Genomic DNA, 72,089 nt, shown 5'->3' on the forward strand with positions numbered 1-72,089 from the left:
GTTCAGGAATAAAGCCAAACCAGAGCTGAACACTGTCACAGAAATGATGAGTGTCCTTGGTCTCTGGACACCCAGTGATGGCTCTGGTGTCATATCTGCATAGTCTGAGTAAGGTGTGTGTCTCCCTGCTGGGAAAGGCACCCCCTACAGTGAAGACTTCTCACTCCCCTGGGCCTCTGAGTGCAGAAGCCATAACTGTATTTGGAACTGCAGGAGCTGTGGTTAGGCAGCAGAGCGTGTGATTCTTCACGTGAGGTTCCCCCAACACCTGCATCAAAATCCTGTAGAGGTCCACAGAAATGCAGCCCTCTTGGATCCATCTTGACCTATAGAGTCAGAAATGGAGGAAGGGGCCTCATCTCTACATGTTAGTGGGCTTCCCTTCCCTCCCCGCCACCTGCTACAGCCTGTTTAAGAATCAAGGCTCACTAAGCAGAGGCTCAATACCATTGTCTAAACTCAGAGCCAGCCCTAGCATGGCTGTCCACGTGACCAAGTTAGTTTCTACTCTTTGCCTCAGTTCCCTTGCCTGTAAAATGGACATAAATAACCCTCCAACCTCATGGGGTTCTTGAAAATATACAGTGCGCCTCTCTGTGACTAGTCAACACACCCTAATGACAACTGTCATGCCACCCTTGGTAACCAGGAGACTGAGTTGCAAAGGCTGGAGGTGAGAGTCCAACCCAGACTTGGGAGTAGGGCTGGGTGGTTGGGGTGTCAGAGAGCCATCCTCCCTGTGCAGAGTACAGAAAAGATGAGATGCCATCCAGGACATCTCATCTTTAAGGACCACACCCTTAAAGTCCTTGTGGTGAGGGAGTATGGGCCACAGAAGGAGCATGCAGGAGGGGCCAAGCTGGAGCCAGACACGGTCAAGATCAACAGGGAGAGGTAGGCAGTAGGCAGACTGGAGAGGCCTGGTAGACCAAGGAATGAGGACTTAACCTGTGGATGGAAGAGAGCTATGCCAGGGCCTGAGGCAGGGCCTGCACTGCAGGTGTGCATGTTAACATTTCCAGACAATTCCACCTTTTGATGTGAGCACCCAGGGTCCAGGCTGTGAGGCCCCAGCCTAGACCCCCTGTAGCCCCTCTTCATGGGTGAAGGGAGACTGTGGGGACAAAAGACACATCATCTGACACTCAGGCCCCCTTCTAGACCATGTACTTGTATCTAGAACTGAGTTTCCTTTTTTTTTTTTTTTTTTTGGCAGTACTGGGGCTTGAACTCAGGGACCTCACGCTAGGCTTGCTAGACAGATACTCTACCACTTGAGCCACTCCACCAGCCCTTGGCACTCTGGGTTTCCTTACCCAAAGACCAGGAGCCCATCTCCAGGGACTGTGCAGGCCTCTCCAGGGCCCTCTTCCTTCCACAGGAAACTAGTGCAGCTTTCGTCCACAGCTGGGGGACAGAGTGAGGAGTTGAGGGTCAGCGGTGTGTGCATGGGGTGGAGGGGGGCGGGGAGTAACCCTGGACTGGTGAGCAGACTCCAGGGGTCCACACAGGTGGGAACATCACAGGTCTGGGCCCTCTGCAGTACTCTCCTTCCAGGTTCCGGCCAGTTCAGGGCAGGACAGCTCAGCTTGTTCTCTGGCTGGCATGAGGACAACAAACTCAAGGTGTCTCTACTCTGAAGACCCAGAGACCAATTACCAGCCTGTGGCCAACATCCCAGCAAAAGAAAATGGTGGCTTCCAGTTCCGCGGTGGCAGCACGATGATAGAGATGTCTGATTTAAGGACAATGCAGCAGGTGACCTCACACTGTTCTGTCTTGTCTTTGACTGCTCATGGGAACACACCCATCATTCCTCAGGAAGGAGAATGTAATTTGAAGCTGGGGAGGGGGCAGTAAATGCAGAAGCAATGACCTTATCCGGTCTATATTTCAAAAGGAAATAGAAAAAAAAATCAGTGACTCCCAAAAATTAATAGAGTGTCACCTCACTTGCTAAAGAGCCCTGCTAAATGCTAGGGATGACATTGACCTCTGGTGTATGGCAAAGACAGAGAGGAAGAGAGACTCATGGAAGGCAGTGTTGGGCTGATGTCAGATTAAGCCCAGGTGGAAATCTCATGCCCTCTAGTTCTAGCCAGATCTAAACTGTCCAGAGGGAACCAGATAGTCCGAACCAGGGTCCAGTTATCTGCATTGTTCTCAGAGCTTGAGGAAAGAGACATGGTCTACACTTCTGTTGAACTCCTCCAGACCCTAAAAACCCAGGGCAAACACTTCCATGTATATCCCCAAGGGAACTCAGGCTCCATGTCCATGACCCAGTCCAGAGAGACATTTTCTTCCAACAAGGAGGATTGTTGGAGTGATCACTGCCCTAAAGGCTAACATTAGGAAGTCTTCACTCTGTTGGATAATCTTTGGGTGCCAACACAGTTAGTCCTCATAACAACCCTCTGAGACAGGAGGTAAACGTGAAGGGTTAAGTCATGTCTTGAGGTCACACAGCTAGGAAAGCCTGGAACCAGGATTATAAATCCAGAAAGACTGCCCTAGAGGTTAAGAGAGGACCTGGGGGAAGTCTGGCAGTGTTAGGCCTCCATCACCTCCATTGACCTTCCTGTACTCTGACATGGAAGAGACAGCAAGTACAACATTCCTTCACTTCTGGGAAGCTACGCTGCCATGACCCCATGAGAGAGCAGGGAAAAATGTCTATGTCATGAACACATTAAAGATGTAAGAAGAATGGAGACCTCTAATCATTTTTCTAAAATGTACATATCTTTTATTCCTGATAGCCTATCATCAAGATCAAGACTGCAACAAATACCAAAGTAAACATCAGCATGTCTCCCAGCCCTGTGTAATGCGCCTCCTCAAAATAAATACTTCAATAGTCTACAATACATTTTTCTAGGCTAGCATTTCTTCAAAGTGAGATTCTCACACCATCAAGGTCCTGAGGCCTGTTCAGACATCCTCCGGTCAAAGATATTTTACTTGCCTTTTCTACCATGTTGTTATTTGCATTGATGGTGAAAAAGCAATGCTTCACACAACTCCAAATTGTATCTGTAATCATTAATGGCACTCTACCAACACACTCTTGAAGCCGAGTGAGACTGAGGGATTTTTTTTGAAAACTTAGCCTTAATAAAGCAGTACAAATTATTTTTTTAATCTCTATCCTGAATACACAGCTTTTCAATATTCTTTGTAATGAGCTGGGATGTATACATAAAGCACTTCTGCTGTATATTGATGTATGATGATTGCTTTAAGAAAAAGTATTTGGGTTACCAGCTAAACTAGCCACCTCTTCATGGACCACCATTTTTACCTAGAAGTACAACTGCCAGGCAAATTTGGGTCATTCATTTTGAGGACTTTGGTAGAGACTTCCTTACAAATTAATAAGCAGTCCTGTCATTTGAAGATAAGCCACTGACAGTATTTGTTGCCAGTGAAAACTTTGAGCCTTCTAGCAAAAATTAGAATTTTGCAAACCTTGGTCCTTCAGTGTGCTCCTGTGTCTTTATGCTTCCTCAAGCTTAAAGACTCTTCTGACGAGGTTGGAGTTGAGATGGACACACATGGCCTCTTGCTATCGTATAAGGAAATGTGTCACCTCTAGAAAGGTCTGCAGAACTCTGTGAGCCAATACTTTCCAAGAAATTGACGCAGAATATTCAGAAATCACACATTAGTGCTGGCAGAGTGGCTCAAGTAGTGGAGTGCCTGCCTAGCAAGTGTGAGGCCTTGAGGTCAAGCCCTAATACTGCTAAAAAAAAAAAAAAAAAAAAAACCAAAAAACTCACATGGGTAAAAGATGCATTTAAAACAAAACACAGACCAATTGGCTTCAATTTGACGGAGTATAAAAGTTCACTGATGTGATTTCAGATTTCATGTCACTAGCTAACCATGAAAAAAACTCCTACTTGTTAAGTTTTGGTTGAGTATTAAAGATCTGAAAGGCTATTAAAATGTTCACTCCTTTTCCTTCTTTGTAAAGCTGAATTGTTTTCATGTATTTCGGCCAAAACAATACACACACTGTATTGAATGCAGAATAAATATGAGGGTCTGGCTGTCTTCAGTTAAGACAGGCATTGAAAAAAATGGAAAACATGAAACAATGCATTTATTTTACTAACTTTTAAAGAAAATGTATATTTTCATAAAAATGTGTTAAAATAAAGTGAGTTTGTATTTTTATTATAATGAATTACTAAATATTTTAAGCCAACATTTTTATTAAAAAGGCCTTTGGTCTCCAGTAGTTTTCTTGTTTGTTTTTGTTTATTGGCGGTACTGGGGTTTGAACTCAGGGCCGATGCTTGCTAGGCAGACATGTTACCATTTTAGCCATGCCTCTCGCCCTTTTTTGCTTTAGTTATTTTTCAGACACTGTCACCTGTTTTAGCCCAAGGCCAGCCTCAGACCACGATCCTCCTACTTAGGCCTCCTACATGACTGGTATTACAGACACTTACCATCATGCCCAGCTTATTTGTGGCGATAGGATCGTGCTAACTTTTTGCCCAGGCTACCCTCCAACAGTGATGCTCCTGATCTCTACTTCCCATATGGCTGGGATTAGAGATGTGGGTCACTGTGCCTGGTCTGGTATCCTATAGCTTTAATGGAATAAGGAATTATGGGACTAATCTGTAAGAACATCTATTCACACTACTTTGTGCATAAGCATACTCTTTCACTTGAAAAATACCAAGGAGATCCACTCATGTCAAGTGTGACATGTAACAATATCAATAAAAGCTACTTTCTACTAAGCACTGGGAGTGTGCCCAGAGACCAGGCTGAGCACTATGCGTACATCAGCTCTCTTCCATTTTTCCTTCTTGTCAGACCCGTGGGAGGTGGGTGTCATCCCCATTCTGCAGATGAAGAAACTAAGGCACAGAGGTTAAGTTAGTTAGGTGATACAGCGTTGTGAACTGAGGCCTGGGACGAGTCCCTGCAGCCTTCACGGTACCCAAAGGTATGGCAGTCCCGAGGTTTCTGCGAATAAATGCACACTGCACGGTTGTCGATGACTACAGGGGCGTGTGGGGCTTTGGTTAGGAATAATGGCACCATAAGTTTGAGCAGCTGATTTACGTACCGAGTCATCACTGGCTGTAAGTCACATGTGGTCTTCGTACCCCTGTTGTGTTTTTGCACAAGCCTTCTACTACTCACAGACCTGAGAGGACTGGCTCCTTCCTACACACTTTTTCCAGACTGGGTGGGATGCCAGGAGTTTTTCTACCAAAGTGTGAGGCATGCCTTCCCAAGCCCCACCCCCATTCCAACTTTTGTCTTCATGTATGTTCCCCTCATAACCCCCTACTCTTCCTTAGGCACTGCCACTCATGCTTTGTGACACGTCCCCATTTGTAAGATCTGCCTACAGTCTGCATGGCTCAGACTCTGCGCCTTCAGAACACAACGCTGGCTGTGCGCACTTGTCCCCGTTTCCTCTGAACCTGGAGCCTGCCTGGTGTCCAGCAGCTGCTAAACACCAGGTGAGGGGTGGACAGTAAAGCAGTCACTCACAAAACCTCCCTCGGGTCCCTTCACCACATCCGCACACCCCTCCTGCTGCTATGCTGTAGCACCACAAATCCTGCACCAGTGCTTCTTTATTGGGGGGCGGGCGGCTGTCTTCTCACACCAGGAACCTACATCCACAGTACATCCACAGAGAGCTAGAGGTCAAGAAGTGCCTGGAAATGTATGTCTCTCTGTGGACAGCCCTGAACCAATGCCTGAGGCTGTGAACAGCACGTGTCACTCACCCTCATCAGGCCACTGTATATGCACCTCTCCTCTCCAGAGCTGCCCTGCAGGACTAGCTCCCAGGTACCCTCCATGCATGCCTTTTCTTTTTTTTAACCCCCCAGTACTGAGGTTTGAACTCAGGGCCTCCTGCTTGCTAGGCAAGCACTCCACCTCTTGAGCCACTCTCCCAGTCCTTTTGTATTTCATTTGTTTTTCAGACAGGGTCATGCACTAACTTTACCCAGCTGGCCTTGGACCACGATCCTCCTACCTCTGCCTCCCGATCATCTGGGATTATACATGCTTGCTCTGTCTCTTTCCTTTCTCATCACGCTGCTCTGCCCCTATAACACTTCCTAAAACATCCTTCAAGTCCTCGTCAGGTCTGCTTTTGGGGAAGGCTACCTAAGAGAGCCACTCCTTGACCGTAAACACCTTCACTCCTCATACCTTCTGGACGCATCCCAGTTTTTGAATGAATAAATACCAGGGTCTCACATACAGTCCTAGAACTGTGGGGTGAGACAGAAGGAAACAATGGTTAAGAAAAAGACAGTTCCAACCATGATCTCCGTGAAGCTTGATACCCGAGCCCTCTGGGAGCATGGAATCTCTGCGGGGTGCTGGGACAGTTTACATTGGCTAGTGAGAGCCAAATGCTCAACATCCAGAACTTTTTCAAGCTGGGTATTAAGTCCTTGGTAGTTTGGAATTGACCCTAATGGGGGTATTCACACCACAGATGGGCAGATGCTACGTATCAGAACTATTGCTTCCTCTTCACAGCCCTCCAGTGAGCCGGGTCACCAGCATGCTACTGGTTACCATTCTCCAGGACCCAAACGAAGAACCTGTCCAGCAAATAAAACATAAAGGTCAAAAGACAGAGCGATCCGGGTTCAATGGTATTATTGCTTATTGAGTCTGTGACCTCGAGCAAGACAGTTGATTTCTCTTCATCTATAAAACAGGGATAACACCATGTCTCACTTGGCCTAGCAAATACACACGCTTAGCCAGTGCCTGGGGGGTAGAAACAGCTCAGTGCATGCTAGCTGTTAAGTTAGAAGGACCAAGCAACCCAGAAGGGCCTGGAACATGGTCCTCAAGGCCGCTGCTGTGACTCCCCCAGGGCAGCACACTCACCCTCATGGCTTTACTCTTCAATGCCAGCCAAGTCCTTGGACCAACAGCTGTGGTTCTAATGAGTTCTAAAGAAGACGAATTGCTGCTCTCAGCTCAGGGGTGACCACATAGAATTCTACCAAGGCAGCGGAGCTGGCTTGCTCCATTGATGTCTCACAGTGGGAACAAGCACTGACATTTGTCCTCTATAGTTCCCTTCCAGAAAACTCAGTCCATTCGAGGCAGACCTGTTGGCAGGTGGCTGTGCCCAGGCATTCACACTCCTGAGGCATAACAGTGGCACAAATCCATTCCATCAGACTTGGCACCAACTGGAAATGAAGCCCTAGGATGGCGTGACCAAGGATGGAGCGCCCAGCCCATGTCTTCTTGGTGGAGCCTTCCCAAGCTGCTGGTGACTACCACAGCCAACCTTGGCTTTGGTCACCTCTTACTCACACCTCTGAGGCAGCCCTGAGCAATGACTGCCAGGGGCTGGTGGCTCAGTCCCCAGCTTCCCCCACCTTGGGAAAGGCAGCACGGAGGCATGTCCCACAGCATCTTCCCCAAGATAGCACTGAAAGTTAGCCTGTTGGTCACATGACTTGTGTGCCCTTATCTGACTGCCTTCTCTCCTTAATCCCACACTCCCCACCAGTGCTTACTGGGAATCCTTTATATCAGTACACTTTGAGATGCTATAACAAAATGACTGGGGTTGGGTACTTTATAAAGTACCAGGTTAATTTGGCTTATAATTCTGGTGGCTGGAGGGTCAATACAGTGTGATGATGGCCTCCTGATCAAGACCCCATTGGCTGTATCACAACATGACAGAGAAGTGGGAAGGAAACTGGGTGCAAAGAGGAGGGGCCAACCAAGTGGAGTGATTTCTCTGTTCAAGGACAGACTCTCAAGAGAACTAACTCACTCCAGGATCCCAGCATTGATCCCTTCTGAGGATGGTGTCCCACTGGCCTAATCACAAGACTCCGCATCTCAAAAGTCTTGCTGCCAATCAACATCACCACACCAGAGACCATGCTTGCAATCAGTGAACCTTTGGGGAATGCCACTCCAACCATATCCAGACAATAGCAGCCTCCCAAATACAGCCCCAGCCCTCCCAGCTGTGCTTCAGAGTCTGCATTCAAAGACAATGGACGGCAATTATTCAGCACTTCCTCTGGGGAATGGGTTATGCAGGGGATGGGATGGGATGCTGAGAGGTAACTGTGGTGAACCAAAAGTCCCCAGGCAGCTGGGATTCTGGATGGAAAGTTCTTTGCCTTCAGGATTTCTTCCACCTTCATGGGTTCTAAGGCAATACACACATCACACTGTGAGTAGTATTGTAGGCACGAGAGTTATGAGTGTGCTGGAAAGCCCCAGACAGAACAGAGCAGACATGGAGTTTCAGACCAGCTTTTCTCATTAGAAATCATAAAAGCCATCACGTATTAAGCTCTTACTGTTTGTCAGATGCTGTGACACAGAAGGTCGTTTCATTCAGTCACTGTTATATGGCAGGTACTATTATATTTCATCTCATGATTGAAGAAACTAAGTCTCAGAGAAGTTAAGCTGCTTGTATAAATGCATCCAGCTGGGCACAGTTATTCCCACCTGCAATCCCAGCTACACAGGAGGTGGAGATAGGAGGATCATGGTCTGAGGCTGGCCCAGTGCAAAAGTGTGAGAAAAACTAAAACAAAAAGGTCTGGGGGCATGGTTTAAGGGTAGAGCACCTGGCTAGCAAGTGCAAGGCCCTGAGTTCAAACCCCAGTGCTGCTGGAAGAAGGAAAGAAGGAAGGAAGGAAGGAAGGAAGGAAGGAAAGGAAGGGCATCCAGTGTGGTTCAGCGCCACAGTCAGGAATCTCACACGGAGCTCATGCGCCTGACCCTGACCACCCTGTGCTGGGTGCAGAGCAGGGTGAAGGTGAACAGGGTGAACAGAGTGGTCCTCTCTTCTACCCACGAACCTCCGTGTCCAGGGAAGGTGTGTTCTCTGACTTGTTCTGTTTTCAGCACAGTGCTCAGCCTCACTGTGGACCACTGCAAAACTCCCCATCCTTCCCCTCTCTGCCTTGGCACTCCCTCTTCACTGCAGGTACCTCAGGTAGACGGGAGGGGAAGTCCCAGTGAAAACCAAGACAAAGACAGCCCAGAGTGCCAGTCACCTGGGACTTGAAAACGAGTCATTGTGCCTCGGTTTCCTGTGGAAGAAAATGAAAGGTCGTGAGTGTCAGTCTGAATGCTGGCTGTGACATTCACACTGCGGCCAAATGACTCAGGAAAACGGAGACATTATTTTGTTCACACTGGCGTGGGCCAGCATTTCCTAAAGAAAGCTCCGTTCAGGATCCATGCATCTGCAAATCCCAGAGAAGTTCGGCCTCACCCTTGATCGGTGCCCTGCATAGACCAGAGGAAGGTCTCACCCTGCTCCATCTTCCCTCAGACACAAGTGACCAGCAGTGTACTCAAAAGCCGAGCTGCCAGCTCCATCAGCTGGACCTTGGTCACTACAGGCTGGGAACCAGCTGGCTGGGGAAAAGGCCAGCAGCACAGCCTGCAGCGTGCAGACTCCCGGAAGAACTGCACAGGAAAACTCTTGGCTATGGCCCGAGTATCTGGAACTCAGGGGTCGCCATGACTGGGTTTTAACAAGCTGGCTTTGATTACTTGGCATTCGGCTTTGTGCTCTCAGCCTTCCAACCAGAGCCTGGCCCGGTCAGCCTGACCCAAGGTTGTCACCCCAGAGGACTGTGAAACAACACAAGCAGCTGGCTGGCCACTGCTGAGCAGTGCCTGGAAGCCCAAGTCTCAGTCTCTAGAGCTCTTGGTGGCTGGCTCAGGGACCCACGCATTGCACCTGCAAATGATGAGGCTCCTGAGGGAGCCACACTGGGCTTCCTGCTCCCTGTCCTCGGCTGCTCTGCTCTTTGGGGACTGAGGGCAGTGGGGACACTGTCCCTTGTGGGCTGGATTTCTCAGGCTCCAGTGTCAGCTGTGGCTGCAATTGGTCAACGGAGGCCCAAGAAGGAGACAGGAGATCTAGAAGAGGAAAGAAACCAGTGTCTCGTGTGTGTCTGTGTGTGTGTGTGTGTGTGTGTGTGTGTGTGACTTTCTCTCTGCCTCTCTCCTGGTCATGAAGGGACATGAACAACTTCACAGATCCGTTGGCTCCTCACCCCCTTCCTCCGGGTTGCAGGGAACTTGTTCTTGACAGACACTGGATCATCTACTATTTCCATGCTCTTGGTTGACTGCAGCATTTTTCGAAGATGATGAGGGAACTGAGGTATTCCAAGAGCACAGGAGGGGTGACTAACTTTCCTGAACTGTCCTCACAGGAGCTCTGGCCGTGGACACCCAGCTGCCCACCCACACCAAGGCTGAACTTGTGGCTGTGGTTGTCAACAGCATGTCTTAGTCCCTCACTTGATGACACCCATGCTATCCTCTCTCTCTCTTTCTCTTCCCTAGCCTCTTCCCTGCACCAAAGATTTCCCTGGTGCTCTGTCTTCCCTTGGGAAATGTGTGCTCCCACGGCAGGGCCACCCATCCTGCTGGGAGTCTGCACCTGAGGGGACAGTATGCTCTTCGGGAGGGGCTGACACCATGTCTGTTTCCACCGTGGCTTTCTTGGCTGAACCTTTCCTTCCCTGAGCTTTGTACACCTCGAGTTGGTGGCTTTCTTTTTCATGTGTCACATGGTACCTCTACTTCTGCCATCCTTATGTCTTTGCCCCAAAAGAGTCCCTCCTGAAGAGGAGGGTCTGACCTGACCTCCCAGTCCACACCCTGTCCATACACAGAACAGTAGGGACCAACAAGAAAGGACAGTTCAGGATTGGTGTCATCCAAAGGCTGAGTGTCAGTAGCCTCTCCCACACCACCCTCATCACCCAAGAGGCATCTTTTCAGTTTCCCATCAATCCACATCCATCTGCACCCCATCACCTTTGCAGGACAATGGCATACATAGAAGGGGTCCTCACCTCATAGCTGACTAACCTGAGCAGCTAACCAGGACTTCCCACAGGACCTTGTGGTGGCCTCCCTTCACAATTTGTCCCCTGCCCACTTGTTTGTGTGTTTGTGAGACGGAGCCTCTGAGTCTCTGCCTTAGCCCCCCCACCCAGTGCTGGGATTACAGGTGTGTCATACCACACCCAACTTTGCCCACATGTATTAGTCAGAAATTACCACAAAAATGTGTGTAACAATCAGTTTTGAAACTTGGGCACCTAAAACCAACCTTGACTCTGCACTGGTTGTAAGGTTGAGCATCAGGGCTGAGTATTGAGCTCAGGTCTGTTCATGGGACCTGCTAACCAGAACCTGTTCTTTTCATGGTAAGTGGCAGGAATATGAGAGGTCAAACCCAAGTGCTCAGCATGACTGAGTATGTGATAGTCACTCATATCCCATTATACGTTACAAGGACAAACCTCAAGTCAGTGGAAAGGGAACATATCCTGTTCCCTAAAGGGGAAAGAAGAAGAATGAATATTGCTAGACAACAATATAATTCATCACACATTTCCTCCAGCTTCACCGTGAGCCCACTACTCCTGTTTCCTATTCAGTTCAGTCCTACAGAATATACCAGACAATGTCTAGCCTCAGGACCTTTGCACATGCTATTCTTCCTAGAAGTCTTTGTCTTTTCCCAATCCTCTATGACTCCTAATCCTTCAAATTAATGTTTCCATCTCACTTCCTTAGGGAAGCCTGCCCTCATCCCATACCAGGCTGGCTCCCCTACTAAACCTATATACTGAATGGGCCCTGCCCTGCTTCTAGGAAACCCCCTCTGAGAAAGGGTCCCACTAGCACGCTTTTGCTCATCTGCCTCTACCTGTGATCTCCTCTGTCTTACCCTTATTCACCTGACTCCTTCCAATAGCCCACAGCTCAGCCTGAATGTGACTTTCCCTGAGCGCCCTAGTTAAAAGCACATGCTATGTAACTCCTACAAGGGATATTTCTAAGTCATTCTATCGTCACACCAGCATGTGTGCCCCGACAAAGGCGGGGTCCTTGCCTAGGGTGGCCATCCCATATCAGAAACTGGCACAGAGCCCACCTCGTGGTAAGAACTCAGATATTTTTTGAATGAAATAGTACATTTGGGAGCAGTTTGCCAACAGCCCTGATACCGTGCTGCTCTGCCTTTCTGTTGGCTGTCAGACTACCATGGCCTAAGACAGGGCCAGGCAGATACTGGGTCTTCCACAAGTGTGTTAACTGCCTGCAGCACTCTGAGATCTGGTTCCCACTCATAAGGATGACAGAGCAAGTAGTTTAAGAGGGGACACAATGGGCGGGGCACATAGAATTCAGAAGCTAGACAAAGCGTGTCCATGAATGCCATGGGAACGGGGTGCGTACTGTAAATCACACCTCAGCGTCCACCCTGTGAAAAAGCAAAGGGGTTGGGGTGCTTGTCCACCAACTCCTGTCAGATATGGGGGGCTACTGGGACCGGCGGGGGACTAATGCCTGAAACATGGCCTGTGCCAGGGCTGAACTGGCCGGGCAGCCAGAGAAAGCTCTCAGCCATGTCTGGTAGCTGAAGCCTTAGTCAGATCAGCCACCCAGGAGCAAGGAGCAAGGAGCAAGGAGCAAGGACCCGCATGGCTTTGCTGAATGAACAAACTGCATTCCAGGGGCAGCTGGGGCAGGTGGGGGAGGGGGTGTGGTGTGGCCAGGCAAGAAGAAGCCAGGAGAAAGGCCCCTGCAAACTCACAGCCATGACTGGGCAGCTCGGGGGTCTTAGGATGGAGGGTCCTTCCTGTGAGCTATGACTCATCCAAGCACTGAGCCTGGAAGGATCTGGATCCCACAGTCCAGGCTCAGAGCCAACAGCAGTTATCTGGCAATTCATGCGTGGTTTTTCAATAGTAACAGCCAAAGTAGAAACAGAGAGTGTTGCTACCTCTAAAAAGGCATAGAACATTCTAGAGAGAGACCTGAATTTCATAGCAGGGGAGAGGGAGGAGGCGAAGTGGATGGAGAGTCTGAGAGAGACCAGGAATCCATCCTTTTTGCAAGCCTCAAAGAGGTGTGGACGGGTCTGGGCAAGTCCCTGTCATGTTGGAGAACCCAGTCTTTTCTCATCCCAGGGTGCATCTGATTTGGGCTACTCCATCACCTCTGGACACCTGTAACCAAGACAGCAACGTAAAGAAACAAACAAGGGAGAAGGCTCAACACAGCCAGTCTGTCTGTGAAAAGCTCCAACTGTGGATGGGTGGCAGAGCCAACTTACAATCGAGGCTGGCCTGCCCCAGTGCCACCCTGGGGATCAGCGACACTCGGAAGCTGGTGAGGGACTCGCAGCTTCTAATGCCATCTCCACCGTATTCCACTCCTGTCTGTCCATGTTAATTCAGTTTCTTCCCCATGGCCACAAGGTAGAGTGGTCCAGGACCAGTCTCTGGGCCTGGTGGTCTGGATTCAAATCCTGACCCTGTCAATGACTAGGTATTCCTAGTCAGGCCCAATGACCTTCCTCAGTGAGGAATTCACCCATTAAGGGGTGAGAGCCCCTTAATCAAGGCTCAGTGAGGCACGGTGGCCTGTCCTCACACTGGGGGAACACTGTCTGACTGGTATGTGTGGAGACATGGCTGTCCCCTTCAGAGACACCTTTCTGGAGAACTTTCTAAACCAGTTTTAACTGTAGGCTAAGCATCCCTAATCCAAAAACTTGAAATGCTCCAAAATCTAAGACTTTCTAAGCACTGACATCCCAGAGTGAAAAACTCCACACCTGACTTCATGTGACGGGTCATAGTGAAGAGAGGCACACAAAAATGCTGTACAAGTACCCTCAGCCCCTGTATATAAGGTGTACATGAAACATACATGAATTTCACATTTTGACTTGAGTCCCATCCCCCAGAAACAAAGTATATGCAAATACTGCAAAATCCAGAATAATCCAAAATCCCATACATGGCTGGTCCCAAGCATTTTGGGCAAGAGGAAGCCAGTTCTAGCCATTTTGGTTTGAAGTAGATCTTGTGACGCCTCCTTCCATGTGTCAAATACACTGCATCCATGTGTTCTCAGAGGATGTTCCCAGGGACCCCAGCATCAGAATGAGCAGGGCTTGGAGTGGGGGAAGGCTCAGATCACATGCAATTCCTTAGGCCTGGCCCCATGTGAATCCCCCATTTGCTTCTTCCAAAACCCCAGCAGGCAGCTGTATAACTGACCCTCTTTTCCAGTAGATTCAGAGAGCTTAAGGACCCCAAGCTGACTTAGTGTGTTCAAATGCTGCAGCCCACACCTTCATGGCCCCCATTACAGGCTCACCCTGTAGCACCCCACCCTCCGCAGAGGATCCCAGAGCTCGGTCTGTGGGCTGCCGCCCAGTGGGTTTAACATTTAGTCAAGCACAGGCAAGAGTTTCATAAACAGTTCTAACCAAATGCCTTTTATAGCCAGCTCTACACACTGCAAGAAAATCTAATTTCAGAAACCATGTCCCCAGGCTGCATCACCCCTCCCCCCTCCCCCACCCCCATTTCTCAATTCATTGACATTTTATTGCACTTGCTCAAACACTTCCTGCAATTATTCAACACATATTTATTGAGCACCTTCTATGTGCCAAGTACCGGGCAGGGTCTAGAAGAAACTGTTGGGAATATGACAAAGGCCCCAACTTCATGAAGCTTTATTCAAAGAATCAGATAAGGACAAATGTCACCAGAGATAAGTGGTAGTGAGTAACCCTAGGCAGATGGTAGGGTTTGGGACACCATCCCAAAATATGGCCTAATGGCATTTGAAAAAAATTACAGACTTGCCCTTTTCCTCTGAAGTAGATACATTCTCTGAGGTGCCGGTGAAATAGGTCATAAGATTCCTGGAAGGTGTCCTCTCTGTACCCACAGCAAGGAGTGTCCCCACCTCTGAGGACAGGGAGACTCAGGGAAGAGTCTGATTGGTCAGGCCTGGCTAGGTCCCCGCCCCCAGCTTATCACCCACTTTGTTCAATCACCCTCTCCACAACTCTCTAACCTTCATCACACTTAGCACAAAAACATGCAAGCTTTTTCTTCTTTGGGTCTTTACTTCTGAAGGCACCCGTGTCACATAAAACTTACACACTTTTCTCCTGCTCACCTGTCTTTGGCATTAGGGACCACAGCCATAAGCCAAAGATGGGTGCAGAAAGAAACCTCTCCTGCCCTGCACAGGGGCTAGGAGATAGAGAATGAAGCTGGGGTGGAGCATTTATTTTAGCTGTAAAAGGCAGAGACTTTTGACAAAACCACCTGAGCACCATGACTACACCCTACCACCCATTCTGTTTGCTTGAACGATATGAACATTACTACGACTCAGATTCAAACAAACCTTTTAGTCTATAGGTTTCCATCCATGTCCTTTCTTTGTTTTTGTTTCTTAGTTTTTTTTGTTGGAATGACTAGGTCATGCACTTTGGTTTTAGGAAGACCCAACCATCAGTTAACTGGTCAACCATTATCAACGCTCCTAACTGCTTAGGATCTGTGTTTCTTCAGTTTACAGAGGGATTAACACAACTCACTTCATTGGTGCTACATGCAAACCACTAACACGGCATCTGACATACAGGAAGCCCTAAAAATGTCTGCTACTGTTCTTTAGTTTCATTCCTGCTCATCCCACCTGGCCCCAACCCCCAGCAAATTCAAGGTGAAACTTCAAACAAGCAGACCACATCTGTCTCCGTTCCAGCGACCTGCTCTGTGAGTCGCATCCGGGACTTGTTCCATAATGATCTGCTCATTGCTTCCTGCCATTGTCCTCTTAGCATGTTGCTTTTATCTGACCTAATGGCAACTGCAGTGTGGTTAAACACAACATCTTGTAGGATGTTTGAAGAAGCAAGTGGGCCCCTCATATTTGCAGGGTGGCATGGCTGCCAGCCCCAGCCAGGTCTCCCCAGAGCCTGGAGAGGAGACATTACTGGGAAAATGTCCCCCCATCTGGAATCCTTTCTCACAGGGATGGTCTTGGCAAAGTTTCTGCCAAACACTTGCAACCAATTTTTCAAGAAAACCATAGTTTAGGGGATGAGGCTGCAGGGTGATCTCAAAGTTGACTTCTTTCCTATCCGTTTCCTGTCATTGGTTTGGATTCCTGCAGTGTTTGTGGAAGCAACAGGTCATTGTCATGTCTGGATCTGCAGTCTGGATTTTGTTCTTCTTGGTTGAATTCCCACTCTGTTTTGGGTAATGGCTCCCTTAGTGACGTCCTGGTCCAACTCCAGAACTTTTCAGCTAGTTTTAGTTACCAGAAAAAAGCTCATTCCCAAAAATAAGATCTGCTACTTTTGTTTAAATTCTTTCTTGTTGATAAATGCATTTAAGTATAAAAGACAAAGAAAAGCACACAGTCACAGTGTACACTTCAGTGAATTTGCGTAAAATGAACATATCTGTGTAAACTCGGATCAAAACAAACAAGATGGAAACCTCAGCTGCCCCTCGCAAGGTCATTACCACCTGGCCTTCTAACACCATGGATGTATTTTGCTTCTTTTTGACCTTGGTATGAATGAACCATATAACGTGTGTTCTCTTAAGAATCTGGTTTCGTTCATTCAATCTTTTATTCACGAGAGTGGCCTGTGCCGTTGCACGTGGATCTCTGGTTGCTATATAACAGTCCACTGTATGGTTTTTAGCACGTTTTATTTTTCTATTCCATTTGCCCTATTATTTTGAAAACCTCAATCTCAGATACAGTTCGGAGTTCTGTTCTCCTGTGATGCTGGCCAGCACAGCAGGAGAGGGTGGGGGAGGGTAGAGGTGACCTCTTTTAAGACAGAACTCACACTTACCCTTAGATGGGGGTCCTTAGGTGTTGGGGGTTTGAGAGAGGACAGGGCAGATGCCGCAGTCTCTCCACCAGCATGGCCATGTGTAGGTGTGAGGCCCCGGCATTGCCGCTTCCCTGTGGCTCCACGTGAGGCTAACGACCCCCATGACCACGGTGTCCTCCACACACGTTGTTGTGTTGCACTTTTCCCAGCATTTCTCCCCAGGAGGCAGCCATGTCTCCTACAGGCACCAACAGCAATGTGGGCTGACAGCCACTTTCCCAAGTCAAGCATCTGGTCGCACTGCCATGGCCACCCAGGCCAGCCCCACAGCTCCTTCTCAGACAGTGTCCTTCATGGTTCTTCATATGGAGCTGCAGGAACTTCAGGGTCCTTATCTGTGTCCTCCAGTTGCAGTAGCGAACGACACTTGTGCTGGGATCATCCCACCTGACCCCTAATCACAGCATACCATGATCCTTACGAGCCCTGCTGGCCTGGGCTGTCTCTGAACCAGAAGCAAGCACAAGGCTGTGTTCAAGTTGACCGCCAGCTTCCGAGCTTTCCAGCAACTCTCCCAGCATGCTCCTCTCCAGAGCTGACCCCAGGGAGCCTGTTAGGGAGGCAAGAGGCAGCTCTGCCCCTTGAGCTGGGCTTCATACACGCTGCCAGTGCTCTGATGCCTTCTGGCCTCTCAGCCAGGCCTCACCTTGGATTGGCAGCACCTGTGTCTTTGCCAAGGTGCCTTTTCTGACTACTGGAGCCCACCCTGCCCAAGCCCACAGCAGGCTGAAATAAGTCAAGGAGTCAATACCCTCCAGCCTGAGCCAGCAACTGGTGGCTCTCCAGAGTTGTGAATAAATGGTCCAGCCCCACCGTGTCACATTTCAGAGGACATGGTCTCTCTTGACTCAGAGATCCATGGTGGGATGAAGCTCCAGGTACTCCCAGAGACACCTTACTCTTTAACATGTCTTCTAGAGGCTGTCTTCCCTTCCCTGGGCCAATGCTCCACAATCAGACTGGCTTTTATTTTCTTCCTTTTTCTTTAAGCACTGGGGATTGAACCCAGGGCCTCATACTTGCTAGGCAAGTGCTCTACCACTTGAGCCACACTCCCAGTTCTTTTGTTTGTATTTTGTGGTTGAGATAGGGGGTCACCACTATCTTAGCTGGCCTTGAACTCTCCATCCTATTTCCTCCATCTCCTGAGTAGCTGAGATTACAGGTGTGAGACACCACCCAGCTCCGAAGAATAGTCTTTTTAAATAAAGAGGATGAGGATGCTGACAAGAAAGACACAAAGAAAAAAGAAGATCCCAGAGCCCTCTCCCTCTAGTTTTGCTCTGATGAGCTGTGGCGGGCAATGATGAGGATTAGTGATAAGAGAGCTGGTTCTGACATCTCATTGAGCTCCGAGGACTCAGTGCTGCCCCCTGCCCCAAACCCTACCCCCACCCCCACCCCCACAGTGAGGCATAGAAAGCTCCCTTATTGGGCCACTATCAGCTAGTCTGCGACAAGGGGAGACTCTTAGTCTGGGACAAAGGGAGAAAATGTCACTTGGGCTCCTGATCCATCTTTTCCAGGCTAGTTTTAAGGTGCAGTCCTTTAGGCTCTGCCCAGACACCAAGGATTCACATCTCCATTTGTCTCCTACCCTGTGCTCCTCACCGGGGCTCAGAGGTTTCTCATCTGCCCCTTCCCAGTCCTGGCTGTCTGACTCCTGAACACAGGGCAGCTCTTAGAACACCTAGCTGGCAAGGAGCTGCAAATCACTCCACTAATGGTCTCCACAGGGACTTCAGAGACAAGATTCCATTGTAAGATTTCTGTGTCAGAAAATTCCACCGCACTCCCAGGATTCCTAGTGTTGTCAAGAGAGAGACACCAAGGCTCTAAACTACTCGGATTTCAGATTTGCGTCTGCCTCCATGAGCACGCTGGGAAACAAGGAGCCTCACAGCGTTGGCATCTTTTCAATAGGAGTTGGTCTGCTGGGGCTGGGACACAGCCTATGGCAGAACACTAAGGAGGGTGGGGGCTGGGGTTCTGGGATTTTAGGATCCCCTGAAAGTGGCTTGCAAAGTTATGTGTGTGTTTTTTTACCTGCATAGCTCTGACAGATAGGTTTTTAGGCTTCCATAAACTCTCAAAGTGCTCTGGAATCCTGCACCTAAGAACTTCCTATTGCCTGATTGGTGCCAGTGGCTCACGCCTATAATCCTAGCTACTAAGGAGGCACAGATTGGGAGGATCAAGGATTCAGGTCATCTAAAGCAAATGTTAGTAAGACCCTGTCTCAAAGAATAAGCTGCGTGTGGGGGTGTGCACCCGCCATCCCTGCTACACAGGAGACAAACGTAGGAGGATCACTATCTGAAGCCGGCCCTGGGCAAAAATGTGAGACCCAACCTAAAAATGACTAAAGCAATAAGGGTTGGGGGCATGGCTCAAGTGGTAGAGCACCTGCCTAGCAAGTTCAAACCCCAGTATCGCCAGAGAGAGAGAGAGAGAGAGAGAGAGAGAGAAAAGGGAAAGAGAGAGCGGGGGAGGAAGGAAGGAAGGGAGGGAGGGAGGGAGGGAGGGAGGAAGGGAAGAAGGGAAAGAAACTCCCTAACAGTTAAGACTCCCAATTATTTGGGAAATGAGCAACCCTCCCAGGTTCCAGGGGTTCCACCTTGAATTCTGCAAATCGGCACAGGTAACCCAGTTATGGCCGCTTAGCCTTGAGGCTGGGTACTATGCCACAGTGAACCCCAGTAAGCAAACCATCTCCAGAGCACCCTGAGTAAGAAACACGAGGTCTGAGAGGAAGAGGAGGTAAGGAAGGTGGAAACGCTCTCTGTACCTGTGCTGTGTTTCCTCAGTACCTGTTTCTCTTCCCAAATTCCCACCTGCTCCCTGCCTCTGCCCATAGACTCTCTTGCCCCTTTCTCTTCCCTCTCTCTTGCCAGGAAGCTCTGAACTCTCCGGATGAACGTCTACTTAGCTTCTCACCACTCCCTCTCTGCCCATGAACATGGGCTATGGAGGCCAGCAATCCCAGCACAGAGCTCCCTAGAAGGTAACAGAGGCAAGATAGCCCCCTAAAGCTACATGTGTGCCCCAAAGCTCACATGCTGAAACTTAGTCACCAATATGATGATATTACGAGGTGTGACTTTCAGAAGATGATGGAACCACCGAGGGCTGCGTGTTCATGAGTAGGATTAATACTTCGTAAAAGAAGCTTGGTTGGGCATGGCAGTATATGACTGTAATTCCAGCTACTCAGGAGGAGGTGATAGGAGGATTGTGAGTTCACAGCCAGCCCGGGCAAAGTTAGGAAGACCCTATCTCAAAAGCAAACTACAAAGGGCAGGGGCACAGCTCAAACAGTAGAGTGCTTGCCTGGAATGTGGGTCCTGGGTTCAATCCCCAATAGCAAGCTTTACCTTTGCCCCACCTGCCATGTGAGAACACAGCATTCAAGCAGTCATCTTAGAAGCAGAGAGTAGGTCCTCACCAGAAATAGACTCTCCCAAGGACTTGATCTTGGAAATCTAGCCTCCAGATCTGTCAAGAAATAAACTTCTGTAACTTATAAATTACCCAGTCTCTGGTGTTTTGCTGCGGCAGAATAAACGCACTAAAACAATATGCAAATAGTTTTCTTCCTATCACATATTCCCAGGATAAACAGAAATAAGATGGAGGAAGTCACCTTTCGAATGTAAGCTGCATTATAAAAAAATATAAACAGAGCTATTTGAACTGGCATGGACGTCTAGGATACAAGCAGGAAAAAGCTTCCCGTAACACAAGGCCAAGGTATACACACCAAAGATGAGCCCTTCAGAGCGATGCTTCAAGGTCACAAAATTTAAGGAGGCGCCCACTCTCAGGGTGGTGCAAATGACAGCGTTGTACTAGCATGGACCTGAAAGTGGGTGCCACCTTAAATTTTGCATCTTAATCCTGTTCCTGATATTAAAGAGAAATCAGTAAGGCAACATCATCAGCACATTTGCAGCAGCATCTCCTATTTAAACGCTCCACGTGTGAGAGGGGAGGGTCCCAGCTGCTCACGGTGTTCCTTCTAGGGAGTGGGGCTGGAGAGAAACAGAAGGGCCTCACTCCTCACTTTACTCTTTTCAGTACTATTTGAAGTTTCAAAACTATAATCATATATGGGCTTGGTAATTTTAGACAAATCAGAAAAATAAATAGAATAAGAAACCGTATTACATGTCAAAGAGCCTACCCAAAAATACTAAAGCAAAACAGACTGCCCAGGTTTTCATCTTGCGGGCAGATGCAAATGCTGAGGATTGAGATGTGTTGAGGGTTCCTTTCCTCCAATTTCAAAGCACCGTCCCTGTGCGAGGCGGCCACCCACCTCTGAGTCACCCACCTCGAGGTCCCTGTGCAACAGATGGATGTCAGCATCCCCTGAGACCAGGCAGCAGAGCCAGGTGAGATCAAATTTCCCTTTCTCTCCCCTCACTGAAGAGAAGGTCCCATGGAGATGAACCAGTGCCTCTTCCAGGAGGCAGTACTCTGTGGCAGGAAAGAGCAGTGCAGGGAGGGCCAGAAGGGCCAAACTTCAAACGTCTACCCAGCAAACACACTGGGTGAGGCCCTCAGCCAGTCATGCACAGGCCCACAAATCAGATGACTTCCAGACGCTACACCTTCTAGTCAGTCAAATCTACGCACTTGTCTTATTCAGGTACTTTATTTCTCTGTGTTTTATTTTATTTTTCATTCTATTCTGATAGGGTCTCACCATGGAGCCCAGGCTGGTCTCAAACTCAAGACCCTCCTGCTGTAACCTCCTGAGTGCTGGGATTACACGTAAGCAGGCAGCACCACACCCGGCTTACCCAGGCTCTTTGTGAGAGATTCTCAAAGACATTCCTAGAAGCTGGGCAGGAGAGTGACGCTTACATGACTGGTTTCCTTCCTGCATCCTTGGTGTTGTCCTCACTCTGGCCACTCCTGCCTGACTCAGTGGGGCCCTGCACTTTTCTGTCTCCTTGGGACCAGACAGGCAGAAAACATACTGACCTTGTTGCTCAAGAGCTGCTTATGGAGATCTGAAAGAATGCCTGGCTTGTAGGAGTCACTTTAGAACAGTGGTTCTCAGGTGGGGGGCACGCTGGCTCCCAGGGGACATTTGGCAACATCTGGAGACACTTTACATTGTCACGGTTTAGGGGGAAGTGTGGCTAAACATCCTACAGTGCACAGGACAGCTCCTACCACAAGAAGAACCTGGCTTTGAATACTTGAGAAGCCCTACCCTGGGGCCTTGCTACTCCAGCGACAGCTGAGGACCAGCAGCAGGGATGTCCTGAGGGAGCCTGGTAGAAAGGCAGAATCTCAGGCACTCTCCACCCCAGGAGGAGGCAGAGCAGAAGATGGATGTGCCCTGTGTTGGTCAGGATAGGCTTGAAAAGGGCCAGAGAGTTAAATATTTAAGGCTCTGAGTGCCAGACCATCCCTGTCACAATTACTCAACTGCAGTGACTCAACTTGGCCTTTGTAGTCTAAAGGCAGCCATATCTAATATGTAAACGTTGGGTGTGACCATGTGCCAATTATTCGGCATTCATTGGCTGACCCTGGACATACTATGGAAACAAACAGCCAGTAAAAGAGCAGAGATTATTCCTCGTGCACATAGCCCATGTCCATCACGGGGTGTCTGAGGACCCTGGGCCATGTTCACGCCATCAGCAACCCAGGGTCCCAGCCTCCACCACCATTACCTTTGTTGACCATTGTGGGGGTGGGGAGGAAAACCCAGAGCAGGGGGTACACACATGGTACATAAACCAAGCATGAGCTTCTACCTGAATTCACCATCCACCTCTCTCACATTTTATTGGCCAAAGCAACTCATAGAATGCAGCCATGCCTAATGTCAAGGGAAGGGGGCACCCAGAAGAAGGCAATTCCTGATGGCTACCAGGATCACATCCGTCAAAGTCCCGGCCCTACTCCTGTGCTTAACTCACCATCTGTGAAGTCTATCAAATACTTGAATAGAGTTGAGCAGAGCTTAATCCCATGCTAGGGACGTACGCTCGGTAATGAATCCACCTCCATACAAGTACAGCATGCTGGGTGTACCACTCAGATCCCCTCAGGACAGAGTCACTTTTCCCTACCTGACATCAGCGCCTTGACGGAAGTTACACAACCTCCCCAGGTCAGCCCACGTCCAGTGACTGTTCCCTGAAGCGGTACAAAGTTCTGACCCCTTGTCTCAGCTGGGGAAACTCTGGAGATCCTTCACAGCCCCAGGGTACCCTGCAGGATCAGCTGAGGCCTCTGTGGCAACTGCTCCTTGGCTCAACTCCTCCCTATGGTCAGTCCTGCTTCCTCATTCCCTGACAGTTGCAGTTCCTGACAGCCTACTAGAAAAACAAGGAAACAAGGAACAAGTTTCCTTTCTCAGTAGCAGACATTGCTTTCGACACATGGAATACAGCATCATCTTGAGAGCAGAGGAAATCATCTAAGTGTAACCGGGACTACAAAAGGGAAAAACTTTTGGTGTAGCCAACTTGCCAGCTAGCCCATTAACTCTTCTCGTTAATTAAACTGACACTTTTTCCTTCTTTGTCTCCATGCTGGAGAGTCCCAGGTTAACTCCCTTTACCCTTCAATTAAACCAGGCAGTCTTCTACCCCTTATCTCTCTCTGACCATCAGAGAAGTAAATCTGTCAGCCAAGACATACAACTTCGGAGATGTGACACCAAGCACCTGGAGAACTAAGGTCAGTACCCATTCTTGGACATGCATTTCATCACGTAGTCAAACTAAGCCCATGAACTCCACTTTAAAAGGCAGATATTTTTCTCTCAGAAGTGGGATGACAGAACTTTAAGAGGTTGCTTCTCCCTGTTCCTCCTCTTTGTCTAAAGAATAATAAACCTCATTTCCTTTTCCTCAAAACCCTGCTCTCACTATTTGTGACTTGGCATAGAAGCCAGGGGACCTGCTTTCTGATAAAATAAGACGACGAGTCAACACTCTAAGGATGATGGAGCAAAAAGAGGAAAACAACCTGGACCTTTCATGACGTCACGAGCCACTAACTCTAGGCCACCCTACTTCTAAGCTCCTGGCTATATCAGCTGGTACATATCCCTTGCCATAAAGCTTCTTCTAGATGATTTTTATATTATTCACAGCTTAAATCATTTTAAATTATATAATACAGATCTGTAGGATCAGTAGGAGGCAAAAGGAAATGCTCCAGACCAGAGCAGGCTCCCAAAGCCCAGCTCTTAGAGGACCATGCAGCACACACCTCCAATCCCAGGTGACATCCTTTCATCCTAACCACTGTGGTGCTCCCTCTCCATTTCACTGCACAGTGAAATTGCCACTGAAGCCAGAGGCTAAGAAATGAGCCATTCTTCCCACGACTCTGAGAAAGGAGGCTTCTCCAGATAAAGCTTTGACACCTGGTAATTCATGGAGCAGCCAAACCTCTATTTTACCCTCTTCTTCTTTTCTTGTTACTTAGAAAGAAAGCAGCAGAGAAACGTGTCAGGCCAGGAAGGGCTAAATCATCCCAAATGATGCCTACCTCATAAATATTATGAAATACTGTAGGATGCTCAAGAGATATTTATACGATTTTGCCCCTCTTGTGATGAAATGAGCCACTCAGCTGTGTCCCCAGGCTGTGACTCATTGCAGTAGATCTGTCCTGAAAGTCGGAGGGAGAGGGTGGGCCTTTAGCACATAAGCTGTTGTGAGCTGAAGATCAGACAATCTGTGCATTAGGTGGCCAAAGACATAGCTCAAGCACGTGACCTGTCTTGCCCAAGTCTCAATTCCCTTCGGTTACATAGAAGACTGGAGGTTATGATCAAGGGCCCTGGAAACCATACAAGCCTAGGGTTAAGTGCTAGACTGTGGGCAAGTTATTTTCTGTTCTGTACTTATTTCAACATCTATAAAATGGTCAAGTTAGGCTACAGTAACAAACAACCTCAAAATCTTAGAGACTGGCAACGACCAGAGTTTATTATTTGCTCAAGTCACACGTCCATCATGAGTTGACTGTGACTCAGTTCCACGTGATATTGTTTCTGTGGTACAGGCTGACATAGCAGCCTGTGTTTGGGACCCTGCCAATCTTGTGGCAGAGGAAAGAGATCTCGGCAGGACCAGAGCCATGAGGCCTTACCACTTTATCTGAGTTGATTTTTTCTTTCCCCCAATCAGTTTAGAGTACCTGTGACTCAGAACTGAGGAAAGTGTGGTAAAGACAGAACTTTAGTCAAATGTTTCACAAAGTTTCCTTGACATAACTCTGAATGCAAGGGAACGAGAGGTCCATATGAAGAGCTGGAAACATGTAATACAGTTAACCTGGGGAGTATAAGGCTCCCTGACCGCCTCTGGACACACATGTACCTAAGCTTCTCAAGAAAGTCAAATGCAGCATTTTTAACTCCCTTAAAACTTCAGGTAATACTGATGTAGCTATCCAGTGTCTTGTTCACCTGGTACCTTTTGGTACCCAACCACGTATCTTCAGAAGGCCAGGTGCTCTGTTCCAGAAAGCGGTAGAGTGGAAAATTGCCACACTCAAGAATAAATAAGCACCTGTGTCTTCCTGCACCATCCCTCTTGTTCTTTTTGTTCTTGATCCCATTGTCTTCCTCATATAGGGACTGGGCTCTGAATTCCCCACATGCTATCTCCTCTTCCTCCTGGGGACACGGTGAGACCCTATTTCTCAGTGTCCCCTGTGGTTAGATGGGACCATATGATGGAGATCTGGCCAATGGATTGTGAACGGCAGAGATGGACACCCCTTCCAGACTTGACCCTTGGTACAGTATCCATGTAGCTGCTTCATGCTTTCTTCTCTCATCTGGAGGACAGTCCAGGGAAGAACGCCTGGTCCCCAGGACCTGGGGGTGGCAGGACTGTAAGCTGGAAGGAGCCTGGGTCCATCCCAGAGTGACCCACACTTTCTTCTCCACCATGCTGACGAGCAACAGTGGGACCCAAGTGAGAAATAAGCCCCAATTCTGTCAAGGCACAGAGATGGGGTCATGGACTGTAGGTGAGAGATTTTCTGAAGAAATTCAAAGGTATGGGGTGGGAAGCAGATGGTGCCATTCCTGTTCCCAAGAAGAGCATGCTGGTGAGTCTGCTAACAAGAGACCTCATCCAACCCTGGAAGGAAGGAAAGAGCGCTAAGAGGGCCATGCCTGCCGTCCCTGGTCTCCTGAGGGTGTGAAGCATGAATCTTTTATTCTTCTCTCTCTGCAGAGAACAGCGGGAAGATACCTAGCACAACATGTTCTGCTGGCTCCAGTGACAAGAAGATGAAATTCTATCACTTGTCCAACAGGGAGACCTCAGAAGTGACTAATTTAATCCCTGAGGCCTCTTTAGGAAAATCCACTTCTCTCCCAGCCACTCCTCCCCGGGCTCAGTCCCACTCCTGCCAGGCATGGTAGTCAGCACTCCACCAGCTCAGCAGGAGCAGGTACAGGTACGGGGAGATTCTCTCTCCACTTGGCTGAGTGAAACCAACAGCTATTTCTCAGAGCACTGGAGTGCTACCGTTTGCATAACAGCCCTGGTGGCTTCCCCTGGAATTCTCTGTCTAGAACACCATGAGGGAGACAGGGAGTATGACCGGAGAAAGGCAGGGCAATCAGTCTGGAGGAAGAAGCAGCAGCATCTAGCACTGTCTTCTTCAGCCTGGGCCTTTGGATGTCCTAGAGCCTGGGAGCCTGGACTAACGTGGTAGTGGATGACTCTGAAAGGAGATGGCCCAGATCTGGAGGCCACACACACTAACCAGACTTAGATTCGACTCCCAGCGCCAGCACACACTACCAGCTGTGTGACCTAGGGCCATAACTTAACCTCTCTGAGCTCCTGTTCCTTTCTATGCCTGGACTGTGGGATTGATGACAGCTAACTCACAGAGTCTTTTACAAGGTCAGTGAAATAATGAGTGAAATCCCTGGCATCACTGTAGCTCTGCTTCCTACCCCCTTTGGGATCTGTAAAGTCACAACTCTAAATCCTTGAAACTGACCTTCTCATCCATCTTACTGTCCCTTCCTGGCCATCAGTATGAAATCTGCAGTGGACACAAGCTAGGGAAACCAGCTGGAGATTTCAGCACAAGAGCTGCTGTGAACCTGTCCCGTCTTGCACAGCACCTTAGCAGAGAAGGGGAAAGGCACCCCAATGTGAAATTGAACTCCCCAACCCCCTGGGTTAACCTCTACCCTGCACTGTGGAATAGGAAGAAGTCAGAAGCAGGCTGGCAGACCATTCCTCACTCCCCTTTCACACCTGGAACCACCCTGTCAGATCACCTCTGGCCCAGACTGCAGACAGACAGCAGACAGACAGCATGCCTCTCAGTACTCTCCAGACCTGTACTGTGGCAGACATGACTAATCAATCACCACCCTCCTCCCCACTGAGCCCGCACAAGGCAGCCACATAGCACTCTAGGCAGCCACCACCAATCAGAGATGTCATGAGAGCCCAAATCTACTCTCCAGCTCACAGACACATGGCCTCTGGAGGGCCGAACCCCTGAGGGTGAGCAAGAAGCCAGAACAACAAGGACTAACCAAGATGGATGGTTGAGCTTGCAAGTACTTACAAGAACCTACAGGGAGCCCGCTAAGAACACCTTCAAATAATGATGCAATTAGCCCTGAATTCCAGGCTTGCGAGCTCTTTTCAAACCAGGAGTTCTGCACATTCTGCGTGTTGCTTCCCTAAGCATTTTCTTCCCACAAGCAAGGAGGTCTCCTCAGGAGAACGAGCAAAATCCACAGAGAGGGGTCACGTTCACACTGTACCAGGCATCATTAGCCAATCCGCTAACTAAACTGTTAGGTGTCAGCAAGGCCACTTAAGCAGAGCTCGTCCCACTCTGGAACTGTTAACAAGACAGTGACGGAGAGCACAGGGTGGTAAATCTTCCAGGCAGGGATCCTTGTCTTCTGTGAATGGTCATGAATCAGCTAAACCGGGATGTTTAAGGCGGCCATATATTTATTTATGAGTGAATGACCAGTTCGGTATTTCTGCCAGTTACCTTTATGGTTTTTATGAGATTTGGATAACACTTATTTATTGCCCGTACAGTTTTCCATTCACAATGGAGCTTTGTTCAACATTTAGAGACATTTCTAGTGGCTTTTTTTTTTTTTTTTTTGCTGGCCTCTCTGGCATGAATAAAACGTTCTTTTTTTTTCCCTGGGTTTCTGTAAGGAACTCATGCATCACTAATTTGGATGATAAAATGATACCATTTCAAACATCTTCATGCACGGACTGTATTATTTGAACCTTTTCATAGGAAGGGATTAATCATGAGGCTTGCACTATCGACCTTATTATTTTTATAACGAGGCTGGTCACAGGAAGAGCCAAAATACATCTTCCACAGCAGAATAGGCTACCTCGTGAAAGTGCCTTCTGTGCCTGCTTTTGGACTTGCTCAGCTCACTGCAACCTCAGAGGTAAATTGCTCTAATTTTCCAGAATAGGCAATACGCACCCAAGACAAAAGGAGTTGTGCACTGTGTGATGATGTTCTGGTCAACAACGGGCCACACGTACATGACCGCCTTTCAATGCACGATGACTAAACCACCTAACGACGCATTGCTCAGAACGGACCTCTGTCCCTAGGGCCACGTGAGTGTGTGTCATTTGTAGCTATTGTGAACTACAGCAGGAAGAGTCACTGCGTACTGAGTGTTCAAGGTTTCAATTGTATACCCAACCTCGCAGCAAGCCAGGGAGGTGAGCACCAGGGCTCCCCACTTCCCAGATGAGGAAACTGAGGCTCATTATTGGGAAGTAACATCCCAGGCCCTTCATTGAGGCAGGGCTCACAGGCAAAGTGGTTGAACGCCAACATTTGTTCCTAGCCCACTCTGCTCTGCTGTGTGGCTCATGCCTGCAAGGCGTGCGTACCTCCCAAATTACTTAATGTGGTCAAATCCATGAAGGAAAAAAAAAAAATCGAACTGGCTGCCAAAAACCATGTAGACATAACAAAAAGCTAATTTACTGAAACTTACTTTCCAGCCTGCTCCTGCAGATTCAAGAGAAAGTAATGTGGGTGGCTCTGTGTTGTCCTGGGGTGGGGGGTGGGGTAGCAGCAGGGCCTCCCTCTCCTGCCCTCTTCCCAGAGCCAGCATCTCTCCTCACGATGCTCTCCCGCCTGGCTCCCCACCAAACCACCAGCAGAAAGTCACCCAAACCACACAGGCAGCCACAGCCAGAGCCTGCCTCCTGGTACCAACTCTGTGCCCACCAGGCAAGGGCAGTGTCACACCACAGACACACATCATCTCATTTATCGTCCCTGCCTCTCCGGCAGGCAGGAAGAGAAGCCATTTCACACGCAGGACACTGAGGTTTAACTTGGGTCTGTCCACAGTCCCACACATGCAGGAGCTGGGCGCCAGAAACTGGACGGCTGGCTCTGGAGCCCAGGCACTGGCCTCTCACTGAGACGGCTTTTGCCTGACAGAGCACAGTCACGTGCCCCAGGACAAACCCATAGGCAGCCTGGGGCTAGGACAAGAACCAGGGCCCTGCCCTCATTCTAGAACTTTCTGCCTCATACCACACTGTCCCCATTCTTTCTTCCCATTTGTTTCCAGAAGCCAGACATGGGCTGCTAGCCTAAGATATCTAGAAACTGTGCGATGGGCTGATAAGAAGCAACAATGTCAACAGAGCAAAAGGAATTTAGAAGGCCTTCCTGGTCCCTGTGTTCAGGAAGTCCAATTGCACTGTCCCATGGGAGCCTCCTGGCTCTGCGACCAACGACCTGTGCAAACTTGGGCAGATCTTTTTGTCTCCCTGAGTCTCAGTCTTGTCACCTGCAAAGTGGGATGACCTTGTTACCTACTTTATATGACTGCTCTGACGATTGAAAGAAAGGATGAAGAAGGTTAAAGACTGTGAGGGTTTAAATGGATCCAGGAAAGTAAAAGGCCCCCACCTCGTACCTCTTCTGCAGATTTCCAAACTCTCAAAAAGATGGCGGCAGCTATTTTGTTTCACATTATTACCCTCACAGGTTGGTGTCCAAGGACCAATGTGAGTTTACAGGGGGGAATTCTGCAAGGGGAGTAGGAATGGGAGGTGGAATGATCTGGAATGCTGGCCAGAAGACACGGGAATGGATCTGGTTCTTAAAGTTAGAGACATAGAGTTCAGATGAACAATTAAAAAGTTATAACACCATTTTTTAGGTTCAGGGCGCTTGGGAGATGACATTCTGTTCCTTACGACAGCTCTGTTCGTGTAGCTGTGAAGAACTGAAGCTGAGAGGTAAACTGAGCTGCCCCAGGTCAATCTGCACCCCTCTCACGATGTAGCTCACTCTTCCCTTCTCTGTAAAGGTCTTTGTGGACCTCCCAGAGCGTGGGGGGGAAAGCAACGCGTGTGAAAACGAGCACAGCTCCTACTGCTCTGGCTGGTGCCCATCGCAGGGTCTTCACCTGCTCACACAGTCCATCAACACAAGTTGGGAGGTCCATGAACTTGAGACTAGAAATTCTACCTTCCTGTTCATTAGTATTTACCTGAATTTTAGCAGCACCTTCCATTTTGAACATAGGCACAAACCACAGCGTAAACAGCAGCCCTGTGGCCTCTTCATCAGTAGACCACCTGGTTATCTTCTGTTTTCTACTGCTATAACAACATACCTGAGACTGGGTAATTCATAAAGAAAAGAGGTTCACTTTGGTTCATAGTTCTGGAAGTCTGAGAGCACAGTGTCAGCTTCTGCTTGACTCCTGGTGAAGGCGTCATTGTAGAGCGGCAAACAGGCATGTGCAAAGATAGGTGACAAAGTGAGTGAGGAGGGAAGAGAAAGCCAAGGAAGCCGAATGGCTTTATTAACGGCCTTCTCTCCGACAGCTAATCCAGTCCCATGAGAGCTGACATAGTCTCAGAACTAACCCATGTTTCAGGAAAGGCATTAAAATCCGCTGTGCGGCCAGTGCCCCAGGATCTAATTACCTCGGAAATACCCCCCCCACTGTTGCCCTGGAGACCAGACCTCAGCATGAGGCAGGCTGAGGCCTCACCATTCCAAACCATAGCCCTGGGCCCACGCGCACAGTGACAGGGATGACCTGGCTCCAGGTTGCCGTTCTTTCCTCCAGGCTTCCCCGCCCAGTTCCAGCAGGACCCCCACCCCTCCACGGCTTCCTGCTTCCTCCGCTCACGTCTAGGCAGGAGCACCTCAGACTGGGGCTCCTGCTCATATTCCAATGAATGCTCAGTGTTTGATCCAGAACCCGGGCCCGGGGCGGTAAATGCTTGTTGCCTGTGGTTGGCAGCCTCCAAATGGCCCCTTAGTGACCCTGCCAGCTGGTGTTCAGGTTTCTGGGGAACCTCCACCCCCTAAGTGTGGACCTAGGAACCTGCTTCTGACCAAGAGAGCACTTCAAGTGGGGGGATATAATCTCCCAGATTAGGTAACAAAAGGCAGGACCTCTGCCTGCTTCTCTCTCTTCCCCTCTCCTTTCCTCTCCCTCCCTCCTCTCCTCCCCTCCCTCCCTCCATCTCTCCCTCTGTTTCTCCTCTCCCTCTCTCTCTCTCCCCCTCTCCTTCTCCTTCTCCCCCTCCCCTCTGTCCCCCTTTCCTCTCTCCCTCCCTCCTGCCCTCCCTCCTCTCCCTCTCCCTCTCCCTCTCCCTCTCCCTCTCCCTCTCCCTCTCCCCCACATCTGCTTATCTCCTGATAAGGAAGAGGACACAGTCTCTGGCCAACAGTCAGAGGAATTGCGGTGCCCAGCCCCATAGCCCAAAAGGCATCCTAGCAAAACCTCCAAGCCCTGGGCAGACGCATTAACTAGGCTGACAGAGTCACTTCACCAAGCCAGTGGCACAGGTCAGCTAGTGTTCTCTGAATGCTCAAATGATGTCTGCGAACCACCCTGTGGAATGCAGTCAGCCATTTAGTCTCACAGACTTCACTCCCAAGAACTTCCACGACATCCACACTGCAGCAGTCACCACCCCAGGGCATCACCTCGCTCCCTCTGTCCAAATGCCCCAGTCACAGCACAGCACACTGTGAACTTCACAACTGCTTTTTTTTGGGGGGGGGGGTGGGGAGGAAAAAACATCATACTGAATTTACATATTGCTTTTTTCACAATTTCAAGCTTATTGAGGTGTGGTTTATAAGCTGGCAAAAGCACCCGTTCTTATTCTACATTTCAGTGGGTTTGACTGATTTCTACCCCGTGTAACTCTAACCACAGGACACTTCCATCACCCCAAAAAGTTCTCTCGTGCTTGGACCCAAATAATCCCACCCACCCCTGTGCCTGGACAACCACCGAGATGCTTCCTGCTATTATAGGTTCGATTTGTGTTTTCTAGGACTTCATATATGTGGAATGACCTTACAGGTGTACTTGGGTGTCGAGCTTCTGTCACTCAACACAGTGGTCTGAGGCTCATCTTCATAGCCTGATAGAAAGCATCCAGCATGACAACAGTCCATTCCTTTTCATTGCTGAGTAGTATTCCTATATGTTTTTATATTCTACTTTTTTCATTTTCAACTTTACTAAAGAATAATTGACACACACTAAGCTGCATATAAGATATGATTTGATCAGTTTTAACATGCTACTATCCATGATGTATACAGATATTTTTACAAATCAGAATTGTAAAAAAATCAAAAAGCCAGTCACTGGTGGCTCCTCCCTATAATCCTAGCTACTTGGGAAGCTAAGATCAGGAGGATCGTGGTTCAAGGCCAGCCCAGGCAAAAATCTGTGAGACCACATTTCAAGCAATAGCTGGATGTGGTGGCATGTGCACCTGTCTTCCCAAAGCCAGCAGGAAGTACAAGTAGAATGTTGTAGTCCAGGCAAGCATGGGCAAAAAGAGAGACCGCATCTCCAGAACAACCGGATCAAAAAGGGCTGGGGCGTGCTTCAAGCAGTAGAGCCCTTGGCTAACAAGCACGAAACCCTGAGTTCAAACCACAGTACCACCACCAAAAAAAAAAAAAAAAAGTACAGCTTAGGATGGTGAAATAATTCTTTTGTTCAAGTCCTTTCCAGAACTGTAGGTGAAGAACTTGCTTCACATTGGACTAACTAAAGAATCTTTGATGAGGTTCCCCCAAAATATATCTCCCCTGAGGAAAATCATTGCTCTGAAGGACCTTTCAGTCCTCTAGTAAAAACAAAATCAAAACAAAACAACAAGGAAATACTTAATGGACTCTCACTACATTCAGTACTTCTGAGAGGTCTCTGGGCTTCAGTGAAATGAACACAATTGATATTAGCTCAGGGGAAAAAAAAAAAGAGGGAGAGCTAGGATTTATTGGCTAATGTAAATAGAAGCCTGAGGACTTCAGGAATAGCTGTATCCAGGAGCTCAAATGTCATTAAGACTCGCTCTTTTCCGCTTTCCCCTTTGCCTCACCTTGCCTTCCTTTCTGGTAGGGTCATCCTCTCTTCATGGTAGTTGTTGCAGGTCCAGGTTGCTTCTGCCTTGCTTCACTCACGCAAATAAACCATTTTGGCTATAAATGGAGACTGAGGTGCTAAGAAGACCTGAGGCTGCTGAGCAACCCAGCGATGGGCCACAGCAGGGAGGCACAGCCTCACTTCTGAGGACACAGAGAGCAAGGTGGTGCAACTGGAGCTCAGGGGCTGGGGACACCTAGCAGAAGCTAAGGCCAGGGTAGGCCAGCAGAGGCTGGAGTCAGAGAGGCACAACAGCAGGTGGAGAAACAGCCCAAGGCAGAGAGGAGGAAGAGAAGCACATGTCATCTTCCTCCTTTATCCCTTGGTCCACCATATTAGCCCAGCCCAGCTGGAAGCCAGCTGGCCAGGATACTCAGGAAAGTGGCCTGAGGAGCCAGCCCTTCTGGTAAGCAGACCAGGGCAGAGGAGGAGGAGGAGGGGGCTAGGACCGGAGGGCGACAGGTCCAGGCCAGCACAGTCCCAACGGAGAGAGAGCTTTGCGGTAGTTCCATAGGTGTCCTGGAAGAAGGGTATCTGCTTTGTGGGACTGGAGTGTCACACCCATGCCTAGAGGTGGGGCAACAAGGGGGAGCCCCCAAAGCCAAGTTAGGGTCTCTTCCCTGTAGGGGTCAGGGTCCACCACATTGGGCTCCAGATGGGGGCGGGGTGGCCTCAAGGCTGCAGCTACATAGTCAGAACTGTAGGTTCACAAGATCAAGACCGTGTTAAGTCCCCAGTCCCCAGAGAGGAGAGAAGAGAGAGAAAGAGACAAAGCAGTACAGCTTGTGCCCCTTCTGGTGAGCCTCGCTCACCCCACAAGCCTGGATTTTGCACCCCAGTACTCAGGCCCCAGGTGGGAAGAGATTCCAGACCTCAGGAAACAGGAACAAATGACCAAACCATCCTCTGTCACACTGCCTTTCAAAGCAGCTGCCTGCAAGCCAGACGCCAGGGCCAGAGGATTTCCTGCAGGTCTTTTACGATCTCTATAAATTTCAGGTCAGAGAAGTGGGGAGCAACTGGGCTCCATCACTGTCAGGCCGCGGGTGGAACGCGCCTTTAATGGAGTCTCCAGCAGCCATGCCTGCTGTCCTGGTAGATGGCGCGGGGACACCCAGCAAAAGCTGTCCTGGGCTGAAGGGACTACGTCTCGCTCTCTTGGGACGCAACGTGTGCTTAGGGACACACAAGGCGATCTGTGTGAGCCTTCTCCCCAGGGACACGCACACGGGAACACCCATGCACACGCCATCACGGCTAAACACTGCCTGGGGTGACTTTGACATAATGCAGCTGGCACACCCCGATAATGAAAGCTTGGGCATTGTACTGGGTTGAACGGTGTCCCTAGAAAAATCCGCGGCCACTCAGGACCTCCTTATTTGGAAATAGAACGCTACACAGACTGTCTTATGTAACACTTTTAAATCTTGGGTTTGTCCCTTTCTAAACTAGGGATGTTAATGACACTCCAGATTACTACACAGAGGATGAAGAGTGTATATTGTCACACAACGAATGCACAACAAATGCTGGCTCCTGTCACCATGTGCGATCAAGGAAGGGAGGGAACTGGTAAAGATGGCTAGAGCTCACTGCGACTGCAGGACCCCAGCAAGCCACCTGAAGAGCCAAGTCACCTTCCTCCTCCTCAGACCTCTCTAATCACACAGCTTAGACCTCCTGGGGAGCCGGAAATGCCTTTCCTTGAGCTCAGATGTTCACAGTCCTTTCCCTCCTCTGCCCCATGAAGCTATGGATTCACTCTATCCTGGTCAGTTGGTCCCCAGATGGTGCCAGCAGCCAGGAAGCTGAGAGGCCCAAGTCAACGCTCAGATAAAAGAATGCTCCAAGTCCTCTGTCACTGACACGGGCAAGGGGCACACGGGGCCTGACCTGCATTGAACGGAATACTTGAATAAGCAGAATAAAGAATTGCAACTCTCAGAAGAAAGCAGTCCCTCTTCCGAGGCACAAGGCTCCCCAAGCAAAGTCATTGACCTTCCCAGAAAACATGAGTTTCCCAGTTCATGGGGAGTCTACATATGTCACACGGGTTGGATTAAATGCAGAGTTTAGAAAATCACTTATGATCACTGTGTAAACAATTAGAAACATCCTCACACATAAAATGAAAAGCCCAGGGGTAGATGCTTTAATGATAGGTTAGATCCATGGTCTTATCCAATGTGTAGGTTCCTACCTCTCTACCTTGCTAAACCCAAAGAGTTTATAGTTACCTTATGGCCCAAGATGGCTGCTGAAGCCCAAGCTACCACATGTGCCTTCCAGGCCAACAGAAGATGAAGGATGGAAAAACAAGAGTGCACCTACTAGATGCATCAGCTTTTTTCACACAGTCTTCGCAAAAGTCCTACACATTTCCATAGTCACACACGGCCCTAACTCTAAATAAGACTGGAAGGTTGTCTTTTCTTTTTTTTTTTTTTTTTTTTGCATGCATGCATTTCTACCTGAAATAAAACTCTGGTCCTGTTGCTTGGAGAGAATAGATCATGGGTGGCCACTGGTAGCCTCTGTCACAAATGGAAAATTAAATATAAAGTCAACACATCATTCTGTGTGCTGAATAAGGTCTAGAACAGAGACTGGCCACCGTCTCGGGGATGAGATGAGTTATGTTTCTTTGCTTGTGCAATGCAATTATACATATTCAAGAACTGAAATGTGAATTTGAAAACATTACCCAGCTAGAGAAATACATCTTTGTGGACTTCACCTCAAAATAGACTTCCCTGGACTTCAGAAATAATGTTTCAGGGACACCACGATTTCCTGCTATTTACTTGTCGGTGGGCAGATAAAGCCAGTCCCCGGACGCCACGCCTGTGCTCATGACAGCTAGTGTGAAGCAGATACCATGTGACCAAGTCACAGATGACCAGTCTGCGGGGAGTCCTCCACGTGGAGTCCAGGAGCAGCCCTGGTCTTTCCTGGCTATTTCTTGAGGCCACAGCCAGATTCCAAAGTCCATGGAAAGCAGACATGTGTGCCCTTCTGGGCCAGCGTTTCACAAAGCCCCCAGAGGAAGGCTTCCAGGCAAGTCATTCAGAAAACCCTAGTCGGTCCAAATGCAGGTTCTTTCTTTGTAGTATATATGTATGTATGTATGTATTTTTGAGGTTCTGGGGTTGAAGTCAAGGCCTCACACTTACTAAGCAAGCACTCTACCACTTTTTTCTACCTCTAGCTTTTTTGGGTTTTGTTAATTTTTCTTCAGATAGGGTCTTGCACTTTTGCCCAGGCTGGCCTCGAACTCATGATCCTCCTACTTCTATCACTCATGTAGTCGTGACCACAAACATGCACCATCATGTGTGGCTCCATTGGCTGAGATGGGGTCTCATTAACTTTTTGCCTAATCTGGACTCCAACAGCAGTCCTCCCACTCTCTGCCTTCTGAGTGGCTGGGATTATATGCGTGCGCCACAGCGCTTGATTTTTTTTTTCACTTTTTCACTGCAGGTATTCCCAGCGATTTATGAATCCCCAAGACTGAGTACATGATATGACATTTTCCCAGTAACCTCAGACCTTTTCTGAGTATACAAGTTGGGGACTGATGCTCTTCCAGGCACAGACAGCTTCCTCTGAGCAGAGTTCCCACCCAGCACTACAGACATCTGGGGCTCAGCCCTTCTTGGCCATCACCTGTCCTGTGCTCTGTAGGATGATCAGCAGCACCCCCATCCTCCACCAGCCAGATACCCATGGCAATCCCTCTCTGTCCCATCTACAACAACCAAAAATGTTCCCAGACACCGCTAAATGTCCCTTGGGGAAAAAAATCATCCAAGAATGAGAACTTGTGCTCCAGGGAAAGTTCTAGAATGGAGAAAACATACAGTGATTATTCCTGGTATGCACATTCAGCCACCTTCCAGGTCCCTTCCTGTCACATGGCTATTTGTTACAAAGAGACAGTGTTACTGGTGAGGGCTCCTTTCAAAAATGGAAATGACAGTAAGAGTTGCTATGAGAACTAAGTTGACAAGTCATGGAAATCTGTGGTACACATCCATAAATTAAACTCACTTTAAATTTGTTGGAGAGTTAAGGGCAGAGAAGATATTGTATTCTTTAAGCAGAATTCATTTCCCCGTCCCCAACTCCGCTTCTGTACATGGCTTCTGGAAGACACATGTTGTTGGAAGGTGAACATAGCATTTTAGACGCTCCTAAAACTCCATCATGGGGTCTCACCAATGCTACTCACTGAAACTGTCCTGCTAGCAAGTGCCAAACACAGTACTGCGATGGCCTAAAGGAAAGTCTGAGCCTGGAATACCCCCTGACCTCAGAAGGGCCACCTGTACCTATCCGTATACACGTGTGCTCACACATATGTGCGTGTGGATGGGGGGGAAGACAAGGGAGCAGCTGTGACAAAATGTAACCACTGGGAAGTGTCCATGGAGAATAGAAAGTTCTTTGTCTTTCTCTTGCAACTTTTTTTTTGAAGTCTGAAATAATATCTTTATTTATAGTTACAAAAAGAAACAAAGCTATAATATCTAGGACACACTTCCCCTCCCCCAGTAAATTCTCTTTTCTGCTTCCTCCTCCTCTTCCTCCTCCTCCTCCCACCCTGCCAAAGGTCTTCTGGAAGCCCCTCTCAGGGGGCTCCAGGCCACTCCCGGGGCCTTTGACAGAGTGGCTAAATCCAGATGCCACCCCAGAACTCCGCCTTGGGACACAGAACAGTGTTTTTCTTCAGGTGCCTGAGGCTGAGCCCAAAGGTTCTGAGCGGCTGGCTTGGGTGCACTCTGGGCCACAGTTTTTATTAGCTCCCCAGATGGCTGCAGTGAGGGTGACAGTGCCAATGAATGGCTGAGGATCTTATTAATATACAAATTGGGATCCAGCAGGTCTGGGGAGGGTGCCTTAGCTTCTGCATTTGTGACAGTCTTCCTAAGGATGCTACGCGGTCCTCACCCCACATAGCAACAGTCCCAACCCTGCTGGTTCCAGGTTCTCCTTGCCAACTAGTCCTGAAAATGCCAAGAGAGCAAACAAGGCATCTGCTTTATGCTCTGCCGAGCACCTCGCACTTGCTGATCCATAAATAGTTGGGAATGGGAGCATGGGAGCGAGTGACACCAGGCTAACCTCCGCCAGCCCCTCCCAGCCGCTCAATATTTTGAATGGTTATATTTTGCATTACAATTGCCCCCATCAGATTTCAAGAAATCAATGCCTTTTGAAACTGAAAGGCACGTGCGAGGAGAGCTGGCAGGATTTTGCCTCTTTTAGGGACAGGCCTGTGCAGGTGCGAGTGACGACAACGGCCCTGCGTCAGCTGCTCCCCTGCTCCCACACTTCTCAAATCATTTTCGTATTAGCATATCTCTAAGTGCATATAATTTTCACATCAAAGAGTGTAATTTTTTGCAGAAGTGGAGTAGAGAATAATTTACTCACTGAAGTATCTCAAGCAGCAGTCTCGATAGCGTGACATAGAAATTACACAGGAGACAGACACTGAGAAAAATTTGGTGGTGCAGTTTGTATTATTTCAGTAGATGTGGAGAAAATTCACCTATTGAAATTCAAAAAATAGACAGTTCTCAAGCTAAAGGCAGCTTCCTGCTTTGGTGAGGAGAGGGCTGTCTGAGTTGATTGCTCACTTGCTAGTTTGCTGAGCAGGAAGAAGACTGGGGGCCCATGTTCTTCCCGGGCTGTAGTGACCAGAACCCCAGGATTCACCTGCCCTGTGGCCCTCAGCCCTGGTATCCAGGCTTCCTGATGGTGTGCCAACTCTACTCCAACAGGAAGTGGGGCACACAGAGAACTACACTGCGATCTTGAACAATTCTGTGTGGCCAGCCTGGCTCTGAACTCAGACATTCCCCTTTGCATTTATAAAACAAACTTCTGCATCCCTTGTCCACTGTCCCCATTGTTATACAGTGGGACCCCCAAGCCTTTTCCTTGTCCTTGCTGCCTGAAACTGTCTCCTGGGAATCAGAACACGCATCCCTGACACACACCCCTAAAATATGTACATCTAATACACACATATACCTAACACACATACACACACACACACATATAAGAAATTCACACACACACATACCTCTTTGTATTTAAGAGAGACACAGTGCTAGTGGCCCTGCCCTTAGATCTTGGATCCTGCAGATGTCATGGATATTCGGTCATTTTCATGCAGAAGACATTGTAATTCTAAAGCATTTTAAAAAGTCCCATTCAGGACACTGTACTGCAGCTGGGGAGGAAAGTTCTTTCCAACGACTGCTAGTAGATGCACCGGTTATTTGTACAGGGGAAATGTATCTTGGCCTCCTGCTCATTCCAGATGGATAAAGATTAAATACACAAGATAAAACAATAAAGCTGTAGTAGGAGAGAAAGTGGGACATCTTTATCTTGAAGTGGGCACCGATTTCTTAAGCAGGACTCACGGAACAATTAGCAATAAAAATGACAAGTACAGCATTCAAACTAGTCCCACTGAGGGACTCACTTACTACCCTCCACAGCAGAAAAGAAAAGACATGGTAAGTTCACACGGAGGAACGGAATACAGAGGTGAGAAGGACCGTGTAAGACTTGGTGCAAACCAGAGCAAGACGTAAAAGTCGTGTGGAAGGACAAGACACAAAAGCAGAAGCTGCGTGATGCTGTTGCCATAAAATCGGGCAAAGCTTGTTCCTGCTACTGTGTTGGGGGATTGTGACTACTCTTGGCGCTGTTGCTCTGGGAGGACCAGGCTGTCTAAGAGGCCCAAGTGCTCTGCCTCTCCCTTGGTGTGCTCAGTAATCAGGTGTCCCCCTAGTGAACACGTGCTGGCTGGTGCACTTAAAATACAGGTGTGTTTCCACACATCTGTTAGACGTCAGTGAAAAACTTTCTCAACTGCTACTCAAGGTCAGTGAAGATGGACGTCTGGCATAAGGCTCTATTGGTTTTGAATGGATGCTTTGTGCACGGTTTTGTTCTTGTTATTTACTATGTTTTTTTGTTGTTGTTTGTTTGTTTGTTTTTTGTGGCACTGGGGTTTGAACTCAGGGCTTCGTGCTTGTTAGGCAGGCACTGTACCACTGAGCCACACCCCCAAGCTGTTCTTGTTATTTAATAGTGGGAAAGAAACGCATGTGTGTGGTTCAAACACAAATGCAAACAGTCCAAAGGGTATGCAAGGAAACTGAAGTCTTCCCCCAGCTCCAGTCCACAGTGCCCTTCTTTAGAGCAGCCACTGAAAATACTGCTTTTGGATCCTTCCAGAAAAGGCATGTGTACACACAGGCTCACACATGCGTGTGTGTGAGTCTGAACCTGGCTATATATGTTTTTATACAAACACAGCCTCCAGCAGCTCTCTGTTCCCTGTGTCAATACCTTGGAGGTAAATTCATCTGAACACACTTTTATTTCACACACTGTTTGTTGTAGAGATCCTACATTCTAGGAGCTGGCAGACTATAGGTAGCATACCAAAATTGGCCTGCTGCCTGTCTTTATAAATAAAGTTTTATTGGAACATGGCCATCCCATTCATTCACATACCACCTATGGCTGCCTTGATGTTATCACAGCAGAGTTGGGTGCACATGGCCCCTGACTTACAATGATTCAACTTACAATTTTTCAACTTCATAATGGTGCAAAAGCAATATGCACTCTGTAGAAATCGTGCTAAGGATTTTGAGTTTGGCTCTGTCTAGGCCTGGTGCTATGTCGTACAGTCTTCTCTCTCAACACTGCACAATGGCAGGAAGTGTAGCTCTCAGACAGCTAAACAGTCACAACAGGCAACAACCCACACTTGACCATGTACTCTTGCTAAGCTAGGATGCTCAGCAAGTCAGAGGTGCAAAATGCATTTGTTACTTAATGATATTTTTAACTCACAATGGGTAAATTCATCCCCATCCTAAGTTGAGGAGTCTCTGTTAAAACAGCATCTGTGGGTATTAGTTTCCTACGGTTGCTGTAACAAATGACTACAAACTTAGTGTCTTAAAACAACATATAAATTATAGTTCTGGAGGTCAGAAATCCAAAATGGATCTTACTGGGTTGACACGAAGGTGTCAGCTGGACTGTGTTCCATTTTGTAGACTCTAATGGAGAATCTATTTTGGTTACCACCATTCCTGGGTTCATGGCCTCCTTCCATCCTTCTGCCCAGCAATGGCTCCTCATATTTTCCTCATGTCTCACCATTCTGCCATGCCTCCTGCTCTCATGTTTAAGGACCTTCGATGACATTGAACCTAACCAGATAATCCAAGATAAATCTCCCTATTTTTGGGAACTCAATTAATAATCTTAGTTTCATCAGCTCACTTAATTCCCTTTGCCATGTAATGTAAGCTAGTCACAGGCTTCGGGAATTAAAATGTGGACATGGAGGGGAAGGACATTATTCTGTCTACATGGACCACTAGTAAATCCTAAAATGTTTACTGTTTGCCCATTTACAGAAAGAGCGTGCAGACCTCTGCTCTAACGCTATGTCAGTGCATTTCTTGTTGCTAAAACAGAATGTGATAGAGAAAAGAAATTGAATGCTGAAAAGTTCAAGGTTGGGGTCCTGGCATCTGGTGGAGGCCTTCCCCCAGCATCACACACGGCAAAGAGCATCTCCCAGAGATGCTCACAGCAAGACACTAATCCAGGCCTGAGGGCAGAGCCCCCATGACCTAGTCACCCCTCAAAGGACCCACCAGTAGCACAGGCAATTAAATTTCAACATGAGTTTTGAAGGGGTCATCTGAACTATAGCAAACACCCTTACCTAGGAACTGCAGTTAACTGTGTTATCTCCACTTGCTGTCCCTCCTGGGAGGTCACCTCTACCCTCAAGTCCACAGAGGACTGAGTTCTTGGCTCCTACTCTTCTCTAAAGCCCCTTTGTATCCTGGGACTCCTGCTACAATTCTTGATGTCAGCACTTACAGAGACCCTCTCACCGTCACCTCCTCAGCCACACACTCCCAGGGCTTTTAGGCCTAGACCTCATCACTCCCACTAGGTGCACATATCTGTCACCTGGCTTTTAAACACCCTTCTATCTCAGGATCACATCTTGTCTTTCTTATGCACACCCTCTGGCACGCAACAGTGTTAATTCTTCAACTCCACTGGAATCTTCACGGCCCAACTTTCCTCCATACCCAGCTCAAGCTGCTGTACCACTTCAGACTTGATTCCCAGCCCCCAGCTCCTGGTTATCTCACTGAAAAACTCCAGACCTCTGAAATCCAGTTCTCTACCCTTTGAGCCCCTGAAAAAGACAAGCCCAAGCCCAGACATGCAGATCTGGCTTTAAAACTCAAGACCCCAGTGGGCCAGTAGGGCGCTAAACAGTTCCAGACCCTGCTTCTTTCTCTCCACCCCTCGAACCCCTTCTACGAGCCAGGACCCACACACCCCTGCCATGAACCTTAATTTTTTTTCTTTTTTCAGTACAAAAATAGGATCAGAAAAGCATGTCCATAAGTTTTCAGTGCCCAACATTGCCAGATGAAAAATACAGGCTGCCGAGTTAAATCTGAAATTACGAGAACAACACAAAATTTCTTAGTATAGGTGATCTCATACTAAAAAAAACTATATATTGTTTGTCTGAATTTAAATTTAGCTGGGAGTCTTGAAGTTGTATTTGCTAAATGTGGCAATCCTTACCAGCCAAATCCAACATTCTACTTGCATCTGTTCCCATATTGGGCTCCTAGCCAAACCCACCCTTGTGGATGTCCCCAGGGGCTCTCAAAAACCCTCAAGTTCCCTGTCACCAGTGTCACTAACAACAGAACACAACTGTAGTGTAAATAAACATCTTTATTCCCTCTGTCCCTTCTACCCAGCACCCCATTTCTTTGATCTCTTTTCAAAGAGCAAAACTCGTTAAACTGTTGTCTCTATCTACTGTCTCCTCCCTTCTCAGAAAGGCCTTTGCTGCCACCACTCACTGAAGTTGCCCGTCCCCAGGGCCAGTGACACTCTCATTCTCTCTACCTCTCTCTCTCTCTCTCTCTCTCACACACACACACACACACACACACACACACACACACAATTTTTTAGAGTGGTTTTGGGTACAAATTAAGCAGGAAGTACATGTAGTATACTTGCGCAGCCTCCCCATCCCGGCCTCCCACACCAGAAAGACACGCTTGCTGCAATCAGTAAACCTACATTACCACGTAATTATTTGTAATTATCCCTGGAGGGCTATGTGTCCTAATGTCACCTTCCCTTCACCTTACGCCTCTGAGGCATAAGAGGGTTCGCTTAGGCCTTTCTCATCTTCTACCTGCCTGGCTGCTCCTCCTCAGACTCCATCATGATGCTCCATTTGTCCTCTCCATAGTGGGATCAGCCTTCTCACCTCTCTCCTTGCTCAGGCTGGTGGAACTAATTGACCTCATGGGTTTCCATCCCAACTATCTTTTGTTAATTCCCAGATTTCTATTTCTAACCTTGGCCTGTTTACTTTGAGATCCCAACCCCTCTACAAATGGGCAAGGTGAGACGGGAACTTGTTCTTTCTTATATCTTAGTGGAACACTCTCCTCCTCTCTCTTCACTCTAAGCTCAGAAGTGTTAAAATAAATGTAGAATTTGCATTGTTATCAACTGTTGTAAGTTGTCTAGCGATTATTTAAACTATATGAATGTGTGTAGGTTATATGAAAAATACTATAGCACCTTACATAAAGAATTTGAGTATCTGTGGGTGTGTCTATCCTCAAGAAACAGCTCCCCACAGACACCCAGGGACAACTGTATTTCAAAATTAGCCCAACAAAAAATGGAAGAGGCTGGGGTTTTATCCACTAAATTCCTCCCTGTATCAGTTTGCTAGGGCTGCCATAAACAAAATCCACAACAGAAAGCTATTTCTTATACTCCAGGAGACTGAAAGTCCAAGATCAAGGGGTTGGCAGGCAGCTGGGTGCCTTGGCACACATCTGTAATCACACAGACTTGGGTGGCAGAGGCAGAAAGACAACTGAAGCCAACCTGGACAAAGTCAGCAACACCCTGTCTCAAAAATAAAATTTAAAAAGGGGAACCTCGGGGGAGGCATGGCTGAAGTGGTAGAGCACTTGCCTAGCATGCATGAGGCCCAAGGTTCAATCCCCAGTACTGCAAAAGGGCATGGTGGCAAGGGTTGGTTTTTCCTCAGGCCTCAGTCTTGCCAGTGGGGACCTCTTCCCTGTGTCCTCATGTGACCTCTTCTCTGAGCATGCATCCTGGTGTCTCATCCTCTTCTAAGGACACCAGTCATACTGATTGGGACCCCACCCTAATGGCCTGCTTTTTTCCAAGGGCTTCTCTTTCAGTATGCTCACATTCTGAAGGTTGGCGCTTCCATGGAGGAATCTGAGGATGACATATCAATGCAGAACACTCTGTCGCTGCTTGGTGGTGTCTATTGTATTTGCTCATGTAGGCAAACCCCACACTAAGGAACAAAGCACTTGGGCACTGATTCAGAGCAAGGCAGGTGCTGGAAGCAGGTGCTGCTGACAGGGCCCAAACGACTTCCATGATGAGTCAGAGGCAATGCAAGGAGACAGTCAATGGCACCTACTTTATCTTTTCTGACCATTGTGTCCTTCACAGAACCCCTCTCACTCTCTTTACCCTGCTTTATTTTCCTTAGCTCTTCTTGATAGCATTTTTTATTGAGATATAATTTGCACACCACAAAATTCACCCTCTTAAGTTGTTCAATTCAGTGCATTTTAGTGTATTTGCAAGCAGTGCAACCATCCCTACTAACTTCAGAACATTTCCATCACTCCAGAAAGAAGCCCAGGCCCACTCTTGCTCACCGACATTATATTTAATTTCACATGCTTAGGGGTCATGTCCCCTGTCACCAAAACACAGGCTTAAGAACGGGGACTTTGATTGACATAGTCAATGTTCTCTCTGTAGCCCCTACAAAAGTTTCTGGTACCTGGCAGTAACTCAAACCAGTATCTGTGGATTTAATATATAAACCAGAACTGTGTTCATGCAGTCGGTCCTAGATTTTGAGAGGCAGTCAGAAGCTTTGGACTGGCAGATAACGGGTCCATGCCACCTCATGTGACTCTTGCCACATATGCACGGGCCATGTTCAGACTCGAGCCCTAGAATGGAACCCTGTTCAAGGTGCTGGCTCCCTGAACTGAGTGGAGAGTGTGAGGTTTATGACCCTGAAGTGGGAACATTTTTCTTTGCTATGGATTACATTGGCTGTGATTTCATTCCTTTCTGTGTCTTGGTAAGTTTTAACACTTCTGAGCTTTACAGTGAGTTGATGAGAGGTGAGTCTTCATCTGAGATATGAGAAAGAACAGGTCCCCATCTCAACTTGCCCATAACAGAGTTGTGACTCAAAGCAAGTACAATAATCCCTCTCGCCTCAGTTTCCTCATTTGTAGAATGGAACGGGGATAAAAAGCCTGTCTTGTAGGGTGGGTATGCAGCTCAAATGAGCAAAACCATAGAGTTCACGTTTTCTGTATGGCAAGTACTCTCTCCTACTAGCTGTGAGCACTGGGGGTGGCACGGAATATGACCCGAGATGAAGTAGAAACAACAAAGGGTTTGCATGAACGTGTCTCACTGTGCATGACAGTCCATGCAGCCACTACATTCCACACATCTGGCCAACAAACTGCTATAACATTTTATCTGTCCAAAAGACTACTCCAGGGGGGCTGGGGATGTAGCTCAGTGGTCAAGTGTTTGCTTAGCATGCACAAGGCCCTGGGTTCGAGTCCCAGTACTGGGGGAGGAAGCTAAAGACTATTCCATTGACATATGTCAGCTGTGTGTTCTTGGGAGGTCACCAAGCTTCCCCAAACTTCAGGTCTCCTGTTACAAGGGAATGATCTATAAAAATGATTGACCATGAAGACTGAGCAGATAACAGGTTTACACCTGTCATTGTGAGGTGTAAACAATGAGCACCTGGGACAATTGTGAGCGTTCAATAAATGCTATTAATATCATCTTTATTCCAAGTCTACAATTCCTCCGTAAGGCCCTGGGGCCCACAGTGTCTAGGGAATCAGAACTTTGCAGTGCACTATGTGACAGTGACACCCTCAGTGGGTCTTGGGCAGCAACCCAGGCTTCTGCAGGGGGGCATGCGAATGTTTACAGAAGCCACATGGGTTGACCCAGCATCAGGTCAATACAGGTCACATTCATGGGCAATGGCTGGAAGGAAGGGTGGGTTTTACATCAAATAAATAACAAAACAACTTTTTATTTTCAGAACTTTTCCGATTTGCCAGGAATGGATGGCCAAACCAAAACCTTTTCTTTTCCACTCTCTCCTAAGAATGGAAACAAGCATCTTAATTCCCAAAGTCTGACATGTTTCATTTATTTAATAAGAGAAAAAAATCATATCACAATAATGACATGCAAAAGAAGGAAAATAAAAGGTCCAAACTTGAAACTAATTTAGTAACAGCAATGAATTTTTAAAAAAAAATCCTCGCTCACAAATTCAAAAACAAAAACTGTCACGCTGACGTTTCTTTCCAAATTTGGTTGAAACATCCCTCCTGGTTTTGGAGAGGTCTTCTCTTGAGCCTCAGCCAAGAACACATCCCCAGGGCCAAGTTGGAGCCTTCAAAATGCAAATGGAAACACAGGGAGGCCCTTCCAGAAACAGCAGAGTGTCACTGTGGTGGCCCAGACACCTTCTGAGCTACAGAATGAGCCCATGGGGCGAGGCACCCTCCCAATGAGGCCAGTGCCTGTCAGGCTCAGTAAACATTTCAATAGCCAAATGTGTGTCAGTGATACCCATTTCACTGAATTGTTCTGAGCTCCTTGTCAGGATAATTAATGTATGTCAGAAATAGAAACACGGCTTGTCCTCCACTGGGAACTGAGCCCTTGCACACACTGGTGATCTCTGTTTACAATAACAAGAACTCCTGGCTATTGTCAGCTCCTATGCATGAGGGAAGGACACTCAGCTGGGACATGGGCTGACAGACAGGCCACCTCTGCAGTCCTGGGCAGGTAACAGGTGTCTTAGAAGATGCTTACAGCTCCTTGCAGCCAAATTCTGCAATCTAAATTATTAAGGAATATGCAGAACATTACACAGTTCATGTACCTAATGACTACAGCTCACAGTCTAGGTCAGATATAATTAGATGTTACATTAAAATAGCTGCACAGAGCCATTTATTCTGATTTAATTACTTAAAATGATAGCATAAAGAGCAATGCTTTCAAGGAAAAAGGTACTCTTTTAAACGGGCTCATTTTAAGTTAATACAAAGAAAATTAATCATTTAACTAAATGTAGGAGGACGGATCCGTGTCTTAAGTGATGTGGTTTCCATATCACAAAGGTTACGTTCCCTGTGACATGTTGCAAGTGACAGGGAAATAGAAAAAAAATTCCAGCGAGAACATGGAGTCTCATTTTTGCTACTCCCTCCAAATCTTGCTCTTCCACCTGAGCCTGGGTACAGGCAGCGATGGCTTTAAATGCCAGCACTGAGTCACTCACATGCAAACGGGACCACCCCATGAACAGTAAGGAGTTACATATGTTCCACCACAGCAGAATGACAGGTGGCGTGAGAAACTCGTCACACACAGCATCTCGTAATATGGCAGCTATGTGAATGAACTCCAGAAACTAGCAGGGACAAGGTCAAATCCTTGCTGTGCCACTTACACCTGTGAGACTGGGTGTAAATTATCCCTCCCCTTGAAACTGGGAATAAGCCAGAGATGGTGGTGCATGCCTGTAATCCCAGCACTTGGAAGGCTGAGGAAGGAAGAGGTCAAGTTTGAGGCCAGTCTGGGCTATATGTTGTCTAAAAGAAAGGAAGGGAGAAGGGAGGGAAGGAAGGAAGGAAGGAAGGAAGGAAGGAAGGAAGGAAGGAAGGAAGGGAGGGAGGGAGGGAGGGAGGGAGGAAACTGGAGCTAGAGCACCTACCTCACAGGTGGTTTTGGAAATGAGATTTGACTGGCAAAGCGCCGCACATTGTGATAAATACAACATTTTCTGGTCCCTAGCCTGCCTGCAGTTCTTAGAGTCTTCAGGCCCTGGCTGCATTTTTCAGTAGAAATTATAAAAATGTTGAAAGCAGTGGATGGAGTTGCCCCAAACCCAATTACTTAATTACCTTCTCCTATTTTTAATAGCCATAAATGATAAGAGAATCTCAGAGTTTTTAAAGTAGTACCAGTATCTCTCTCTCTCATACACACACACACACACACACACACACACACACAAATCCTACAAGGTTTAAAAACATATGGCAATGTTTATCTGCTATTTTTCTGTCCTGAGTCAGGCTTTGTAGTGAAAATATTCAACACAGGGCTCAGGAGACCTGGGGGAAAACCGTTCAATAGGGAACCTTCCTGTGAATACCTTCTTAAGACAGCTGTAATACCACTCAGGAGATGCTGTATTTATTTGGATCCTGGGACGTTTAGCAAAGGTGATGACAGAAAGCACTGGCTTGTGGATCCAGAGGGCTGTGGCAGCCAAAATAACGTGTTGAACTTGGCGTTGCATGAGCAAGCACCGTCCAAGAGCGAGCTGACACAACTTCCAAATGTATAGTGTTCTGGACAAGAAACCAAAAATCCACAGGGGGTTCTGAGCCCAGGCTGCCCTGCAATTTGCCTGTGTTCTAAATGACTTTTACCACCTTGGGTGCTGAATTAAGAAAGAGAGGGGATGTAAGCAGGGTGAGGAGATCACAGCTTGGGTTGCCCCCAAAACTGACCCTAAAGCAAAAATGCAGTTTATTTAGGTAGTGTGATGGTTAGTTTTGTGTGTCAGCCTGGGGAGGCTATACTTCTTAATGAGTCCATCAAATGTTAATCTAGGTGCTTCTCTGAAAGTACGTTGTAGTTGTGATTCAGATCTAAGTCAATTGGCTTTAAGGGTGTTAGCTGCCATAAGCTTGGTGGGCCTCGTGCAATCAGTTGAAAGGCAGTAGAGGCGAGGTTTCCCTCAGGAAGAAAAAGTTCCACCTGCAGACTACAGGTCAACTTCTGCACGGAAGTTCCAACCCACCTCTCCTGACAGCCTGCGCTGCAGACTATGGAGCAGCCCCCCAGCCCCCACCCCACCCCACCCCTGCAATTGCAGAGGCTGACTCCTTGCAATAAACTTCCTAATACAACTAGGAAACATTTTCACTTCTTTAATGTTGTTTTCACTAATTTTTTTTTTGAGTTATTTCCTTAGTGGTTGCCCTAAGGCTTACTATACACACCTTAACTTATCAGAATCGACTTCAGATTCGTATCGACTTAATTCCAGTGAGATACAGAAATGTTACTCATATAACCTCTTTCCCTTTTTTGGGTTATTACTTTTATACATGTTACATCCATAAATGTTACAAACCCAACAGTGTATCATTATGACTTTTATAACTTCGTGTCCTTTAAAGAAGGTAAAAGAAAAGCAAGTATGTATTTATTGTTTTTTAAATCTTATTCTTCCTTTTATTATTTCGGGTTCCCTTTGTCTCTGCAGATTCAAGCTACCATCTGGGGTAATTGTCTTAGCTAAGATAGCAGCAACCCATCTTTTCTGTGTCATTATTGCCAAATATACTTTCTGTAAGTTTTAGACCCAACAATGTATTATATACATATTATTCTATACAATAGCTTCTAAATCAGTTAGGATAAGAAAGCAATAGTATGCTTTCATCTTTTGATGATTACATAATTACATTTGCTGGTACTTTTTTTCTGTGCTTCCATAATTGAGGGTAAAAGACAAGAATTTCATTTAGTATTTCTTCTCAAGTGGGTTGGCTAGCAAGAAATTTTTCAGTTTTTGTTTATCCAGGAGTGTCTTTACCTTGCCTTCAGTTTTGAAAGACAGATTTGATGGATAAATGTTTCTTGACTGACACATTTTTTTGAGCACTGTGAATATCCCTCTGCCTGGTCCTCCATGGCTTCTGTTGAAAAATCAGCTGTTAATATTTTTGGTGTTCCTTTGTAAGTGATGAGTAATTTTTCTCTTGCTGCTTTCAAGATTTTTTTCTCCTTGGCTGGAGCTGTGGCTAACATGGTAGAGTGCCTGCCTAGCAAAAGCAAAACCCTAAGTTCAAACCCCGATACTGCCAAAAACCAAAAAGATTTTGTTCTCCTTGTCTGAGGCTTTCAGCATTTTTACTACGATATGTGTACTTCTGGATCTCTTTGTATGGATTCTACTTGAAGAGTGTTTTAGCCATTATTTTGTTGAATAATTTTTCTGCTCCTTTTCCTTCCCTCTTCTTTTGGTACTCCCATTATGCATGTCATGCCGGTGGGGGGCGGAGGGGTGTACTTAGTGTCCTATATTTCTCTGAGGCTCCATTTACTTTCTCATTCTTTTTCCAGGAGTCTTGGATTGCATAACCCCTATCAATCCATCTTCAAATCCACTCATTCTTTCTTCTGTCATTCAATCTATTACTGAGCCCCTCTAGTGAAATTTTCATTTCAGTCTTTATAGTTTTCAATTTCAGAATTCTTTTATAACTTCTATCTTGATAGTATGGTGTCACATTGTCATGACTTCCTTTACTTCTTTAATCATGGTTCCTTTCAATTCTCTGAAAGCATATTGAATGCCTAATTTAAAGTTTGTGTTAATATCTGGGGCTGGGGATGTAGCTCAGTGGTAGAGTGTTTGCCTAGCATGTACAAGGCCCTGGGTTCAATCACCAGTTCCACAAAAAGATAAAATAAAATGTTGACTTCTAGTCACTCTCACAGGCAGTTTTTGTTGCCATCTCCCCCACCCTAGTATATGGGTCACACTTTGTTTCTTTGCATGTAATTTTTTTCTGTTGGAAACTAGACATTTTAGATCAGAATTATAGCAATTCTGGGTACCAACCCACCCTTCCTTGGGATTTGTAATTGTTGTTTGCTTGCTTATTTGTTCAGTGACTATGTAAGTGAAGTCTATTTTGCCATGTAATGTGAAATTTGTGAGCTGTTCCTCACAGATCACAGCCAACAGTCACTACCCATGACAAGTATTGCTACACTCTCTCGAACTTTCTTCTTCCTTGATCACAACTAGCTGCTAAGCCCCACTAACTACTCCACTCTTTTCAACAATGGGGTATAAATTGCTTTCTAGACTGCCCCAATCAAATTCTATTTCCTTTGAAGAGGAAAGTGAGTGTTTGGAATTGTTTCTGCCCCCTCCCCTTGGAGGGGGATTACCTCTTTCCCTGTTGCTCTCTGGAAAACAAGTTATAGTGTTGGCCCTGCATCTCCAATAAATGTATCATCCAAATTGTCTTTCACCACACCTCCAATATTTTGGAAGAATTCTCAGGTCTGAGAATTCACACTTGGTTGTAGATTGAAGTCAGAGCTATGGAGCTCTCTGCTGTATAACCTGCTTCTCCCTATCAATATCTTCACACCAAGGCTGGTGGTGGGGACAGGCCCATGGCACACTTTCACCTGTGTTACATTCCCATTTTGTTATCTGATTACTTGATGAGATGAGGGACAGTATCCCCAGCTCACCTTGTCTTCTCTCTCTCAGCACCCTTCTGAGGGGTTCTCAGAACCTCTGCCCCTGGACCTGGATCAGGGGTGAGGGGGTCCAGCATCCTCAGTGGCCCTGGACCAAGGCACAGCTGTTGAACCATGAGCAAGGCTGGGAAGAAACCTATGTGCCTAAAACCCAGCCTCAGAGACAGGTGGCTAGAGTCAGGAGGGCAACCCTGATGTGCTCTCTCTCTGGGGAGACCACCTGCCCCCTCACTGGAGCAGGACGGGAAAGCTTGTGACCATGGCTGCATTGGTCTGGGTGGAGTTATTTTGCTGAGCTGGGAGAAGGGAGGGAGGGAGCAGGTCTTAGTTCAAATATCACAGACCTTCACTTTTCTTATTGAATAGATTCTCTTCAATAACTGTTTCTTCATTTGCAGCCTGCCCTCAGGACCATTTCCAGAGACTTGCTTCTAATCGTTCTCACAAGTTTCACTGGGACAGGTCAGCCGAGGTCTTCACATGGCTCTGCCAGAAGTGGATCCAGCTGAGTGTTTAAATATTAATTTGACTTATAATCCCTCTGGAAGGCAAGAAAAGGGAATTTATTTGAACCTTCCTTTGAAAATTTAGTGCAAATCCTGTTTCCATTGCTTTGCTAGCTGTGACTTGAGGCAAATTATTTTAGCATTTTTTGTCTTTGTTCCCTTATCTATTGAATGGGAATAATGGTTCCTACATTGCAGAGCAGTTATGAGGAGCTGAAGTTGCATATCCATTGCATTTGAACCCATTAGGCCTGAAGGCAAAGAGTCTTTTATCTATCTGTCTGTCTGTCTATCTATCTATCTATCTATCTATCTATCTATTTATTTATTTTGCTTTAACTCAGGGCCTGCAGCTTGAGCCCTTTTTTTCTGATGGGTTTTTCAAGATAGGGTCTCCAGAACTATCTGCCCAGGCTGGCTCTGAAACACAATCCTTCTGATCTCTGTCTCAGGATTACAGGTGTGAACCACTAGTACCCAGGTGGTCTGTTACTTTATGTATTTATTTATTTTTGGTGGTAGTGGGGTTTGAACTCACAACCTCACATTTGCTACGCAGGTACTCTACCACTTGAGCCATTCTACCAGCCCCCTCAAATAGTCTGTATAACTGTTCACAAGAGCTTGGGAGAACATTGGGCCATAGAAGGAAATGGACCTCCAGATTCAGGATTATAGTGGTTCCAAGGCACTACATCTTTTTGACCATGGACTTGACTCTTTTGGAATGTGCTATGGTTTGGATATGGTTTGAATGTGTCCTCCAAGGCCTTGTGTGTTGAAATTTAATCTCCATTGTGAGATAGTAAGAGGGTAGAAACAATCCAAGTATGGTGTAGAGATAAGACCTTGGAGAGCTTATTAGGGTCGGGTGTGGTCATCAGAGTGGAATCCCCATGATTGAATTCTGGTGGCTTTATAAGTTGAGGGAGAGAGACCAAGTCGCACATACGCACGTGCACTCCCTGTCCTGCACAACCTCAGGACTCTACCAGTGAAACACCATCACCAATGCAGCCTCTTCAACCTCCAGAACCACGAGCCAAAAGAAACCTCTTTTCTTTACAACACACCTAGCCTGTGGTCATGTGTTACCGGCAACGGAAAACGGATTGTTACAGAATGCTACAGCATTCCTCCACTTCCCTGTGCCCTCACCCCCATAGTTACACACACACACACACACAATTCATTCAAGGGGAAAGTGAAAAATAACAGCTGATTTTCCACTTTTTTTAGAAAAAAAATGATCTGGTTTGTCAATTTAACATAGCCATGGGATTTCCTCCCACACTTGAAGGAAACTGTTGCAAAACAGAATGGCAATGAGTAAGTTATATCCACAGCTTATGACAAAGTGGGAACTCTGCAGGAGAGAGGTCCACGAGGCACAAGCAGGGCCAACATGAGCCCGACCTTTCAACAATGGCTCTCCAATTGCAGAGGGCAGAAGGGCCACAGGAGATTCTGCTGGAAATACTAATCCCTGATCCTCTCCTTCATCTCTTAGAGATTCTGATTCTTGAGCGCTGGGTCCCAGCGGATTCTGATGCAGGTGATCTGCTACTCTGAGAACTCCTCCTTGGAAGCTGGTTCAGGCTCTGTGGTGCCTTCCAGGATCTTCCTGAACTAAGACATACAAGAGGTGCATCCTCTGGGTGCTCCCTAAGAAGACTTGAGGGACCTTCAGATCATCAGATCATTGCCACTTTGTAACTCCAGCCCCTTCTCTCAGGAACGTCTGCAGTACCTCAGGGTTCCTCTGTACAAGCAGAATCCCTCCACTTCTTCTACTCAGAGCTGGGGGTAGATGTGGTCCACCCTGAGCTTGCTCTTCTCTTAGCCACCTTCCAGCTCCCTCAGCTATGCTCTGTACATTGTGCATTGCATCTCCCAGGTCCCTGGGTCACCTACCTTCTAGCGGTCTTTGTGCAATTGGAAGCAGGAGGCTGGAGGCAGGAGGAAGGAGAGACCGGTGGATCTGCCCCTGGGCATCAAGCATCCTGTCAGCAAGTTTCCTCCATGTTCCAGTGCCCCTGACAGGGGACCCTGGCCACTGGGACCCTAATCCTGCCTCTTCCTTTGAGCCTAAAAGTGGCCATGGTGCACCCTCTTGTCCCCACATTCGAGTCCTTCTGTTTAAGAGGCTTCTGTCTCTCTGTTTAGACCCTGACGGAGACAGGTTTGGTTAGTAGAGGTGAGGTTAGTGGGGAGGACAAGCAACAGGGAAGAGGGAGGAACAACCAAAGGTCCTCATCCCAAGAATCTTCGCTAATCAATCTGCACTCACCACCTCCAAAAATGGGGGAAGACATGATAGCAGAGAGCCTAGCACCAAAGGAGAGGAGGACTACAGTCTGTAGGTGTCCCCCAAATTCATGTGTTGAAACTTAGTCACCAGGGTGATAGCATTAAGAAGAGGTGGTGCCTTTAGGCGATTAAGTCAGAAGAGCAGAGCCCCATAGATAGGAGTAGGACCCCAATAAAAGGACTTGAGGGTACAAGTATCCCTTCCATCCTTTTCCTGCTGCTATGTGAGGACTCAGCACTCCTTCTCTCCAGAGGAAGCAGTGTTCAAGGTGCCATTTTGGAAGTGAAGAACGGACCCTCACCAGACACTGAACCTGCTAGTTCCTTAATCTGGGACCTCTGAGTCTCCAGAACTATGAGCAACAAATTTATTTATAAATTACCTGGGCTCGAGTATTTTGTTTTAGGAACACAGACACACTAAGACAACCATGACTCTCAACATTTTTGCCAAATAATGCTCTGTTGTGGGAGGTCCCTGTGCACTATAGCATTGGAATTAAAACATCCCTGGACTGCACCCAGTAGCACTCCATCCACCCTGAGCTACGATACCACCAAAAATGTCTCCAGACATTGCTACCTGTCCCCTGGGACAATATGACTTCCTGCACTCCTTCCCCGTGCAGTTGAGAACCACTGCCCTAGACCCAAGTGCAGAGCTCATGGCCCTGTAGCAGTTCTCCTGCTGCATGAGCCCAGGTGAAGTCAGTGCAGTCAGCTTAGATGGAGAATGAGTAGGTTACCAGCACATGCCCTAGGAAAGCTGCCACAATGAGGCCAGGGCGCTCAGAGCACCCTGGAAGGATGGACCCCAAAAGTCCCAGAGCTCCTTATCCTCTGCCTGCCTCCCCCGCTAATCAGGGAAAACAACAGCAGCTGGTTTTTGAGGCAGAGGAACAAGGGGAGAAGTAGGTCAAGTTCTTCCCTTTTGCCTCAGTGGCATGTGGTTGCTGGGATGACAGCCTCAGGTCTTTGGGTACCACTTACTGCTTGAGTGTAGACCTGGAGTCAAACCCATCTGTGCACTTTGCATCAGTACAATGGCATACAAGCTACTTCATCCCTCTGAACCTCAGTCGTCATGTTTGTCAAGTGGGGATAACTCCTTTCTTATTAATGCTTTCTAGGAATTAAAGGAATGTTTGTAAAGTGCAAAAGAAAAAATAAAACTGGCATTCAGTAGATTAGAAGTTGGCCAACAAAGGCCCATAGTCAAATAGAAGTCACCTAAGGCTGCCTAAGATTTAGCTAACAGAATATTTGATCTGGCAACCCTACCTGTGGGCCACCTGCTCTGTGAGGGCAGTCTTCCGCACACGGCTGTGCCTGTTTCTGTAGTAATGTCCGGAGCTGCCATCACCACACAAGGTAGAATGGAGCGAACTGTGTGGCCCTTCATAGGGAGAGTTGGTGGCCCTAGCACTAGAGGGTGGAAATGTTTGCTGTGACAGTTGTGGCAGCCCCAGCAGTCACAGGGTGGGTCTAACGGGGACTCTGCACACAGCCAAATCTCCCCAGTTCAAACCCTGACTACCACAGAGTGTTGAACAAGTCATTCAACTCCTACTGCTTCACTCTCTTCCTCTCTCAGGTGTAGTGGCACTGGAGCTGTCACAGGAAGGCAGAGCTCACTCAGGTAGGTTGGCAGTTCTGGGTATGTTCAGAAAACCCAGAGGATCGTCTCATGGGGTCATTGGGAAGACCCAAAAAGTCAATAAATGAACAAAAAGAAGTAACAGCACGTGCTGGAACCATGGTAAGGACATAAGACACTTTCATCATTACTATGGTAGTAGGACAACTGCCACTTATAGGACCACTACTACTTCTATGACTAGTGCTATTCCTATACCTGCTTCTAATTCTTCACAGCCCTGTTGTGAGGATTAGATGAGATGAGAATGGGACTGGTCTGCCCATAGGAAATGCTCAATACATGCCAGGTTTGCTCACTTCTCCTCTACACATTTCCCTGGGTCACTGTCCATCTGTTTACAGCAGGGTCTTGTGTCCCAACAGTGCTGCCTAAGAAGACAGCTGTGACTGGTGGTGCCCACTCCCCAGTCCTCTTTTCCCTTGGGGTGGGTTTCTCAATGCCTTACTTCCTGAGCAACAGCTCTGCTCTGTTCAGTAGCCCTGTCTCCTCTACTCCCCTGATGGCATCTCAGATCCCCAAATCACACTTCCAAGACTTACAGAAATCAGAAAAAGAGGAGCAGCAATGCCTTCCTGCAGGTTGGCCACCTTCCTGGCATCTAACTAAAAACCTAGGGCATCTGAGGTCCTACCACAACCACGTAGACAATCAGTGTGCTAACGACCCCATAAAAATGACACATTTGTGAGGAAGGCTTTATTTCACTTTACCTCAGCCTCTCTTCTTTCGGTGAGGCTGGCCTCGTCACTGGAAGCCTCAGGAGGGGGACAGACAAACCACAGTTTCAAGGCCCAGAGTCTGGTGGTAAGGACTGAGAAGGGACTTTTGTTCCTGGTGGGGCAATTTCAGGGTGAGGGGCATGCATGGAGGGGGAGCATGGACAGAGGGCCAGGGACTCTGGAGGACTAAGTCCTTTAGTTCCTCCCCAGAGTTGAAGGAGCTCTGAAATCAGGACTTCCAGGCTTAGGACTGATGTGCCCCTCACCAATTGTAGGTTCTGTGACCCACAGGGGATTCATCTTGGCCAGGGACCAACATGGCCCTCCTTGGCCTTGGCTCCTGACCCTTGGATGAAACAAGCTGACCACCTGAGCAGGAAAGTGGGACTGAGCTCTGCCAACACAAAGCTCATGATAGAAGCCCTTGGTCCTCCCCACCTCCCCTTTACTCACTGCCCTCATACCGATTCCCCTTCTTCCATCTGCCTAGCTTGGGTTTCAGATCCCACCACTGCTGCCTCCTGCTGCCCAGCCAGGGAAAGCCCATCTTCTCTGGGCCACACACATCCTGCTCATCTTTAAAATGGTGTGCTGATGTCAAGAGTACTAACACTACAGGGTGCCGGGGTTGAGAGGGAATGGCGTACACCACCGTCGTAAGCATTCGATACACAGAGACTGTCCCACCATGACACAATAAGATGGTCTCAATGATGCCTTGACTTTTGGGCTTGGGCACACAGGGAGCCAGATGAAGTCATGATATAAGCAGGAACTCCTCCACTCTTGAGAATTCTTAATGGTCACAAACTGAACACATGCCCAACGCTGGGAGCAGGAGACCCCCAACCACACCAGACTCCATGCCTATTTTCACACTCACCACATCCCACCTGCTGACTGGGGTGGGGGTCTAGGAGATGGTGATATAGAGTCAGAAATGTCATATTCCCAATTCTTGTCCACCCTCCACCCCAGGAAGCTCTAAGAAAGTTACATTCTCAAGGACCAATGGCAGCAGGCAACCGTGGTCTGCCACAGGCAAGTGCCTGGAAGCAGAGAAAATGAGGAACTTGTGGCTATCACAAGGAAGACTATTTTCCCTAAGTAACTGGGCCCACTACCTTCAGGGCTATTACAGAACCTCACCCTGGAGGCCGTTGGAGACCCACTGAGGCTGCCCCACCTGCCTCAGGCTTTGCTATGCAGAGAGCAGGGGTGAGAGTAGATGAGTCTGTCTTTCACTATCCTTGGCCTTCAATGGAAGGGCATGGGTAGAGGTCCCCCAGGACTAAGCCCAGTTCCTCCAGCAGTGACCTGTTCATTCACGCACCCCATATTGTTATTCCTCTCCATGTCTTACTTCCCTGTACCCTCCTCATACCTCCTGACCTTACCAGATACAGTGAAAGACTCACCCCCAAGTTCTGGCCTCAGGGTGTGGGTCTTGTGATCTGGCCTCAAGGCAGGGCTGGCTCCTTTGGGGCCCGACTTGAGATCCTGCCTCACCCAGGGCAGCCCACACTTGGTCACTTAGTAAGGCAGGGGTATAAAAGCCAGGCCATTTCAGCCTGACATGGGAATGCTGACAGAGTCACCTTGTGCTCCCTGCAGGCTAGCCTCCACCTGAGGTCTGCAGGGCCCACATGGCATGGTAAAACTTCACCCTCTGCCAGGCCTACCTTCTCCCCTGCTTTCATAGGACCAGTACCACAAACTCCACCTTAGAGTCAGCTTCTGAAGGGTGCTGCCTGCACCACCCCCAAGGCCAAACCTATGTCTCTACTCTCACTCCACAGTGGAGGAGAGGAAGAGGGAGGAGAGGTAGCCAACATAAGCCCCCGCTGGTGAGAGAGGAAGAGGGAGCCAGCGCTACACTGCTGCCTGAGCTAAGGACCGAGCTGGCCTGGGCCCCAGGCCACATTCAAGATGCTGAGATGGGACAGAGACAGAGATGGCCATGCCACTCTGGAAGGGAAGCACTCTGGTCACGCCAGCCTCCTAGCCATGGGGGAAGGAGAAGCGGGAGAGCAGGAAAGCCACCAGCTTTCAGGGTCTCACCATAATTACACCACCTGGAATATTAGCCTAAGGGTAAAGTAAAAATGGCTAGAGGCAAATGCAAAGTTTTCCTTCCGAGGCTACCAGTTCCTTGCCTTCCTCTATGTCTGGAAAGTGAGGGTTTTTTCAGTCTGTCAGTACAGTTCTGTCAAACCCCACGAACCAGAGTCCTTGGCCTCCACACAGCATCCCTCACCAAACCCCCTCGCTGGCACCTGCATGGCCAGCAGAGAAAGCTGCCTTGTTGGAATTCACTGTGTGGCCGGTCACTGCCCTATGAGAGAATGAGAGGCTCAATTTTGGGGACAGGGGAGAGACAGTGACACTGCTCCTGCCCCTGGGGGACTCTAGGATCTAGCTGTGAACAGACATGGACCCAAATGGCTACAGAGCGATGTGATGGATGATAAGTGAAACAAAAATAGTTTTGGAAACAGAAATGCCTAGGGGAGCTGGCATGCTCAAGAAGCTTCCAGAAGGAAGTAGTGTTGGAGCCAAGACTTCAGAGACCAGGGAACTAAGCCAGCACCGTCCAAGAGACATTTGATTGAACTCCAACAATAGTCACGTGTACAACTACAATTTTTAGTAGCCGTACTAAAAAGAGTAAAAGAAGAGGTGAAATGAGTGTTAGTCTTGTATTTTATTGGGCCCCTACAAATTAATTTTAACTAATTAAAAACTGATTATTTTGATCCTGTAAAATCCTGCTTTTGTAGTATCTTTGAACTTGATAGAGCACATCTCAGTTTGGCCGAGCCTCATTTGAAATGCTTGGTAGTCACCTGTGGTTAGGACCCACTGTGCTGGACAGTGAGGTTCTAGCTTCTGAATTCTCACAGTGTGCTCACGGCCCAGGAACAGCCTGACCTACAGAACCACACTTTGCATTTTAGCAAGAACCTGCGTGTTAGTCTGTTTGGGTTGCTGTAACAAAACACCTTGGACAGGGCAATTTATAAAGAATAAACACTTTTTTCTTGTTTTGGAGGCTAGCAACTCCAAAATCAAGGTACCAGCAGATTCAGTGTCTGGTGAAGGGCCCACTTTGGTGGGTCTTTGTTGCTGTGTCCCCACATAGTAGAAAAAGCCTGGGTGCTTACCAGAAGCTCCTTTCAGAGGGCACTAACCCCATACATGAAGACAGAACCCTCATGTCAAAGGTCCCGCCTCTCAACACCATCACACTAGGTATTAAGTTCTAATATATGAATTTTCGGGGGACTCCAGCATTCAAATGATAGCAACCCCCAAGTGAACACACATTAAGATTTGAGAAGTGTAGCTCTCAGACTTTCCCTCCCCCTCGCTCCACAGCCAATCACCAATCCTGCTGAGTTCAACTTTAAAATATCTCTTGGGTCCATTCCACTTGTCCCTGGCCCCTATCATCACCCTGATGTAAGCAAAGACTCCCTGACCTTGTTATGGGTCAAAAGATGCCGTTGACGTATATGGCCCTGTTTGGATGTAGTCTTTGCAGATGGTCAAGGTACGACAAGGTCATGAGGGTGGGCCCCAGTGTGATATGAATGGTATCCTTATAAAAAGAGGATATTTACCCCGAGATATTAGCACTCCATTTCTGATGATGTAAAGACACAACAAGACATTCATCTGCAAGCCAAGGCAAGAGGTCTGGGACAGGTCCTTTCCCCAGAGCCTCAGAAGAAACCAACCCTGGCCACACTACACCATGATCTCAGACTTCAAGCCTCCAGATCCCTGAGACAAAGAATTTATGTTGAGCCAAGCTGTCCACGTGCTACTTACAGTAGACATGTACATGCCCAAATTACTCAAATAGCTCTCAACGCTCTTCCCTCTTCGGCCGGTGCCAACCCCTGCCCTGAAACCAGGCCCACAAAGGATGCTCCAGTTACAACTGAGGAACCTTCTTAAGTTGAAAACAGGAGATCATTGCCCCAACTCCTCCCACCCACTCCACCCTTTGCATCACTCTGCACTCCATTTCTGATCAATCCCTAGTTCTTAACACACTTCTCCCTCCCTCTTTCCCTCTCCCAGTCATTTTCCCTTCTCCATTCCCCTGCTCTCTCTCCCTCATGGTCTTGCTATTCCAAGCCAACCTCTTTCCCACCTCTGGGCTTTGATTAATGCTAATTTTTTGCCATGAACACTGATCCCTCTATTTCCCCCTTTCAGGTCTCACTTCAAGGGGCCTTTGCTGGTCACTCAGCCTAAGCAAGGCCTGCGCCTTTCTCTAACACCCTCAATGTCCTCAATAGGGTGCCATTTGAAGTGTGGACTAAGAGTGAGCCACCGTAACAGGTGGTTATAGCTCTGTATCAATCTGGGGAATTTAAGTGTTGGAAACTTTTACTGTACTTTGGTGTTACTATGATATGCCATCCAAGTAAGAGATTGGTACACTCATTCATTGAATAGGATTCAGACTGGCTCGCATATTGCCCAAATGACATATTACACACAACAAGACCACATTTCTGGAACCCACAAGAAATGGAAAGTACCAGATCCTTTCCCATGGACTCTAGAGAAACAGGGTTCCCTGGGAACCATCACTAACCATCCCGTTTCAGTTGGTGAGAGGATGTATGTTGACCACCTGCCTCTGTCCCCAGGGCATGAGTTTCCTGATGGTGGCAGCTATGTGTTCTGCTCCACACTGACACCTGGGATGTAGTACTATGTTTGACACACAGGAGTGTGAGACCTGCACTGAACATGGCCGGCTAGTGGCACCCACCGGTCCCTAGCATCTTCAGGGAAGAGACCAGGAACAGCTGGAGAACAGCTACCCTTCAAGGTCGGTGATAGAGGGAAGTTTCGGTGGTGAACAGAAAGAATCATATGAAAAAAACAGAAAATGCTGGAAAGCAGGACAGAGGGAGGGAAAGACGGCTCCAGTGGGTAGAGGACCCAGCATGGAGTATGGAACAGCTGCAGAGGGCAGGGAACAAGGCAAAGAGAAGAAAGATCAAGAACCACGCCGAAAATTAGTAGAAAGAAAGAAATAATAAAAATAACTGAAATTAACAAAATATAATTTAAAAAGAACAGTACAAAGGATCAATGAAAGAAATAGTTGGTTCTTTGAAAGAATAAATAAGATTAACAAGTTCTTATCCCCTAACCAAAAGAAAGAGAGAAAAGGCATGAATTAATAAAATTAGAAATAAAAAAGGTGATAATGCAATAGGTATCACTGAAATCTCTGGGATCATTAAACAATATTTTGAAAACTTATACTCTAGTAAATTGGAAAATCTAGAATGGACATAATATGACCTATCAAAATTGAACCAAGAAGATACAAAAACGCTAAACTGATAATAACTAGTAATTAAATTGAAACAGTAATTTTTTAAAAAATCTCCCAACAAAAAGAAGCTTAGGATGGGACAGATTCGCTACTAAGTTCTACCAGACCTTTAAAGAACTGACACCAATTACTATCATGCCACACTGTTCCACAAAATAGGGCAGGAAGGACTCCAAACTAATTGTATGACCCCAGTGTCACCCTGACACCCAAAACCAGATAAGGACACACAAAAAAAGAAGAAGTAGAAGAAAAGAAAACTATAGGCCAATTTCCTTGATGAGCATAGATGCAAAAATCCTCCACAAAATATTTGCAAACTGAATTCAACTACACACTAAAAAGTTCATCCATCATGATCAATTTGGATTCATTCTAGGGACGCAAAGATGGTTTAACATATGCGCAATGATAAATATGATACAGTGTATAAACAGAGTTAAGGACAAGAAGCAAAGGACCATCTCAAAAGATGCAAAACAAAAATCCTTTGATGAAATCCAACATCCCTTCATGATAAAAGCCCTGAAGAAACTAGGACTGGAAAGGTCATATCTCAACTTAGTTAAGGCTGTATATGACAAACCTACAGCCAACATTATACTGAATGGGAAAGAACTGAAAGTACTTCCTCTAACATCAGGAATGAGACAAAGGTGTCTGCCATCACCACTCTTATTCAATATAGTTCTTGAAATCTTACCCACTGCATAAAGAAAAAGAAAGAAAGAAAAAAAGATACAGATAGGAAAGGAAGAAGTCAAATCGTCCTTGTTAGCAAATACACTTAAAAGACTATAGCAGAAGAATCTTAGCTCGAGAAACATTTTCAGCAAAACAGCACGACCCAAAAATCAGTCACTTTTCTATATACCAACAGCAAACCTGCTGAAAAACAAATCAGGAAAACAATCCCATTCACAATAGCCTCAAAAAAATTCAATACCCAGATATAAACTTAACCAAAGATGGTAAATACTTCTACAGTGAAAACTATAAAACATTGAAGAAAGAAACTGCAGAAGACACTAGAAGGTGGAAAGACCTCCCATGTTCATGGGATCAGCAGAATAAGTACTGTTAAAACTGCCATTTTTACCAAAAGTGAGATACCAACTCAATGCAATCCCCCAAGCCCCAGGAGCAGTCTTCACAGAAATAGAAAAAAAATCCTAAAAGTCATATGGGAACACAAAAGACCCCAAATAGCCAAAGCAATCCTGAGCAAAACAGCAATGCTGGAGGTATCACAATACCTGACTTCAAATTATACTGCAGAGTCGTAGTCACAAAAACAGTATGGTTACTGGCACAAAACACACATGTAGAACAATGGAACAGAACTGAAGATCCAGAAATAAATCCACACAGCTACAGACATGTGATTCTTGGCAGTGGTGCCAAAAACATATATTTGAGGAAAAAAAAGGCAGACTTTGTAACAAGTAGTGCTGGGAAGACAATATATCCATACATGGCAGAATGAAATTAAATCCCTCTCTCTCACCCTGCACAAAAATCACTCAAAATGGATCAAAGATCTTATTGTAAGATGGAGACTTTGAAACTATAGAGGAAAACATGTGGGAAATGTTTCAAGGCAGAAGCATAAGTAAGGACTTTCTGAATATGAATCCAATAGCTCAGGATATCACAGCAAGAACTGACAAATGGGATGACTCAAACCTAAATTTCTGCACATGAGAGGAAACACAGTGAAGAGACAGCCTGCAGAATGGGAGAAAATCTTTGCCAGCTACTCATCAGATAGGGAATTAATGTCCAGAATATGTAAAGAACTGAAATAACTAAACACCAAAAGAACAAATACTACAATCAATAAACAGGCAAATGAAGAGAAACAGTTCTCAAAAGAAGTAGTAGAAAGGCCAATAAACACACGAAAAAATGCTCAGTGTCTTTAGCCATCAGGGAAATGCAAACCAAAACAAAACTGAGACTCCATCTCACGCCAAGCACAATGGTTATCATCAAGACAACAAACTACAACAAATACTGGCAAGGATATGGGGGGCGGGGAGCAGCCCTTATTCAGTGTTGGCGAGAATGGAAATGAGAGCAGCCATGATGGAAATCAGTACAGAAGCACCTCAGAAACTCAAAATAGAACTGACATCTGCTCCTGCCATACCATTCTGGATATATACCCAAAGGAATCAAAGTCAGCATACAAAAAAGATACCCATGGCCCCATGTTTATTGCAGCACTGCTCACAACAGCCAGCTTACAGATTCAGCCTAGGTGCCCATCAACAGAAAGTTTCATTCAGCCATAAAGAAGAATGAAATCACGTTGTTTGCAGGAAAATGGAGGAACTGGAGAACTTCATGTTAAGTGAAAGAAGCCAGACTCAGAAAGACAAATGTTTTATGTTTTCTTTCATCTGTGGAATCTGGGGTGGAGCGGGGGATGGACTTGAAAGTGAAAATAAGACTACTGTGATGTGGAAGTGGAAAGGAGAGAGGGGAACTAAGAAAGAGTAAGAGGCCAGGTGTGGTGACACAAGGCTGTAATCCCACCACTTGAGAGGCGGGGGCAGGAGGATCTCAAGTCCCAGGCCAGCCTGGGCCACATAGAAAGACACTATTTACACACACTCACACAAAGAGTAACAGAAGGGGTGATTATGACCAAAGCGTACTGCATCCATGTCTAGAAATGTCACAACGAAATCCCGTACTTTGTACAATATACGCAAATAATAAAAAAAGAAGTGTGAGACTGGCATGGGGGTTCAATGCCTTTTACCTCAGCAACACTGGAGGTAGAGATCAGCAGGATCTCGGTTTGTGGCCACCAAGGGCAAAAAGTTAGTGAGACTCCATCTCCATGAATAAACCGGGTGTGGTGCTCCTCACATCCGTGTGGGAGGCATAGGTAGGAGGATGGAGGTCCAAATCCAGCCCCGGCAAAAATGCAAAACCTTATTTTAAAAAATAGCTAAAGCCAAAAAGGACTGAAGTGTGGCTCAAGAGGTAGAGTGTCTGCCTGACAAGTGCAAATCTCTAAGTTCAAATCCCAGTACCACCAAAAAAAATGCGGGAAGCTGTAGGGACTGAGCAGGTCAAAGGGCCAGGGAGCACTGTCAGGCCAAGGAGAGTGGTGTAGATAGACCATGGGCCTGCAGCCTGCATCTACAGGTGAGGAGGCGCCCTGGCAGACACAACAGGGACGCCTGCAGGACTCTAACAGCCTGATGACTCCACATGAAGGAATTCCTTAAATCCTAACATGGGGCCCAACAGACAGATGGAGAATTCCAGAGGAATGGATAGCTTCTGCCAATCCATGGCTGCTTTCTGTTTTCACAATTGCTTCTGGCAGAATCCTAAAGAAAAATGCAAACCAGATGGACAGAGAAATACTTTCTTGGTCTGGAAATAAATAAATAAATAAAGAGAAAGAGAGAGAGAAAGAGAAAGAGAGAGAGAGAGAGAGAGAGAGGAAAGAGAGATACTTGTCCATCGCCACGGTGCCAATCCTCACCAGGGTCACATGGCTAGCCTTTACCTGGAGCAGCATGAGAGGCCTGCCATGCTTCCTCAGCCTCGGCACTGGGGTCACTGGGACCAGTGCTGAGTGGCCACTGCCCCTGGCTCTCCAGGGTTCTCCAAGCTGGAGGCACAGATGGAAATGTGGCTTCTGCTGTTCCTGTGGAAGAGTGAGCACGGGGCTGCATAATGAGCCTGGTGCTTAATTGAAATAAAAAGAACGTCTGTGCAAGCAGTTTGGGCAGGCTGCAGGGAATTGTGCCTCTTTCCCTTGGAATGTCGGGAAGAGACTGCCTCCTGCTGTGATCCTGCAGTTTCTCCTCTGGGCTTGGACCCAACTGCTCATGACCCTGACCCAGAAAGGCCAGCACCTGCCTCAAACAAGAAAGCAAGCCCTTGATGAACCCAAAAGCACCCCCTCTTCCAGCCCTCCAATCCCTCCTGACTGATTGAACTCCCCTCGCCAGGCCCTATCAGCCCTTCCCAGGCCATGGGAGAGTCTATCTACAAGCTCCTGAGAAGACTGCTTCTCAAAGTGTGGGTCCCAGACCTGGGACCTTGTAAGGACTGCAGAGCCTCAGGGTTAACCCAATCTCCCTCCCAATCACAAGCCCCACGGGTGGCCCAGCCAACCTGCTGTTTTTAGGATCGCTCTGGGTGATTCCAATGCTTAACGGTGAATTGTTAAAAAAACAGGAAGTTTCCCCATCTTTAGACATTGCCTTAGTATTTTTGTAGACACAGCACAGGCCTGGCATCTCTACAACTGCAACGCCATCCTTCCAGGTGCCAACAGTTCTCCTCCACTCTACCCTTTCTCTAACTCCCACCTGTGGAGTCACCTTCAAAATGCATCCAGCATCAAGCGACAACCCTCTGACTGCACTCACCTGCACCCCACCACCGCCATCTCTTCCCAGCACAGTGCTCCCTGGCCTCTGCACCTGAGTCTCAACAAAGCAAAGGATTTGTTGTAAAATGCAAGAGGAATCACGCCCTGTCCTGCTCAATCACAGCCCTTGCTCATTCTGCTCTTCCCAAAAAACAAAATCCCTGCGAGGCTTTCTGCATTCCGGGACACAGGTCTCTCCCTGAACAGTTTGCCCTGCTCCCCTGATCATCCTGGCCCCGCGACACCGATCCCCCTGCAGTGTCCTCCACACCGGCACCACATGGACACCTTCCACTGGAGGTGCCTCCCACTGGCGTTGCAAGGCCTGGAGCATTCCTCCTTGACTAGCCTCCAGCTCATCTCTCAGCTCCTTCAAGGGTTGGTTTCAATGTTCTCTGTCTCACAAAGTCCCCTGTGGAAGGCCTATTTAATGTCCCCTCCCTGGCACTCGGCATGCCCTCAGCCAGTGAGACGCATCTTGGCACTCAGTCCCATAACAAATCACCCACGTGTGCATTTACTTGTGTCTGCCCCCACCTGCTAGAGTGGGAGCTCCTTCCGGCCCAGAGTGCCTGGCCAGCCGGTTGGTGGCTCCCCAGCACACAGAACTGTACCTGGTACACGTGTGTACGCAGAACATGGGTGTGGGATGAACGAATGGAGACAGTTTCTACACGTGGGAACTTCAGTCCTGCCATGAACTGGACCTAGGGGATTTAAGGACAGAAATTCTGTCTGGGGTTTTTGAATCAAGAGCCACTTCCCTTTCCTGTATTTAACAGTCCTGCAGCCTCATGGCCGCCTCTCGTGCCCTCTTAGAGCTTGCTCATGCAAAATGGCTTCTCTGCAGATGGCATGGCACCCACTGGCTCTCTTAGCCAACATTTCCAGCGTGTATTCTTTGACACGCAGCTCCCTTGTGATGCTCCAAGCAGTTCGGGAAATACTCGCCCAGTGCTCCGCCTCTGTGCAGCTCACCACACAGTACTTTTGTTAGCATTTTAAAAGCTTCAGGAGGTCTGGTGGCAAATGAATTATCTCTTTATTGCACCCAAGTTTCTCAAATCTGCAGCAGCACACACACAGCCCCTCCCCCCACCCCACTCCAGAACCCAGGGCTCTGCGCAAACAACTTCATGGATGAGAGACTCTAAGACAGTGGATCCCATCCATTTTTTCCAGCTGGACACTCACTACTGACTTGCCAAGCTACTAAGACTACCTCCTGCCCACACTTTCAAGCTAACCATCTGCTTCTCTCTGAGCTGCTCACCCCAACCTGTAACACACCACCACCCCTCCTTACCCATACTGAAGCCCTCAAGCAGACAAAAGGGGTATTCATGGATTCATACAGCTGAAAGTTTGAAGATAAATAATTCACCAGATTGAGGCATGGCTGGATCAAGGATCATACCATGATGTTAGGATTCAATTTCTATCCATCCTCCATGCCAGTCTCCCCTCATGGTGACAATATGGCTGCCACAGCACCCTCCTCCTCAACAAAAACTTTTCTGGATTCCCTGCAAAAGTTCTGAGCTTCACTTGGATTAGGCCTGTGACCATCCTTAAAACAATCACTGTGGCCAGAGACTGGCTTAAGCCACTTATGTTACCCCTGGAGCTGGGCTGACAGCTCAGAGACAAGAAGAAATGCAAATGGGTGAAGAGTGAGTCCCCTTCATCCCAAATCAGGTTCTATTGCTAGAAGGAGAAGGAATGAGCGCTGGGAAGGCCAAGTTCAAATAAGCCCAGCACAGTCTTTACACACACATTAACACTTTTCCTCCAAGACATGATCCAACATCCTCCCAGCCATAACTAAGCTCCCCTTTTTCCAGGAATCCACTTATCCACACAAATACCTGCAGGCCAGGGGAAAGAGTTTCCAGAGGCCGAAGAGGAAGCAGAAGGAAATAGGAAATTCTTAAGACTGAGACTCAGATAGACCTGAGTTCATATTTCTGCCTGGAGGACCTTGGACAAGGGACTTAGCCATTCTGACTTTCAGTTTCTTTTTCTATAGAGATTTAAGATTTCCCCCACTCATGATAGAAAATATTGATACTAAAGAAAAATGTAAAGAGCCAGCCATTACTCTGGCTGTCTATGCCTTGATCTCCACCGCCAGCTGCCCCCAGAGGCCACCAAACAACAGGGTCATCTCTCTCCCCAACTTCTCCACAAACAACTGTTCCTAGGCAGCCTGGGGACACTTCTCCCCATCTCACTGTGCTGTCAGCAGGGAAGTGCTCCTTGTAGTCTAGCCTGCAGTCCTAGCAGGTACAACACATGTCAGTTTCTGTGTCTTCAGTCTGGACATCCCCCAGAAATGGTATTTTCCACAGCTGCCAGGCCGCCCATGAACCAGGCAAGCTCTGGGGATGAAACAAAAGTAAATAAATGTATTCAGCTTCACCCCATACAAAAGTCCTACTGACTTGGGAATAAATGAGAGACAGGCTGCCAGGCACCCCACACACATCTTTGTGTCCTGTTAGCAGGACAGCCAATCCAAGCGAGAGGGGCAGCAAGGCCCAGTCTCCTCCTGGCACCAACAGTGGAGATGGGAGGAGAGAGAAGCAAGGGAGGGGAAATGGTAGAGAAAACAGGAATCCATCTTGTCAGCTGTTTTTTCAGAGGGATTTAGGGACCGGGGCTCTAGGAGACAGTGATTAGCCCCAAGTTGGCATCGCAGAGCATCAAGGCAAATAGGCAAATTCCAGAATTCCCACAGGGCTTAGACATACAGTCATTTATTCATTCATTCCTTGATCAGCAACTATGCATTAAGCACTGATGTGTGTGGAGGGTGCTGGGCACAGGTGGGCACAGGACACACCGGCCCCACCCTTGCTGAGTCCAACTCAAAGGGGAAACAAGGGTAAGCAAACCATTCGACAGGTACATTCCCCAGAGCGCTCGTACACGGTCACTGTGAACTGACCCAGAGCAAGAAGAAGGAGCCACAGGTGAGCCATGCTGCCCGGGGAGGCCAGGGACGGTCTCTCTGACAAGGTGCCTTTGAAGAATGAAGAAGAGAATGAAGAAGAGTACCCTCCCCCATGGGGCAGGAAGAAGCTTTGTGTGTGCCCGGGTGAGAAAGAGAAGAGCAAGTCCCAGGGATGGGGGCAGCGGGGAGGTTAAGATGGTACCGGGATGCCTGGGTCCTAACAGTTTAGATTGAAGCCAAAGGCAAAGGCTGGGTTGGGAGCAGAGCTCAAGTTGTACAGTGCCTGCCTAATAAGTGCAAAGCCCTGAGTTCAAACTCCAGCACAGCTAAAAAGAAAAAACTCTTAAGGCGAAGGGTGAATCCTCCTGTCTAAACCACCAACCTCCACGAGTGTCCTGTTCAGGCACCTGAGTACACTTGAGAAAATGCAAGTGCATGATAGCTTATTTGTTAGGGTAACACACAGTAGCCACAGGGGACGGGGACCTTACAATAACTCCTCAGCTCTCCCAGGAGCCTGTGGTCCACAAACCAGCAACTCCTGATGTGGAGCACATGGAGTGACACCCAAGGGACCTCAGATAATCTATGCATGGGAGGGAACAAGAAGATAAGGACAGGACAGGTGCAGGTGGCCCACGCCTGTAATCCTAGGTACTCAGGAGGCACAGATCAGGAGGGTCGTGGTTCAAAGCCAGCCCCGGCAAATAGTTTGTGAGACCCTATCTCGAAAATACCCATCACAAAAAAAGGCGGGTTGGTGGAGTGGCTCAAGGAATGGGCCCTGAGTTCAAAACCCAGTACCATAGAAGAAGAGGGGGAGGAGGAGAAGGAAGACGAGGAGGAGAAGGAGAAGGAGAAGAAAAGGACAGGGTGAAATGCCAGCTTCTACAGAGGCCACAGCCCAGCCTTCTCCCCATCCAGGTCCTCACCCAGAGCAGCAGGGAGCCCAAACTCCGAGCCTAAAGATCTGAGGTCTAGGACCACCGCGCCAGGATCAGCGGAGCTTGGTGGAAGTGCCCACCTTACGGGTTTCCTGTGGTGGCCGTAACAAAGCACCACGCTCACTCACGCCACACAAACGCTCTCCCTCACAGCTCTGCAGGGCAGAAGCCTGAGGTGCGGCTTACCTGGTCATAATCAAGGTGTCCTCCTGGCTGCATTCCTTTCTGGAGGCTCCAGGGGAAAGTCCATCTCCCTGCTCTCTCCAGAGTCAAGAGGCCTCCCATTTCCTCAGTTCGTGACCTCTTCTCACCACTCTCCAGTGTTTAAGGACACTTGGGATTCTGTCTGTCCATCTCCAGGTCAGGGGATGAACCAGCTTACTTCCACCTACAACCTTAATTTGCCTAGTCCCCTTGTGATGTATTCAGTTTTCAGAGGTTAGGACATGGGGTCTTTGAGGGGCTGTTTTCTACTGACCACATGGACTCCCTGGCCCCACCCCACACAGGTGTGATGAGTGTGTGTGAAGAGCCGTGCGTGGCATAGGTGCACATTGAAGAGGAGGAGGAACAGCTCCATCCAGGCAGCCCTCCACGCCCAGGTGAGCGCACTCAGTTGTGCTCAAGGTCTTGGAAGTGTTATTTTCCCAGCATGGTTGCCACAGCTGGAAACATTTCCTCTCTCTGCATATGAGGCGCTCCCCTTCCAGCCAGAGACTGGGACTCAGAGGCTGTCTCTTGGAGGTGACTTGGAGATTCTTAAATGTTCCCTGGGTGAGAAAATGGGATCCACAGATGGGTGTGAGGCTTGTGCACATTGGGATTGGAGAACAGAACAGAGTTCTCTGATCCCTTACTACAGGGATATAGTCGGATGACTGGTCCTAGGAAAAGGTCAGCAAAGCTTGGTGACAACCGTGATTCCCTACAGCTAATTAGAACGGGCTCCCAGATCTAGCAGGAAGGAACCTTGGAAGGTTGTTTTTTTGTTTGTTAGTGGTACTGGGATTTGAACTCAGGGCCTCATACTTGCTAGGCAGGCAGTCTACCACTTGAGCCACTCCACCAGCTCTGTTTTGTGTTTGTATTTTCAAAATAGGGTCTCAGGAACTATTTGCCCAGGGCTGGCTTTGAAACACTATCCTCCTCTTCTCTGCCTCCTGAGTAGCTAGGATTACAGGCATGAGCCCAGCTGGAAGTTTTATAGAAGAGGCATCTGAGGCTCAGAGAAATTGTGACTTGCTCAAGGTCACGCAGGTTAGGAAGAGAAAAGGTAGAATATGTCTTACTGGGTTTTTAGTGGGGTGGAGGAGGGGAAAGGAGGAAGCTCTGCCTCAAAGTGAGGGTCACCCTGTCATGGGAAGGACAGAAGGGTGAAGACCACCAGACCCCCAGCCCTCATGGTCTAAGGGAAGATGACCTAACAACTG

This window comes from Castor canadensis, chromosome 10, assembly GCF_047511655.1.
Source record: "Castor canadensis chromosome 10, mCasCan1.hap1v2, whole genome shotgun sequence".
Classification (NCBI taxonomy): Eukaryota; Metazoa; Chordata; class Mammalia; order Rodentia; family Castoridae; genus Castor; species Castor canadensis.